This window comes from Melospiza melodia, chromosome 15 (assembly GCF_035770615.1).
Source record: "Melospiza melodia melodia isolate bMelMel2 chromosome 15, bMelMel2.pri, whole genome shotgun sequence".
NCBI lineage: Eukaryota > Metazoa > Chordata > Aves > Passeriformes > Passerellidae > Melospiza > Melospiza melodia.
The window spans coordinates 20,169,338-20,238,749 of record NC_086208.1 but is presented as its reverse complement, the minus strand read 5'-3'; the positions used below and the strand labels follow the sequence as shown (position 1 = coordinate 20,238,749).

Genomic DNA, 69,412 nt, shown 5'->3' with positions numbered 1-69,412 from the left:
GAGGACAATCTGTTGAAGACAAATTGTTGAAGGCAATCTGTTCTTGCCAAGGATGGCTTCCCAATGGCAGGGAACACGCTTGGTGTTTGCTCCACTGTTGGGTGTGTATTGGGAAAAACAGGAACACAGGCAGGGCACGGGGATACATGGCAGTCACAGGAGCACACTGCAAGGCCTGATTCAGTTCTGTTATGAGTATTTCATAACAAGGCCAAAAAAACCCTATGCCAAACTCTATGACACTATTTTAAATTCCTCCACACAAAAACGGCCACAAAGGGGATTATAAAGGCAATTCCCCCCTTAACTGTGAACATTCTGCTCCTCAGAGTTTAATGAACTGTGCTATTTTAATGCACTTTTGAAGCACGTCATCCGTATCCCAGCCACTGACCTTTTCCTAGTGCCCTTCAGACATCCAGCAAGTAGGTTACATCTGTTCCTCCCAGAGCCAGGCGAGACTGGGGACCAGCATCTCCTGGGCTGGAGTGGCACAGCCTTGCCTCGCTGTCCAGCACAGCCTGAGGGGCACAGTGCCAGCGGGCAGAGCCCTGGGGCCACGGGAGCCATCCTGCTGTGGCTGTGCCCTGCCCGTCACCCTGGCTGGTGGCACAGCCCTGGCACTCTGCCCCTCCTGCTCTGGATGTGCCCTGCTGGGTCACCCTGGCTGGTGGCACAGCCCCTGGCTGGTGGCACAGCCCTGGCACATTGTCCCTCCTGCTCTGGCTGTGCCCTGCCCGTCACCCGGGCTGGTGGCACAGCCCTGGCACATTGTCCCTCCTGCTCTGGCTGTGCCCTGCCCGTCACCCTGGCTGGTGGCACAGCCCTGGCACTCTGCCCCTCCTGCTCTGGATGTGCCCTGCTGGGTCACCCTGGCTGGTGGCACAGCCCCTGGCTGGTGGCACAGCCCTGGCACATTGTCCCTCCTGCTCTGGCTGTGCCCTGCCCGTCACCCTGGCTGGTGGCACAGCCCCTGGCACTCTGTCCCTCCTGCTCTGGCCTTTATCTGTCCCGTGCACGCTGGGGTGAGAGCTGGTGAGGTGGGAACTCCATGAGAGGGCTCCAGGGATCCCCACTGAAAATGCTTCCCAAGCCTTTGCCAGACCCTTAGTTGACTCCCACAAGGAGAAGAACCTTCCTCACTGCAGTTTTGTGAGCAAGCCCCCTGAAAGGCTGGGGGGAGCTGAACTCTGTCACTGCTCATCATTCTCCGTATGACTCCACGGCTGGAAACGCGCGTGACCAGGAGCAAACCTGAGATGCCCTCTTTCTTTCTTCTGTGACCTTTTGCTTTGCAAAGAAAGCTCTCTACATGGGGTTAGGGTTATTTTTCTCCACTTTCACAGATTCATCAAACCATTAATTACAGTCTAGCAGAAATAGGCAGTGGGAGATGTTTGGTGCCCATCAGCTGAAGGAATGAAAGCATTTACCAGTCTTGCTTTCACTCATGCTTGGATTTTTCTCACACCATTTAAGGGCATTAAAAAGCCATGAAAAATTGTCAATAGATGCAAGAAGGGAAGTAATTCTGTTCTCATTTTCCACTGGAGACTGGAAATGCCTTGACTCTACTTGCATGTCCATCTCCACCAGCAGAGGAAAGCTCTAAGCTGGAAGCTCTAAGCTGGATTTCAAGCCCTGTCATTGTGTTATCACCATCCGGGGCTGTTTATTGTGTCCCACACTAGGCAAGGACACAGAGCCCAAGAGCTGGGACAAACCTCATCTGCAGGTCAGAGAGGAGGCTGGAGCACAGATTCACCCTCACGCACACAAACCCCACACATCCTGCAATTCTGCCAAATTCCATAAATGTGCTGTGACACAATGGTTACATCTGGGAGCTATTTCTGTAAAAAGCACGGCGCTGATGTGACCCTGTCTGCTCCAGAAACACGCTGGGCTGATGCACACAGCATGCACAGGCCACCCCAAAACACCTTCCTGAAAAACAACTGGGGTTCCAGCTCAGTGGCACCAGAGCTGCAGGTTCCTTGTGAGGCTCCAGAAGGGTTCTGGTTCTGATGCTCTGGTTTAGACTGATTGGGACAGGGAATAAGATAAGCCTGGCCCAAATCCTGTATATCCCTTCCATTGCCTCTCTCCATTGCTAAAGTAAGTCTTCATAAGAAGGGTAGACACGTGCCAGCAGGCTGCAAAAGTCAAAAGAATATATGAATATTTATATAATAAAAATGTAAATTGATATATTCATTTTATGTAATAAATTTTGCATGTTATTTTATATTTACTGTATTTTATATGGATGTAAATGAATATATTCGCTTGCCGGGGAAGTAGTGAGAATGAAGTGAGCTTATGGGATCGGGCCCATTAACAACAGCTTGATGCTGTTTCCAGGAAATCACAGTGTTTGGGCAGGAAAGGTGGTGAGCCATGAAATATATGGATTTTCTTGCAAAGCTCATGCTCTGGGCAGCTCAGTTTGTCGATATTGGCAGTGACCAGGTAGGAGGGGCAGAGGCAGAACCTGGGGTGTGGGAAAAGCAGAATCCACAGGTCTGGGGAGAGAAGCCAGCAGGGAGGGCAGTCATGAGCCCTCGGAGACAGTGCAGTTTGATTTCCCCTCTGCGTGGCGCAGTGCAGGCCGGCTCTGACCCAGCTCAGTGACTGAATAAAGTGCTTTATTTATATATATATATAAAGTGCTTATTCCTGAGCACTGTGCTCAGCACTTTCCCAGATCACAGGTGAGGAGCTCAGCGCCTGAGGGACAGGTCTGTGAGAAGCAGCCCGTAATAAACCCAGCACAATCAGTTGCTGGAGGCACAGGCAGGGTGACCAGAGGGCAGGGACAGGCAGCGTCCCACGGGAGCACAGTCCCAGCCTGAATCCAGCGCTCAGAGCTGCCTCTGCTCTCCCTCCCCAAAGGCCCTGGCATCCTCAGTGGGACACGGCAATTAAGCTGACACAGAAGAACACAACCCTTCTTCAAAGGGCTGCCAGATTGTTTGGGGATTTCTCCTGCAGCTGCACGGCTGCACTCGGGGGCAATGTGAATACTGGGAAAGAAAAAAGGGAAAGGAGGGAGCAAGTGGAAATGGGGATGGCAGGAAAGGGGAAGCACAGAGGGGTGGGATAGAGACAGTGCAGGAAAGAGAAAACCAAGACAGGAGGAAAATGTGTTGTCTTTGTATGAAGCGAAGCAGAGAAAGGGCTGATGGAGCTCTCCCTGCCCTGCACTCTGGGCAGTGCAGCATCTCCTGCCAGCACCCAGGGACTCACACAGGGACAGCTGGGAGCACCCACGCACTGCACTGCTCCAAACGGGGCTGCAGGCAATGCCAGAGGGCCAGCAGCTGCTAAACAGAGGGCAGGTGAGGAGAACAGATCCACTCCCACCCAAGGAGCCACCGGCGTGTGCTGGGCTCACTGAATTACACAGATTCACCCATAGCTTTACGGCCATGGTTCGCTTTGTTTCCTGCACAACAAACACATTCCCAGAAAAACACAGAGAAGGAAAAAAATCCTCTGAGGTAAGGAGCAATAGAGAGATAAGTCTGATTAGGAAGACAACTATTAATAGCAATTATGCTTTAATTACTGTGCCTAATCTTTTTGAAGCAGCAGTTTCTAGCATGTCCTCTACCAAACAAAGAGCTTAACGCTCCTGACTCCATGTTCCATGAGCTATAGGTCGAAAATGTGTGCATATACTTCCAGTAGATTTGCTAGCTGCTGGATATAAAATGGCTTTGAGGATATTTACATCAACTGTGCTGAGAGCAGATGCCATGAGGAAGGCAGGAGCTGCTCTGTGTGGGCACCACGCTGCAGGAGAGCACAAACAGCCCCAGCACTGCCCTTGCCTTGATGGCTGTTCCTCCAGGGCAAGGGAATTATGCTCCCAGGCTGCTGCCATAAAGCTCTGGGCACAAAAAAGGCACTGAGAAGGACACGAAACAGTCTAGACAGGGAGAAGCACTTCAATAGAGCTGGAAGGGAACAGGGCTGTGGCTCAGAGCCACGGCTCAGGCAGTGCTGGTGTTCTGCTGCCCGGCAGTGCGGGCACACAGCCCAGCCCAGCCCAGCCCAGCCCAGCTCAGCCTGGCCCAGCTCAGCCCAGCCCAGCAAAGGAGGATGTTCAGCTTCTCTGCACTCTGACCCTCTCCAGGGGCAACGGGGTGTATGGACAGAGCCCTGCCCAAGGGCCCCTCTCACTTTACTCTCAACCAGGACAGAACAGCCAAGAAGTCAAAAAGCACCAATTCCATTGACCCCTGGGGTCATGGTCAGGTGCAGAATGAACCTGGAATGGTTTGGGTCGGAAGGGACCTTAAACATCATCTAATTTCAATCCTCACTAATGTTTGCAGCAATTATTAAGCTTTAGCTGTCCTGTGGGGAGGTACTGAAGGTGAGGACTCAGTTGTGGGATGAACACAACTGTATTGTGATTGCAGCTAAGTGGATGTAAAATTCCCCGTTGAGAAACACATTTTCCTGCATAATCTCATATGTTCAATACCACTTGGGAGCCTTTTCCCCACTGTCTTTGGGGTAATTATTTTTAAAAGCAAACTTTAGTAGTGTTAATTTTTGAAAAACACTAAAGTATAGCAAATGCAATTTGGTAAAACCTACCAAATAGTACACGTCAAAGCACATGACAAAGGCTCTGGGAGGGAGGTGTGCAGGCAGCCAGATGGTGTGACTGCAACGCTTCATCCTGGGGAAAACTGGGCTGAAAATGTGGATCACTGTAACAGAGACAGCCTTGAGGTGCAGGTTGAAGAGGCTGCACTAAAACCATCTGAGGATGACCTTTGTCGAGAGGTCCCCAGGAATAATTACTGCTCTCTGGGCACCTGCTGCTCGCTCCTCCCTTCATCCAGGCAGGGTCACGCCCTTGGTGCCTGTGCTGGCTGAAGGCACCTGGAGCTCCTGCCAGCCCCTGAACACACAGCCCCGCTGCACATCCTCACACTCCCCGACTGCTGGGCTGCTGGGAACTGGAGGGTTTGTTATGAAAACACTCGCTCTGGAGGAACTGAATTATCCGAGTTTCAGCTGAACCAATTAACTGATATAATACATGGCTCTTGCTCTCTTAGATGAAGAGAAGCATCTTGCTTTCTGCTCATGTCTCACAGTGAAAGTGATTTTTTTTAAACACTCTAATCTAATTAACTTGTTGAAACTGAGAATCTGTAGAAGGCGCTCAGGTGATGAGAATGGGATTGTTGCTGTGCGTGGTGCTAAGCAGGGACAGAAATCCCAGAGAGGGTGAGGGGGCTTGGAAAGGTGATGCTCCGAGGACAGAGTTCAGAGTGCAGGAGGTCCTGCTGTCTGACCTGCTGGGAAGCAATCAGGGAGAAGCACTTTCAGAGTTCTGTGGTCTCCTGCAGAGAACAAAGCTAAATAAAGCCAAACAAAGGGGTGCATGTGGCTGGGGCCTCAGACACCCGGCTGAGCCAGGGAGGCCAAGGCTGCACGCTGATGTGGTCAGGCAGGCGCAGCCCTTGCCCGTCCCAAGCCCTTCCCCACAGAAGCACAGCTCTCTCAGTGGCTTCCCTGCCTTGCAGGGAGGCAGCACAAAAGCAGTGCCCTGCCCAGGGCCGGGCTGCCCACACAGGTGCTCCACACTGGAACTGGAACGTGCCCAGCGTGCAGCCGGCGCTCTGCAGGAGCAGCATCAGGAGGGAGCCATCCCCACAGCAACGACCTTGCTCCGCTTGTGACAGGAGAGCACAGCAGAACAGGCATGGATGAGTGCTCTGGAACCCACCAGCCCTTGGGTCGGGGGGCAGCCAGGCCTGCAGGCAGCACTGCGTGGAAAAGGGACAGGACTGTGCTGACCCACCAGGCAGGTGACAAGGAACACGGGTCCAAAGTGGTAGAGAACACCTGCACTGAATGTAAATTATCTTCCAGGGTTTCTATCTGGAAATGAATCAGAGGGAAGCGTCACAGATTAATTCTGGCGGGCTCTTGCAATGTGTCTATAAATGTTATACAGGATGAGGTATTATGAATGATACTGTAAATGAAATAAATAAAATAAGATGCAGATTAAATTACACATTTGCCACTAATGTTTACAAACATTAACTGAATCTTCCAACCTACACACTTTGGCTGAGTTTAAAATAGGACAAAATGAAGATTTTCTTTTCCTTTTTGCAGCATTTGAGCTCCTGTGGCTGCACAACCACACTGGGCAGAGCAGACTGCCTGGAGCTGACACTGCTGGTGAGGACAAGGAGCCACTGATGGAGGTTTGGAGGACACACACACGTGTGATTCCCCTGAACACCCATGACAGAGATAAGGACAATCTGAAGTGGCACTGAGGCTCTAAGCCCACAAGCTTCCACCCCAGCCCCCAGAATCATGGAATCATGGAATGGTTTGGGCAGGAAGGGACCTTAAAGCTCATCTCATTGCACCCCTGCCATGGACAGGGACACCTTCCATGAGATGTGTCCTCAGAGGTGACTCCTGCTCAGTCCTGTCCCACCCAGTGCCTTGCAGAGGGGGAAAGGAGAGGCATGAGGGGTGGTCACGCCAAATGCAGATGGAATTTTTGCTCCCCTGGGATCTGGACACTCAGTGTGGATGCAGGGATGAGATGAGGGCATTGAGGGCATCTCAGTCTTTCAGCTGCTGCATAAGCAGATTAAGTTTACGTGCAGCTGATCCATGGAGAAATGGATCGGCAGGAGTCCCTGACAGAGACAGATTTCTGCCCGACTCACATTCTGCTTGCTCACAGCAAACACTCTGCGTGATGTTATTTACGTGACCTCTCCTCTCTGCTCCGGCTTGCATCGTCTCCCTGCTCAACCCCCAGCCTGGGTCGCAGCCATCCCATTAAACCGGGCCCATCCCTGAAGCAGCCCTGACAATCACTCCCCTTCCTGATCTCCCTGCTCCCACAGGAACGCTCCTGATGCCAACCGCTGTCCTGTGGGAAACGCGTCTGGAAGGCAGGAAAGGAAACCAATTGCTGGGAAAAGCTCCACAAGGTTGGGGCTGGTCACAGGGTGGACTCAGTGGTCTTGGAGGTCTTTTCCAACTCAGTGATCCTGGGATTCTGTGCCACTGTGATGAGAGGGGAAACCGAGGATGTTCCCCATGGCCGCCCAGCCTGCTCTCCCTCTGCCAGAGCCCCACAGGACATGAGGCAGCCTGGCTGCCTCCCAGCTCTCTCCTCTCTCATTCCCATGCAGCGTGGCAGCTCCCCGTGGTAATGGATTGTCTTTGGTGCCCTCCTGGCGCTCGGGAGGTTTGAGTCAGCTCCCCCTGAGCTGCCCGGCGGAGCGGCTCTGCCCAGCTCATGGAAATTTACTGCAGCATTCCACAGAGCCGCTCTGGGCTCGCACCATGCAAGTGGGAGCACAATTGGCCCCCTTGTTCTGCACGCCTTGGCTCCGAGGCCTTAATTACACTGAGCATTAGAAAAAATCCAGTGACGGGACAGAAGCAATTTGGCACTCAGAGAACAACAAAAATTCTGTAGCGGGTGTGCGGCAGAGGACGAGGAGCAAAGGCAAGAAGGGGAAGAACCACAGTCAGGGGGACAGGGAAATACAAATTTTCTCTGGAAGCATTGTTTAAATGATTTGTAACCTAATTTAGCACATCACGGCCTGTTCAGTTTTTGAGTGCTCTGGATGGACACAGTGTTTCAGGCCAGCTCTGACTTCCAAGGACACAACCTCTTCCCTGGACTTAATGGAACCATTTGCTCTTGAAAACATATCCCATTTCTGCCCTATGTCAGCTTTTCCTTAAGCTGGCTCGATATCTCAATATTCCTTTTGCCTTTGCAGGAGCATCTACACAATGTCTGCTTCACTTTCCTTTAAGATAGGAGCCCAGGATTTCACTGCAGTGATTTGTGGGTAACAGACCTGCAATGGACTTGGGGATTCACCCAACCCACACTGGAGCACACAGCCGGTGTCCTGCTGAGGAAGGACCCAGCACATCCAGGTGTTCTGGCTGCTGTAAGCCACGTCCCTGACCCACACCCAGCACTGGACAGGGACACAGCCCAGGATGTCTCCTCTCATCCCTTCTGGGCCCTGCACAGGCTCTCTGAGCCCTCAGCACCCTCTGGAAGGTTCCCAGAGAAGTCCCAGGGAAGATGATTGCTGTTGATGTGACGAGCATAATGGGAGTGGGGCCGGGCTCAGCTCTGTGCTGGAGAGCCCGTAAATATCCACTGTTCAACGGCTGCTGTCTCACTGACACCTAAATTGAATTAGAAATGCACACTTTATATATAATTGAAACTATGCTAATGCACAATGCGCACAGAGAGCTCTCCTAGTTCTCAGCTCAATCTGCTACTTTTCCTACATATAAATGACAATTCCTCTAGAGCAATAAAAGAAATCTGCCTAAATTGTGACCAGGAGTTTACTAATCAAATCCTGGGGTTCTACTCTGAAGGCAGAAAAAAACCACAGGAGATTACCAAGTATGATGAAAAGTGCTTTTCAATCCAGGTGTTGCAATAATAGTTTGTTTTCCTTTTTTTCTTCTTAAAATATACTTGGGAATACAAAAGCATGCTCCAAGCTTATGTCAGGGTTTGATACACACACCAACTATCTCTGATGCTCAATTTGTGGCTGTCTTAGTCTACAAGAAAAAAACCCAGAAGCCACTTAGGCCAGGAATGATAACTGTGACCTAACCAGCGGGCACAAACAGCACAAGGAATTGGGCTATTGAGACAGCAGATTCCTGCACTCAGGTACAGAAACCATCATCACCTGCTTGAAACAAATTACTCAGCCTTTTAGAGCTCTTCCTGCGGAATTGCCATTCCCAATTGTCTCCCGGAGCAAGCAGTAAACAGCAGCAGCCATTTGTGTGTGAGCTGGGAGAGGCAGAAGGATCAGCTGGGCTCCAGCACCGCTGCTCACGGCCCAGTGAGCTCTCATTGAATCTCTCCATCCTTAATAAGCATTTGGCCTTAATTGCCGATTTTATCGCAGCCCAGTACTTATGCCATAATTGATGAACATTGTTTGCAGCGGAGTTTTATGGCTCTGCCTCGCTCCGGTGCCCGTGCAATTGGATCTGCCACTCCTCGGCATGGCACGGCGGTGCCTGGCACCATCTAGCGCTGGGACGCCCGGCTGGGACAGGGCACGGGCACCCCGGCCTGAGATCAGGGAATCCCGGGATATCCTGACACGGAATGCACCCCAAGGATCGCGGTATCCCACCCTAAATCATCTCGGTAAAGCAGCCGGTGCAGCTCAGAGCAGGGCTCAGCAACCAGAGTGAAAAACCCTCTCCCAGCTCCTGGGCAAACTGCCCTGGGTGAAGCACGGGGCCCCCGGGACAGGAATGTGGGGAGGGGGCCAGGCCCACCTCGCTCCAGCTTGACAAGAGGCTTAGGCTGTACAATTCAGAATATTCTTGTCCCTGCAGCAGGACTCAGCAATGGAGCCCCTCTCCCAAGAGGAAAGGCTGACTGGGTGAAGTGCATTTCCCAGCCAGTCCCATTGCCTGAGCTCTGAGCCCCCAAAATCCACCCGCCCCCTGTGGAACCATCTCACCCCCAAGGAGCAGAGTGCCTCAGCATGATGAGCTTTGTTACTTTGATGTGAGTTCGGGGATATTCAATTATTAAAACAAAAACATCAGTTCCCAGCTGTGAATCCAGAGCACAGCCAGGACAAGGTGAGATTTTGTCCTGTGACACTGCACATGAACCCCTACACATTATGGCAAAACTGTTGGGGGTTTCGGTGGATGGAGCAGAAAATTCCCTGACGGAGCTGGGGATGCTTAAATGCCTTAAAATCTTGGCCTCAAGCTGCTATCAAATTTAGAATAGGCAGCAACATAAAACTGCCATCATCCTTACCATTTCTGAAATAAATTACTTTAACAGCGCTCACATTATCAAATTAAGGTTTTTAAAAAGATGTTTTGTGCAACCAATTCCCATTTATCAGAAAGTACCTCAGAAGAATACCATGCACCAGACAGAAGATTTTTTTAATAAGGCATGTTTATTGGAGAATTGTCTACTACCTGTTTGACCCATGAAATGTAGTTATCTTAGATCTGCTGTAACTGGCACCATGTGGCAGCTGGAGTCTTCATTATAAGACAGTTTCAGCACCAAGAGTTGAGGCTTCATTGTCCTGGGGAGAGTGAAAACACAGAGCCCTTGCCCTTAGAATATCTGAATGTCCATACTGTGGCCATAAACATCTGAGGAAAGTGAGGCCAAACACATATTTTTAAACATTTTCTTTACATTTCAAGGGTATGATCTACAAATTGCATCATCTGGACTCTCTCTAATTCCCCCAAATAAACCCAGTAACAATCAGCAGCACACAGACACACTTGGTGTGACTTCCAGAGCAGTCCCATCCACTCCTGGAGGCAATGGCTGTATTTGTGTTGCCTCAAAAAATGTTATAAAAATGCTTCCAACTAAGCTGTTCCAAGAATGTTATTGGCTGTAGTAGAGCCTCTGAAATCTGGCACAGCAACACCCCCTCAAGCTACAGAAGTCTTTTCTTTGTCCCAGGAAATCTCATGTATATTTAGCAGAGTTAAATTTAAATTATTATTTTCCTCCTCTGCTTGTGCTCCCCAGCAACAAAGCAACAGTAATTGAGGTGGATGTGTTGTGAAACCACAACATGAGACAACAGAACCTCAGCTCCCTGTGTCAAAACACTTGTCTGCACTCTGGCTGAGCTCCTTTCCAGCACACAGAACCTTTCCTTCCAGGGGCAGGGAACCACCACAGGCTTCCTGCCCCACTCTGGGGCCACGGCTACCTCATCTCCAGGGATATTCTCCTTTCTGCCCCACTCCTTGCTGCCCAGGTCCCCTTCCTCAGCAGCTGCTGTGCGGCCCTGGCTGCAGCTCTGCTCCTCTGCAGCTCAGGGAAATCCACAGCGACGCCTTCCCATTCCTGCAGCCGCTCCTGCTGCAGGGAACGGGGGAATTTCGATCCCCCCACGGCCACTCTGGGCATTCCCAGCCTGGTTTGCATCCCCAGGAGCTGCGTGAGCCCCGAGCTGTCAGCTCCTCTCCGAATCTCAGACAAAACCATTCCCAGAGCACCATTCACTCTTCATTCCCTCACAGACACTTCCCCGCAAGAATCACTCCAAAATCAATGCTTTGCCTTTTCAGTGATTATCCACAATAACCTATGGGAGCTCCTGCCAGCAGCTGTGGCTTTATCCTTGCTGGAAATGTCATTTGCTGTTACAGGAATTCCACCAGCCCCTTGGAGCTGCTACTAAAAATGAACACAAAGCTCCTTCCATGGAATACTATTGAGAGAAAGCACCTTTTTGGAAAATGCCAGCCTGCACCGAGCGTCCCCAGCTGCTTCCCAGGAACAGCTGTGCTCCCTGCTCCCGGGCTGGGCTGCAGCTTCAGGCCAAGCACAATTCCCTGGGCACGGGTCTGCTCTTTGGGCTGCCATTTGCTGAGCCAATCCCAGATGCTCCTGGGTTTGTTTTCATAAAGCAGCATGTTCCTGGAGATTGATTCTGATACCTCACTCCAAAGCCCTTATTCTCACAAAGACTTCCAAACCTCAGGTGCCCGTAAATAAACACAACCCCAATTCAGCTCCAAGCCCCAGTTCTGATTCCATTCAGGTCCTTCACCAGCTGCTCAAGTGCCAGCTTCAGAGATGGCAAACATTTCAGAGATACAGCAAACACTTTCCTGAGAAGTTAACAGGCCTTACCTGGCTGCTGCAGCCCAAGTTACACTTCATTAGAGATGGGCGAGAGACACCCTCAGAGCACTGAGGGCCACTTGTGGGTACTCACAAATGGAAAGGAATCATTTTTACCTTTCTTCCTGCAAGTGAGCACCCAAAGTGTTCACAGACACAGCTCTGGGATGAGGAGATGGACACCTTGCAGGACAACAGCACTTAGAGCATCAACCTCACCCAGCAGTGCAAGAACCACATTCCAATAAAACCCCTCCAATGCCATCCCCCTTCTAGAGCTGTTTTCCTACTTTAACTGGAGTTTTACAAATCTCCATGGAAATGCTGCTCATTTGGACAGTTGCTTGGCATACCAACAGATGGAGTATGTTAATCAGTTTTTAAGGATATGCTAAAAGTCTGGGATAATTTGAGTTCTGTGTTCAGAATGTTTGTAAAAAACCACAAACTTGTAAAAAAGGTTTATTCTGCTACTGTGGAAGGAAAAGGAATCCTAGAGTCTTTAATCAGAGCCTTTTAAAATCACCAATTTTCTGTACTGCTGAATAGATTATTAAATCAGACTGTCTTCTTATCTTTGAGTTAAATTATTCACAAAAAATTAAATATGGCTAAACTTATCCTTCATTTAAAAACCTGCTTTGGATTCTGAAGGGATCAAAATACTTGGCTGGAGCAACACCTCAGATTTTTTATTGCTTTAACTGGTAAAAATGCCATGGCAGTAACAATACAACCCTGGTTCTAAAAATACCACATGTGGGGCTCCTAAACTTTCCAACCTCACAGCAGGAAAAAATAAGAAGAAAAAGGAAGCAAATAATCAGCAATTCCTTTGCAAAGTGGAATGTCTGAAGGGAAGAGGAAAATCAAATGTATGTGATGGATTTCATCAGCAAAACCAAGCCAGGAGGATGCCCTGTCCTGGGCTGCAACGGTACAAGGGTTGAAGCAGCAGTTTTTGAGGCTCTTTTGTGTGTTTTCTCTGCTGATAAGGGCTCTCATGCTGCTGCTTACACTGCAGCACCACCAGTCCTGAGCATTCTTCCTTGGAAAATGTTAACACCTTCCAGAACCACTGTAATTTTATATTATCAAACTTCCTTCTGCACATTTTTATGACACCCTGGTAATGCTAACAGAAAAGTCATTCAATTACATCAGTTTTTCTTCTCTGTGATGTAGGAAAAAGGTCCATAAACGCTGGCTGGGTTACTTCTTCTTGATTACATTAGTGGATACAAGAGTTTGCTAGTTCATTACTATTTTGTTAAATAACCTTTGTGCATATTAATCATATTAGTGGCAGACAAATGGAAAAGATGCATGGGAAGATCTGGAAGGTTTTAGTACAACACCAAATAAATTTTCTCCTTTGGATCCTTCACTTTCTCCACGGTAAGCAGAGGGATTAAGGCTTAGTTGTGTGCTTGCCCTGTCTCAGGATGAAACACCTGAGTGCCCCGGGCAGGGATATCCTCATTCACACCAGGTCGTGGGCAGAGCAGCCAAGGATCAGCCAAGATCTTGTCAGAGGCTGAGCTCAGCATGCCATGGGATACATCATTCCAACACACAGTGTAAGGTTACAGCCAGGGAGAGGCAGCAGGAGCACCTTTCCTACCAGGAAAAGAACACGCAGGGTGTGGAACACAGATGAAATTAAATGGCAAATTAATTGGAAAAAGAAAACTTCCTGGCATTGCCTCAGTTCCCAGATATGCAAAGGAAGCCACAAAAAATTGTGCAGGGGCAAGTCCTGACCCTGAACTCTGAGGAGCTGGGAAATCAAACAAATTCCGACAGGAAGAGCTGAAACAGGAGAGGGGCCAGCACCTGAGCACTACGTGGAGAGATTTTTGAGCTGCGTCTTACAGGTTAGTACAAAACCAAAGTGTGTGAAACCCAGGTCTAGATTAAATAAAACAAACCCAGATATAGTTGTGAGCTCAAATTGGTCACATTTATACTGTATTTCCATTATTTAGACAAACATTTCCTGGCTCACAGCGGTCAGGCTGGCACAGAGTAAGTGCAGCCAGAAGGAACAAGCTGAACAGGGAAGCTTAAACCCTGGAACCATCCACTTCACAAGGAGGGAAAATTTGCAACGCTGGGTTTGGAATGTGAATCTGCACTGCCATCTGCAGAGAGTAGGCTGGTAATTAATGGGCCATCAGCGTAGCAGCAATTAAATTGCCAAAGCGCAATTATTGGCAGGTAAATTATGGAATCAGGTGGGAAGGAGAAAGCTGTGACATCACTGTCACAGCTGGCAATTCTGCACAATGTATGCTGTGTCTCAGCAAGGTATTTTATACTTTATTTCTTAAATATTGTTCTTTTTGCTCCTTTCAGGAGGAAAACTGATCCCCTGCTGTTTCTCCCGCATGCTCCCCACACCATTTGCAGCTGGAGGTACTGGATTGTGCCCAGCAGCTCACTGTGACACTCTGCTTGCTGCCCGAGGTGCTTGGTCACAGCAGCGCAGCAGAAGTGATGCTACTGAATCCCATCACAGGGAGCAAAGCCAAGCCCAAAGTCTCTGTGTGGGTGAACACCTGTGCACCTGACTTTGCGGGGACCCCTGTCCTCTTACACCAAACCCTGACTTTGCTGGCATCTTTCTCTCCTCACACCGAGGCAGGGGCTGCAGCCACGGCCAGAGCTGGTTCTGTTACGAGTAGAAAAGTTGCCTATTTTTTTAGAAGATTGCAGAGTTCACAGGTTGGGCCAGCTGCTGCCAGGGTGGAGTTCTAACTGTTTGTTGTTGCAATCACCTGTTGTTAATAGTTTTTCGTTAACTACCTGTTGTTGATGGTTGGGAATTCCCCTTTTTTGTCGAGTTACACCCTGCTGCTTCCCGGAGGATGGCACCCAGACGGTGAAGAGGAGAAGACATCGGGGTCGGCATGCAAATGAATCAGGGCTAGTATGCAAATGAAGAAGCCCCTCACCAAACCTAGCAAAAACCCCTAAAAACAACGAGCCAACATGGAATTGAGGGATCGAAATGATATCTAGATGTAAGGAGCAGAATTCAGTGTCCGCTAAAACCCTTTTTAACCCTCGCCCTAACCTAAAAGATGTCGGCTAGAAACAGGAACTCGAATGTCGAGCCGAAACAGCCGGGAATCTCGTACGTGCACAAGCCTAAGCTCTGCCTGCGGGCCAGTGGATAAAACTGCAGGGTTGTCTTTGTGACTCTGCTTGGGTTTTTCCCACCCGAGCTGATTTTTAAGGAAGGCAGTCAAAAGGAGAAAGATCTCCTTTCTTACTTAGTCCAGGTTCCATGTTCCAGCCCAGCTCAGTATCCCATTTTCCGCTGTGAGAACCGGTGGCACCGTGACATTAACGGGGTGTGAAGATCTGCCCCAGGAGTAAATGCGTTATGTGAGTGTTTCTTACAAAATGAGTGATCCACGCCCTCACTTCACCCCGAGGACACGCTTTGTTCCTCAGGAAACACCTCTCAGGTGTGGGCTGAGAAGCCCGCGAGGTTCCTGCCGCAGTGTGCCCTGCCCTGGAGCCAGGCTGGGAGAGCTGGGGGTGCTCACCTGGAGAAGGGTCCGGAGCCCCTTCCAGGGCCTGAAGGGGCTCCGGGAGAGCTGGAGAGGGACTGGGGACAAGGGATGGAGGGACAGAACAAGACAGAAAGGCTTCCCACTGCCGGAGGGCAGGGATGGATGGGATGCTGGGCAGGGATTTTACCCGGGGAGGGTGGGCAGGCCCTGGCACAGGGTGCCCGGAGCAGCTGGGGCTGCCCCTGGATCCCTGGCAGTGCCCAAGGCCAGGCTGGACAGGGCTGGGACTGTGAAACGCTTCCCCGCGCACAGCACGGTGTGATACGGGCAGGTTTTAATGTCCTTTAGCGTTTCCCCGCGCACGGCACGGCGTGACACGGACAGGTTTTAATCTCCTTTAGCGTACCCCCGCGCACGGCACGGTGTGACACGGGCAGGTTTTAATGTCCTTTAGCGTTTCCCCGCGCACGGCACAGTGTGACACCGGCAGGTTTTAATCTCCTTTAGCGTTTCCCCGCGCACGGCACGGTGTGACACGGGCAGGTTTTAATGTCCTTTAGCGTTTCCCCGCGCACGGCACGGTGTGACACGGACAGGTTTTAATGTCCTTTAGCGTACCCCCGCCACGCGGACCATCCAACCACGCCACGGCCCGGCACACGCCGCCTCAGGACAGGCGGGCCCGGCTCTCGCGAGCGCTCCGCGGGCTCCTCTCGCGAGAGCCGCAAGGGGCGGGCGGCGGGCGGGGCGCCGCGGTGGCGGCTCGGCCGGTCGGTCCCGCACGGCCCGGCGGCGGCGGCTCGGCTGGACCGGCACCGGCACAGGCACAGCCCTGCCGGCCAGCGCCCGCTCCCCTCGGGCTCTTCCCTCCCGCCGTTCTCTCCCAGCTCCCCAAGCCCGCTGCCCTCAGGGCCTCTTCCCTTCTTTACCCCCCCACCTCAACCCCTCCCCGCGGACCCCCAGTTCCCCCCGGCCATTCCCTCTTTTCCCCCCTCAGGCTATCCCCTTCCCCTCACATCCCCCGCACGCTCAGGGCTCCTGAGCGCCTTCCCCGCCGCGCCTGAAGCCCCCGCGCGCGGCCTGCCCCATGGTGGGGTTCGGGGCGAACCGCCGGGGCGGGCGCCTGCCCTCGCTGGTGCTCGTGGCGCTGCTGGCCGTGATCGCCGTGCTCGCCTTCCACTGCTGGAACGCGGCGTCGCGGCAGGCCCTGCTGCGGGAGGAGCTGGCCGAGCTGCAGAGCCAGGCCCAGCGCACCGAGGTGGCGCGGGGCCGCCTGGAGCGCCGCAACTCGGACCTGCTGGGCAAGGTGGACTCGCACAGGAAGCAGCTGGAGCAGAAGGAGGCGGACTACACCCACCTGAGCAGCCAGCTGCAGGCCAGGGACGGCCAGGTGAAGCGCTGCGAGGACGGCAAGGTAAGGGCAGGGGGCGGCTCAGCCCGGGGCACTGCCGGCCCTTGCTTGCCCGAGGTGTCCCCGCAGCCTCTGCGGCCCGGCGCTGAACCGAGCCCCGAGGCTCGGGTTTGGTGCTGCTGGGACAGCTGCGGCGCTCTCTCTTTTCTGAAAACGTCCCCCAAAAGAGCTGGAGATGTCCTGTGAACAGTGAAAATCCCGAGAGATCGCTCCTTTCCAGACGGCTGTTTCAAATTTACTTATTGTTTTTTAGCTTTCTGTCTCTGCTGAGAATATTTGATCTCTTGTGATCATTCAAGAACCCGGACGCAAAAACTACATTTCAAGGGAAATGAAAGCAGTGTGGTGTTTAGTAGCACCCCGAGCTTGCCTCTTGGAATGCCTGGTACAGCACACTCTGATTTTTATGCTGCCAGCGTGTACTTGAGGGAAAAAAAAAATCCAAACAAACCCTGCTGCTGACTAACGTGTCATTTTCCTTGGCTTGGAGAAGCCAAGCTCATTGAAAATTCAGCTTGCCCTTTCAGTGGGGGTGGCCTGGGGATTTCTTTTGTTGTGGAAGATGAGTGAATGGTTCAACTTTCGCTGTTGTGCTTTCATAACCGTCCTGAACGGGGAAGTTCACGGGGCTCAGCACGCAAGTCCTGCTCAGGGGGCGTGTGGGGTGTATTTGCATGCAGGTCATCCCTCTGCCCATTGAACACTGTTCTCACAGTGGGATTTATGGAAATGCCACACTCTCCAGGGTTAGTGCCAGCTAGGTTTGTTTTCTGGCCCTTTCTTATTGCACATTGGATGAACAGCCTCAGGAAATGCATTGAGTTGTCACAGAAAAATCCGAATATGTATACATCACATTCCAGAGTTAGACTCCCTTGAACTGATTAAGTTTGTATTAATGTTTCCTACTGAGCCATTAAAGCTAAGCCCTTTGGTTGTTCAACAAGCATATTTTTAATTTTTATTTTTCCTTAGATTGCAATGAAAATTCCAGTTGGATATGACATGGACTCCATGATCTTAAAGGTGTTTTCCAGCCTCAGTGATTCTAAAGCAGTTGGGGTTTAGCCAAGATACTTTCCCTTCTGTCTGCAAAAGGGCAGTCAGCTTGTTTGGTGTGTTAGTGTCACTGCCTGTGGGTGTAAAACTGCCCTGGCAGGATTCAGGCAAGCTGTCAGGCACAGTTCAGGAAGGATTCCTTCCTGGAAGGGGTGGTCAGGCACTGGAACTGCCCAGGGAGGTTTGGAGTCCCCATCCCTGGAGGTGTGCAGGGAATTCCTGGATGTGGCTGGGCAGTGACAGGGTGGGGATCGGGCACAAGTTGGGCTGGATGGTCTGGGAGGGCTTTTCCAGCCTCAGGGATTCTGGGATCAGTTGCTGGGCTGCATGACAAGGGGGGCTTTTAATGAAGGAACTGGTATTATTTTGGATAATGTGATGTGTCCCTGTAGGACACTGGGGCAGGAGATGTAGGTCTGAGCTGGGCGGTGCGGCGCTGGTTACTGGAACCAGGGGCAGGAGCAGCTGCTGCTGGCTGCCCCTGCCTGCCCACCCTCTGCCTGGGCTTTGGACACTCTGAGTGTGACACTGCACAGGGCAGGGCCAGAGGGCAGCCAGAGAAACCTGCCCAGTACACCTGCCAAATTCAATTTCATGTTAATTGCCTGCAGCGTGTGCCGTGAGTCTTCCTCCTTTGTTCCGGAAGCTGCCAGCTAAGGCCGTGTGAGCTCGTAGCTTTTGAGCATCCTCTCTCTTGTGTTCAAAATGTTCAGAGTGTCCTAAGAGGCCAGAAGAGCAGGATTTTATCAAAAACCACTCACTGGCCTTTTTTCCTCCCATGTAAGCCACTGTCTTTTCTCAGTGGCAACAGTGTGTATTGTTTTCCTAAAACCCTTTAAATGACTTTTTTTAAGGACTACTGCTTCTGTGACAGTAGAGAGTAAAGCTTTGTTTTAGAGAATGAAAGTCTGTCGCAAGGAAACAGTAGTAGATGTAAAGTGTCTGACCAAAAAAGGCTTGAATAATCATTTTTTTCCCTCTCAAAATAGAATTTAGCAAGTCTGTCTGATCCAACTGCTCATTACCTGTGATCTTAATCTGTTTGTGAAATGCAGGAGCTGAAATAAAACCCCAGCATTGGTATCAAGTGATCACAACAAAGTCAGGCTCATTTTAAGGAAAACTCATTTGGAGAGTCTCAGCGTCAGTTGTGCTTTGTGCTCCTTTGTCCTCAGCTGAGGTTCTTTGCCTTGTGGTCACATAAATCAAGTGCCTTTCCAGTGCTGAGGCAGCCCTGGTTTCTGCAGCAGCCTGCTCTTGGCTCAGGGATTTCTGGAGTCAAGGCCAAACCCTTGGCTGTCCCCTCTGTCCCCTGTTTGTGGAACGAGCCCATCACACTGCACCAGGGTGGTGTTAGCTTTTGGGAGCAAATATGGGACTGTGTCTTGTGTTTAAAAAGAAAAGGAAAACATGAATTTTTGGGAATTCTCCCCTCCTGCGGTGAGCTCCTGAGGGTCTGTTGGGCCTGGAACAAACAAGGAGGTCTCATTTGAAGCGCCCTGTGAGAGGCAAGCAGGGGTAATGCCTACCTTGGAGTTGGGCAGGTGCTGCATGCTCAGGTAGCACCCGCTCCCTGGGTATTCCATGGGTTTTTGGCAGCATGCCGTTGGGTTTGGGGTTTTTCCATGGCTTAGCACATCCATTTGCTGTGAGCATGCTGCCGTGGGACTGGCAGGGACTGGTGGAGAGCTTCCAGGTGGCAGGCGCCCAGTGCACCTCTCATTCCCTGCCTGCTGCTGGCCCTGCCAGCTCTGCAACACTGCCCTGCCCTTACCTGCTGCCCAGAAACGCTTGGGATGAACTGTTTAGTCAAACATCCCCAGCAGCAGCTGGCTCTGCTCTTTGTTGCCAAAACTTGGTAACTCCTCAGTTTGCAAAGCTGCAGCTTGACAGCAGCAATGTGGAGTTGTTACACCGCAAGATTCACAGCTCAGGATTCACTGGAGAGTTGCCACATGACCATGCATGGGATTTCTGGTGGGTTTTTTTTCCTGTGCAGGGCTCATTGGGCTGCAGAGGGTTTATTTTCTCCATCCCAAGTGCTTGGAAAGGCCCTGAGGAGCCCCTGAGAGCTCAGGAATACAAACAGGTCCAGACCAAAGGAGGATGGGGCCCAGGAAGAGCTGGACCTGCGCCACAGCTCATGGATTGTGGGTTTTGCATGTGTAGGTGGAGCAGATCCCATGAATCATAAAAAAGCTTCCTCCTTTTCTGTCCTTCAGATGAGGGACATTTGCTGTCAGCTGAGCGGGTTTGGATATAAATTCTGTCACTTCTCTCTGAAACTCAAAATCACCAAAAGGAAAGATTGTGTGATAGAAGTGCTGCACATTTCCATGCAGCTCCTGCTCACAGACAGCAGCCCTCCCCCAGCCAGGCACATGGTTATGGGATCAGCAAGAGCCAGTGGGAAGGGTTTGTGTGTGAGGGATTCTCATAGATGAGGGTCTGAAAATAGGCCCTGCTACTTCCCAGGATCTCCTTTGTTTACAGATTTATTGGTTTCTGGGGAATAACTGCATTAGAGTAGAATACAGGAAAATATGATTATTGCCTGTAGCTTTGCAAGAGGGGGAGACCCTTGTTCATTCACACAACAAATCACTGGGTGCACCTGCTCCCCTGTCCCCTGTTGGAGGGGCAGCTGGCACAGTGGGTGCCCAGTGGATGGAGGGGCTTGGTGGTGACTTGTGTTTTCTGCTTCCCTGTGTGTCCCCTTCCCTGTGTGTCCCCACTGCAGGGCGGGTTGTGCCTTTGAAGTGCAGCTCTACAAGGCTGGCCCTGGTGAGATGTTGCTTTGTGCATCCTGTGAGGGGGCCTTGAATGCCTCGGTGGGCAGAGCATGAGACAGTTGTGGCTCTGACGTGCCAGGAGGCTCCAAGATGTTCCTTTGGGGAGTAATTTTGTCCCTCTTTCAGAGCACTGTGGTCAGAGGGCTCAGGTTACCTAAAGATCACATTCCTGGTGGAATTAATAAATGCTGACAGATTAACTGTGGAGCTGGACTTTTCAGTAATGTTCCAGGCTTTGGAGGAAATATGTTCAAGTCCATTTTGTTTATTTTACTAGTTTTTCTGCTCTGTCTCTAGAATTGTCCAGTTCTGTTGCTTTCCTTTTTGGGAAAAGCCTTGGGTGAAGCAGTGCTGTGTCCTGTGATAGATGGGAGCCGTGGTGGTGCCTCTCCAGGCCCTAGAGCCCCCTTGGCTTTTGTTTTGGGCATGGGTCGGGATTTGCCCGTGCTCCAGGGGCGAGGCAGGGTCAGCCAGGATCCTGCAGGCTGGCACAAAAGCTCTGCTGCCCTTGGAGCCTCTGCTGTGTGCCCAGAGCTGTGGGGTGTTCCATGGGCACTGTGCTGCAGGAAAGCACCATCGCTGCAGTTCCTGCATGGCTGGGGGGCCAAGGCAGCAATGCCTGATCATACCCACACGGGACAAAGGGATCAGCCTGCTCAGAGTGCTTTTGTAACAGCAAAGACACCACGGGAAATACAGAATGAATAATTTGATAAAAGGGAGGCTCGGGTGCAGGGAGGAAGTCCCAAAGACAGGGCAGGTGTGTTTTGGGGTTTTTTGGCAGGAAACAGAGGTGACTGACACGGACACTTCAGGGACTGTGGGGGGCACTGGAACAGCCCCTGTGTCCTGGTATGTCCCCATGTGTGTCCCACCATGTCCTGGCCAAGGGGCTGTGCTGGCACTGCAGTGTGCTGTTCCCAGAGGTGATGCTGACCTTGTCACCCACGCGTGACAGCCCTGCTCAGCACCTTCCTGCAGTTACCCTTTGTGTCACTGTGAAACTGCAACAAAAACAGCCACAGCACCCGAGCTGCCTGAGGGCAGGCAGGGATTTTTACCTGCTTTCTTAGAATATTCCACACATTCATCTTTCTCTTTGTTCCTGCTGGTTTTTGTCTTTATGTAATGATAAAACAAAGCGTCTTTACTTCAGGACTTTGTGTAGGTGCATTTCTTACTTATTGTAACTATTTTTTTCCTTACTAAAAATGCCAAATTAAAAGCTGTTGTTGTTTACTGGTGTGAGATTCTCTCTCAAAATAAAATGTGTTAGGATGTTAGATAGCAGCATAGAAAAGAGCTATTTAAATATAACAATTCTATTATATGTCTTAGGTAACAGTTGGTTTTGCTGTTAATGCTGTATTTATTTTTATCCACCTGTGCTTTGACATTGGCTGTTTACTGTCCTTCTTGCAATATCAGGATGCAGCATGTTTATTTTAGTTGAGACAATCTAGGTTTTTTTTTAATATAAATATGTTCTGGAATTAAAATTTAAGCCTTTGTTAGCAAAGCCTGAACACAGTGTTTAGTTTGGTGATGTCACTTACACTCACTAAATACACATTTCTCAGATTTACAGGAACTTTGTGCACGTCACTCTGATAATCCTGTCCATACGTTGCTTCACCAAGCAAACAGACACACCTGAGTCTTCACAGCTCAAACCCTCCCCAACCTGCTGGTCACCTGTATTTATTAATCCTTTTCTTCCTTCCAGATGAAGCTGCAGAACAACATCTCGTATCAGATGGCAGACATACATCGGCTAAAGGGTGAGGGACTCATGGCCAAACTCACTTGGCCGGCTGAAGTTGTGCATTTTAGCTGCCCAGGTGATGCAGAATGCAGTATAAATGAAGGATCTGGTGATGCTGGAACTCGTAATTTCACATTTCTCATAATGGGAAATCTCACTGTGTTTGTTACCTGGTGTGGGTAAGTGCAGAGCTGGCTCTCACCTTGCTGCAGAAAGGATGTGTGTTCTGGCACTGCTGAGTTACATGACAGTAGAATCATTTCCATGGCCAGACACGCAGTTTAGCAGAGTTTGATCAGAAACACTGTGATTGTTATGCCAGGTTAGAAAAGGTCCAGGACGCATCTCTGCAGTTCTGTGCAGACATGATTATAATGCCTGAGGTGTTGCTCTGTTCAGAGCACTTCAGAGGGAGCCAGAACGTGATCACATCTGAACATGCCTGCACACAACACACATGGGCTCTGCCTGTATCCATGTAGCTGCAGCTTAAAGTAGTAGGGAGCTTCATTATTCCTAGCCTGAGGAGCAGGGAGAGCTTCTAGAGCAGTTGTGAAGACAGGAAATCTGTGTTGGCTTTACGGGTAGCAGAAAGGTGCCTCCTTTTGTACACTCACTGCCACAAACAGTGTTTGAGCATCCTGCCTGGAGCAACTTGGCAGCACTTCTGTGTTACTCAGAGTGACAGAGCCATTCAGGAAATTATGGACGTTTCCAGCAGATAAGGAAAATAGCATTGTGCAAGGTTTCTGAATGCAAAGGTGCAGAAACACTTAGGGAGATGGGCATAGTATCAGAAGAATTTGTCTCTAATTCATGCTGCCATCTGGCATACATGAGTAAAGTGGCATCTTCCTCAGATTGGTTTAAGAACCTTTAAAGTATGTCTAGACAGGAAACTTGAGCAATTTCTTACTTACTTAGCAATATTGGAAATGCCATCTGCCACGGGGCATTTTTTCTTATCTTTCTGTACTCATGGTGGTTCTGCTCTTTCGGCCCAGAACAACTGGCAGAGTTACGGCAGGAGTTCATCCGCCAGGAAGATCAGCTGCACGAGTACAAGAAGAACAACACATACCTGACAAGGAGGCTGGAGTATGACAGGTATGTCCTCAGGAGTGTTGGCAGCTGCAGCCTGGTGTGTGTGAGTGGGACCTGTATTTACTAAAAAGTGCTAATTAGTCTCGTGTCTGCTAATTGTCAAACACAAGTGTGATCACTTGGCGATGCACCTGAGCTGAAGGTTTGACTTTCAAGTTCTTTGTGATGTTGTAGTCCTTCCCCCAACGTGAGATAGGAGCTAAGGAGAATCTTGACTTAGTGGAATCGTTCTGCATTTTTAAGTTAATGTATTTTTTATAACATGGAGATTTTGCTCATTAACACATGAAGGAGTCTAAAGGACACAGTCCTGTGTCACCAGCATTGCTAATTGCTGCCTTTCTAGCAGTGTAGTTTCATTTGTTTCAGCTGAAACTGAAAGCACCTTGTGTAGATTGAAATTTTAAGTTGACTTCAGCCCTTTCAGTTGCTGATAGAGAAACGGGGAGAACAACTACTCCTGCTCTGAGGAGTGAGGAAAATTTAACTCTTGAGAAAGTGTTTGAAACTTTTACACTTATAAAGGTCTGTGCTGTGCTGAGAGTCTGTGGGACATGGGAGTTTTGGTGATTGGGCTGATGTTGTTGTGGCTTGCTGGGGAAGTTGGAGCAGCTGGCTGTGTATTCAGATGGTGTTAATTGAGTTGGGAGCAGTAACTGATAGTGGCACGCGTGCACCTTCTCTGTTGACAGCCAAGGGAGACACGTTGCTTTCCCAGCAGAATTAATATTTGTGGACAGATTAACTGTGCAGCTTGACCTTTTGTTTGCATTCCAGCTCCTGGAGGAAGTATATTCAAGGCCATTCTCTTTATTTTACTGTTTTCTCGGCTCTGTGCCTATTTTTTTCCAGCTCTGCTTTCTTACTGTATTCAGTCCATTCCCACTCCATATACATGCCAGGACGAGGCTTCTTGGACAGACTATTCTAGTTATAGCTCAGGTTTGGCTTTTTGTGCCACTTCATATGTTTCCCCTTATTTTATTTGTGGGAGAGCGGCTCCAGCAAATGAAGTGTAACTAATGGTGTGTTTCTCCTCAAGCCTGCAGTGTGGGCAGCAGATCAAGGAAATGAGACTGCAGCATGAAGAGAATATCAAGAAATTAATGGACCAAATTGCTCGGGAACAAAAGGTAATGCCAAAAAAGTTTGTGTTGAATGAGAAGAGCCCAAAGCCTGCTGTTTGCCTCAGAGATGTGGAGGCCTGGCACATTTCTTCCCTAACTTTGTGTTCAGGATCCCCCTGAGCAGCCCTAAGTGGGTGTTAGTGCAAGAAATCTGCCGACTGTCTCACCCAGTGGACTGAGCTGGGAGCTGAAGCCAGATTCTTTGCTGTGCTCCAGCCTTGCTCCATGATGTCACTGCTGAGGATTTCAGTTGTTGCCTGTAACATGGATATCTCTGTTCAGCTCTCCAGGGTGGGATCTGTGTTCTCACAGCCTTGCCCAGGTTACTGCAGAGGGAGCCTGAGCTCTGCTGAGGCTCGAGGTGCTAATGTGATGCAAATTGTGATGGTGCTGGAATGCTATCGAGTGTGTGATTACATCAACCAGGCTGCCAGTAGAAGTTGGGCCTCTTTTCTGCAAACAGATGCTTAAAATTTTGTGTCCTTACTTCATCTATAAACATCTCAAATAATAGGGCAGACTGAGAGCAAGTTTGTCACATCTTCTCTCACAGTCTGGAATTGTTTCAAGGCTCTGACCTGAGGCTTAAGGCTTACCTTAACCTGTTTTTGTTGTACTTAACACCTCTGTATGGCAGTGGAAATGTGCTGCAGCTGTGCTGTGATGGACATTTTCTGTTCAGTTGTGTTTCCAGGGTCCAGCTTTGTGCATAGAGTGCTCTGCTCTTTGCTTTGGTGATCACGGAATTCATAAATACAGTTTTGCTGACCCAAATGAATCTTGAATTTGAGGATGTTTATTTTGTAATCTCCAGGGAAGTGTTTGATGTTGTCTCTCTATTTTTTCTAGCAGGCCACACAAAAAGTTCAGTCTAGTAAAGACACTGCGGTCAGCCCCAGCAATGGTGAGCAGGCAGTCCCTGAGACCGTTGCAGAGGTGGAAGATAAAGACATAGTGAAGAATGAGGAGCCTTCAGAACATGTTGCAAATGGCAAAGGTATTTCCTTTTTTGGGCATTTGTGATAGAGAATGGGCCAGTTGGGTTGCATCCTTTGCCAGCCTCCAGACTGTGCATTTCTCTGAAGCAGAAGGAGGAGTTGTTTGGCTCAGGTACGTTGATTAGCTGCAGTGATTGTTCTAAATTAGAGCTTTCCACAAGAGGGAAATTCACAGTTCAGACTGAAGGGTTAGTAAGGCAGAATATCCTTTTCTTGTCTTGCAGAGAAAATCAAACCAGGAGGAGATGCAGGCATGCCTGAAATAGAAGATAATGACCCTGCTAAAGCTGAAGATACTCCCACTGGTTAGGAGAAATACTCTTCATTCTTTCACATTTGGGTCTTGGTGATGTAGATGTTGTGTGTGAACACCATGTGGTTCACAGTGAGTGCAGGCTTTTAAAATCTCTCTGTGGTAATAAAATTCAAGTGGGGTGTAAAATCAGATCATTTCTACTGTGCCTTAGAGGTTTGAATTCTCAAAATGGAATGTTTTGGATAATGCCCCTCCTGAAATCTTACCTTTTATATTTTCATTTAGAAAATTATAAAAAAATAGAAGTTTACAGGATTGTTAGAGCAAGACCAGGTAAATAGTGTGTTTGTTTCACATTAATACTTTTGTCCCTGTGTTCTGTTTTAGCTTTAAAGAGGCCACTTATTTCAGCTCCTAAAAGTGAAGGGCATCAGCCTGTTATCAATCTTCCAACTGAACAGCCCCATGCTCCAAACCTGGCACCAGGTAAAATTCCTGTTAGCAGGTGATGGGACAGTATTTTGGTTACAAGAAGAAAACCAAGGATAAATTTCTGCAGGATCCAAGCCTGTGTTTTTGCCTCTTGTATCCTCCAAACCAATAATTTCTGAGCCTTTTGACCAATCACACCTAATTTTGAGTTAGAAATTTGAAAGATAAGTGCTTCAAGTGGACAGAGTAATTTAAATGCATGTTCCTCCTTAGGGTACTGATTAGGGCTGCACCAGCCCCTCAGGGGTTGGTTGTTGATATCTTGGTAGCCACAATCAGATTTTCCTGTTGCCTGCTCAGTGTCCTCCTGTCCCTGGGAACAGCTCACTTGAGGGTGAGGGTGACATGGGGAAGGTTTAGGAGGTGAGAACTTAGTCCTGCAGTGACAGGGTTTGAAGGAATTGCAGTTAGAAGAGAGACAAACCCAAAGAAAATAAACTCTGTGTTTGATCAAGTCACTTGAAGGTCAGAGAATATCAGGTGATGCCTGCACTGCAGGTGGCTTGTTCCAGTCCTGTCCTGCTGAAATTCTGACTGTAACTTCCCATTTCACCGTTGTAGGTTTGCCCAGTGACGGCGACGGAAACGCTGACATTGCCAAGCAGATCCCTCCAAATTCTCTCCAGCACTTGAATTTTGAAGAAAATATGGACACCCAGAAAGAGCACAAGGTTGAGCCAGACCAGATAAAAATCCCAAAGAGCCGAGTTAGCGACTTGCAGAAGATTAAGCAAAGTAAGTTGGCCAATATCACACACTTCAGTATATTTAAAAAAATCCCTTCATTTTTTATCTGTGTAAGTACCTGTCTGGAAAATGGGGGCCATTGCAGAGGGTGGCTTCAGAGAGGGATCCTGAGAAGGAATATAATGTGTTCCTGGGTAAAGGATAGGCTTTACTGTGTTATTTTTCACATGCACATTCAGTTATTTTACAAAAGTATTTCCTTATCAGAATTTAAGGTGTTTTTGGAAATTGCTGCACAGTTAAATTGGTTAAGTCAGAACGTTGATAGATGCAGGATGCTGACTTACTCACTTTATTACTTGACTTCAGTACACTTTTTGGACATTATTGTAGGAATTCAGTCAAAACTGAGAAAACTTTCGTTGTTTTAATATCACTCATGGAACTTTGTGATGGAGCAGGGACAAGTGTATTACAAATTGTCACAGAACCTGGGCAGGCCTGGCTTCCACTGTGTGTATCCTGAGGTGTGCAAGGCTCCTTATTTATTCAAAGCAGCTTCTGGAAGAAACTTCTGGAGTGAGAACTTCTCATTTCAGTGGTTGGGTTTGTTAATGGATTGTCTCTCTTCCCTGGTCACGGATGAAATGATGGGGGCAGTTGGAGCTGGGAAGGAAATGTCTCCATTGTAGGCTGGGAGGGGGTACCTGAGAGTCAGGAATTGTGCCCACTTAGTCTCTTCTCTTTGGAATAACTCTGGTTGTAGGCTTTAACAGTGCAACGAGGGAGAGAGTTTATCATGGAAAGAAATAGCTGATCCAGGTTTGTGTAAGGGTCTGTCCTGATGGTCAGAGAGGTCCACTGGTGACAGACTCACCCCTGGTATGGAGGGGCCCAGCTGTGGCCCAGCCCTGCAGCTCCCACCGTGGGCAGGTGCCTGCCTGGCTGTTGGTGACTGAGGGCTGTGAAGCAGAGGGTGCAGAATGGGACTGGTCAGCCTGGGGGACAGAAGAGCTTGGGGGGACCTTAGAGTGCCTAAAGGGGCTCCAGGAGAGCTGGAGAGGGACTGGGACAAGGCATGGAGGGACAGGACACAGGGAGTGGCTCCCACTGCCAGAGGGCAGGATGGATGGGAGATTGGGAAGGGATTGTTCCCTCTGAGGGTGACAGGGGCTGGGATAGAATTCCCAGAGCAGCTGTGGCTGCCCCTGGATCCCTGGCAGTGTGCAAGGCCAGGTTGGTTGGGGCTTGGAGCAGCCTGGGACAGTGGGAGGTGTCCCTGCCGTGGCAGGGGTGGCACTGGAGGGGCTCACCAGCCTGACTGTGCTCCCTGAACTCAGTCTGTAGCCCTTGTGGGCCTGCTGCATTTCCTGGGATCTCTTCATCAACTCCAACCTTTCCTTCTGTCAGCTTCAATTCATTTGTCACACTGTCTCTGGCTACCCATGGGCTGGTTTTGCTGGAAGTTGGGTACATGCCCTTGTCTTCCATGGCTCAGTTTGGGTTTAACATGTGCAAATTCCACTGTCCTACCTCGGTTATGTATATAATGCAGTGTCAAAAATACCAACAGGATCACTCCATTAGACATGAACAGGCAATGAATAATGTATGGAACTTTGGATTTCTAAACAGATCGTGGGTGTTTTTCTTGCTTGTTCTATGACAATACCTGAAACTGGTGCTCCTGTACGTTTGAGCTGTGCTAGGTGTGATTCTGCTGCTTTTCCCCATATAGAGAAGCAGGATGGTACTGCTTCTGTCCTAGTTTTTACATACACCTTATTTTAGGGAATAATTTTACTTCTACATCTGTCCATTTTTAATCCCGATGCTGAAATCATGCTCCAGTTTTACTTCTCCATTAGTTGCTTGCACTGGGAGTCATCACCTGCCCTGGCAGCCTTGGTGCCCAGTGTGCAGGAATTGTATCACACTTTAATCCCATTTTTCCCATTTACACAGAGTCTTCCAGGCCAGTGACCTCTGCAGACTCAGAGCTGCTTCTCTCCAGCACTGGGCTGGAGGAGATCTCCCTGTACCCCATTGAACACCAGCTCTGAGCTGATATCTCCCCAGTAATCTCTCACCGTGTGCCTGGGTGATTGCCTGCTCGTTCTGTATTTCCAGCTGATTCCTGTTTTTCTTTTGCATTGTTTCAGGATCTGAAACCACTCTTAAATTTTTGTTGGGAGACGAAAATACTGGATTTGGGGCATTTTGGAAATGGTCACAGCTTGCTAGGGAGGCAGAGTGTAAAGCCAGCTAGAGTTTCCAAGCCGGGCAGTGAGGGCAGGCCTGTGCTGGGCTCCCTCCCGTGCCAGCAGGGCACCCTCTGCAGGGCACCAGGGCAGCGCTGGCTGGCTCCAGGGTGTGAAAAATGCCAGGCCTCAGCAAATTGGCTGCTGACCCTTCCAAGAGTGAGAGCTCTTGTGCTTTTTGAGGATTCTTGTGTTGGTGCCTGTGGGCAATCCAAGGTGGAGCTGTTTGGTGCTCACTCAGCCCTTGCTGTGGAGAGAGGAGTGTGGGACAGCCAGGTGTCACGAGGGTCACACAGAGGTGTCACCTGCACAGAGGTGCTCCAGGAGCCTTGTCCAAGCCCTGCCTCAGCCCTCTCCCTTGTCCCCCCTTTCTCTCCAGCTGGATCTACCACAGACCCGACTGCCTCCCCCTGCGATCTGCTCTTGTGTAGGATCTCCCTGTTTCTTTCCTCTCTGCTGCTGACTCACTCCTTTCCTACTCCACAGGCCGGTTCTTTGATGAGAATGAATCCCCTGTGGACCCGCAGCAGGGTTCTAAACTGGCAGATTATAATGGGGATGATGGGAACGTGGGTGAGTATGAGGCAGACAAACAGGCCGAGCTGGCTTACAATGAGGAAGAGGATGGTGATGGTGGAGAAGAAGACGTCCAAGGTGAGCTTGGGCCTTACCTCCATCCCATTGTGATAAATCCATGCTGAGTTACTTGTTGAATTTGTGTAAAGCCTCTCTGGTTTAGCTGATCACAAATTGCTCAGACAGAACAAACAAGCTTGAGATTTGGTCTCGCTCTCTGTGGGACAGCAGCAATGCAAGTCTTGAGAGAGAGGGTTTTGGCACCTCACTGCAGTTGTCTATAGCTCCTGCTAGGAAAAGCAAGTCCAAATTCCAGACATGGTTTTACCCAAACCCCCCAGCTCTGGTTCCTGGCTGGGAGGGCTTTGGGCCTTGACATTGTTAAATTGTCAAATACAGGAATGAAGTGGTTTGATTCCTGCTCTTGTCGCACCTGCCTGGAGCTGGTGTGCAGTGAGGCCTCAGGCGGTGATTCCAGGCATCACTTTGTGCATTATACACAGATTCAACAGGCTTGTGGTGTTCTGCTAACCTACCTTGGAGCTCCTGATCCAGTGCTGCCTAACACCTGTGTGTGCATGGCCATTCCCTGTCCTGCATGCAGCTCCTGCATCGCCTCCCTCGCTTGCCTCTGCCTGCCTTGTCTGCCTTCTCCATCCAGCTCTTGGGGGATATTTGGGACAGGCCTGCATGTCTGCAGGGTGAGAATGTTGGGTAAACAGAGAGTATTTCCAGTTAAATGGAAGTGTAAAATAAAGAGGGGGGGAAAATAAGAAATGGGAAATAGGAAACAAAAATCCTACAGGCCCCCTGATTTTGATCCTCATAAGTTATATAAGTTAATAAGTTTTTAGCTGGAGGTTTTTCAGGCACTGTATTTAACTGGCATCTAGGCAAAATGAATGGGCAAAGCCAGTAGAGAGCAGCTGACTGTGTGAGCATGCAGCTGAGTGCAGTGTCAGCAGACTGGGCTGGGCTGGCAGTTTGGAACTCGTGCACAAGTGAAGGAATGGGATGGACCAGAACCTGTGCCAATTGATTAACTTATCAATGGGCTGCAGTGCCTGCTGCTCCAGCTGCAGGCTGCTGTGTGCCCCTCGTGCTCAGGACTCGCAGGGGGTTTGTGTGTCTGGCAGGTGTCCCTGGGCTGGCAGCTGCACAGAGGCACAGGGGCATGCAGAATAGCCTGCTCCAGTAGCAGGTGTCCCTTGCCATGGCACTTTCCTGTCCGTGCTGGGGCCATGGGAGCCATGCCCCTGAGGGTGCTGAGCTGCTGTGGGCACGGAGTGCAGGGTCTCCTGTGTGTCCCTGAGCCCTCAGTGGGTCCTGCCCAGCTCCTCACTGCAGGAGTTCCTTACCTGGGCTTCAGGATGGAGCTGTGGAGGTTGTGACTGCAGCCGAGTCTGTGCTGCTGGTGCCATCTGCCTCACTCAGCCTGGGTGCTCTGGACAGCCCTCGTTGTGAAGGAACGTTCCCAGTATCCAACCTGAGCCTCCCCTGGCACAGCCTGAGGCCGTTCCCTCCTGTCCTGTCCCTTGTTCCCTGGGAGCAGAGCCAGACCGTAGGAGCTGGTGGCTGGGGCAGCAGGGATTGAACAGCTGCACTGACAGGGGCAGCATTCCCCAGTGCCTCTTTGGAAAGGGTGGTGGGACACAGCTCTAAGTGGTGGGAAAATGCGAAACCCCAGAGACTGGGCTTGTGTAACTTGCAGTGTGAGTGGTGTTTGGAAGAACAGAGCTCTGACTGACAGTGACCCCATCAAACATTTCCCTTCCAGGTGGGGTCCCTGCAAGGTCCCTGCTCTGGTGGCTTGGGATTTGAACTTGGGGAAGGTCCTTCTGCTGATGAACCCCTCTTTGTCTCTGTATAGACAGACTGGATTAAGAGCTAGGGTTAAAGGGTGACTTCTGAAAGCTTCTTCCTGTGGGATCATCTGAACAGATGTGTTACTACCTCAAACCACATTTCCCAGGCTTTGTTCTGTTGTTCCTCAATAACTTGTCGTGTTGGCTTGAGCTGTGATTTGAGTGTGGCTGGTGGAGCTTCTGGGGCAGTATTTCAAAAAAGTGGCTGCTTCAGGCTTTATACTGATTTGTCTGCAGGGCAGGAGAGGGCAGAAGGGGAGGGTTGAAGGGAGGGTGGTTATAATTGTTTAGGGAGGAGAAAAAAGAAATGAGAATTTCTGTCTAAAAACTGTCAGGTAAACATCACCCGGCTCTGCGTCAGACTGAACAAAGCCTGTGGCATGTGCTGCAAAGCCACTGGATTCCACATGGTTTCTCTTGCCTCCAGGAATGTGCAGGCTTAGATTGAAATTATCCAGGGGAAACAGCCAGTTTGGGGGATGTTCTTGGGGCAGGGCAGCACCAGCCTGGTTCCTGCTCTCAGGCACCTGCTGAAGGGCAAGGGGATGTTTGAAGGTGGCAGCTTCTAAAATGTCTGTTAGTGATGGCTGGATGGTGGAGGGGGGTAACTCCAGGACATCCAGGTGCTGTGGTGGCACTTTCTTGTGGAACAAACCTGTGTCGTGCAGTGAACTCCAGCCTTTGCTGCTGGAGCAGCCCCCCAGGCCCCTGCCTGGCTCCCGGGGTGCTGGGTGGGAAGGTGTGCAGAGCTCCAGGTGCAGCTGGGGGAGCTGAACTTGGATTTCTTTTGCTGTGAACGAGAGTCTTTCCTGATAGAAAGGAGTAGCTCTGAGGTGCAGGAAAAGCTTATTAGTTGGAGCAAATGGAAGTTTTAGGGTTTTTCACTTTTTGAGGGAAGGAGGCCCTTGGTAAAGAAGGGCCCTGTGCTAGTCACTGAGGTTCCCACCCTCTGTGAATGGTGTCAGCTCTGGGCATGGGGCTTGGAGCTGGGTTTAGTGGGGGAGTTTGAAAGCTTGACTGGCAGTGTCAAAGGCAGCAGCTGGTGTGGCAGTGCTGCAGGGTGTGCAGCCAGGCAGTCGGTGAGCTGGGGCTGCCCTGCAGCCAGAGATCCCCCTGCAGCACTCACAGCTGGGCTGGACACGTCCTGTCACTGCCCTGACCAGCTCAGGGCTGTGCCCTTAGCAGCATGTCCTGGGAACTGCACTTGGGTGTTTTTTCAGTGATACCACATGAGATCTGAGCCGAGCATTTCAGTAGTGATCTAATTGCAATGTGTAATTGCAGATGACGAGGAGCGAGACCTGCAGAACGACCTGGGGGACTACAGCAAGTCCCGCCTCAGCGAGGGGGTCCTGTAGGCCCCGGGCACAGAGAGCTCAACCCAGGACCCTGAGGTGCTGCAGAACTGGACCTGTTTTACTCCAGTGTTTCCTGCTTCCAGAGAAGCTGAGGATCAAGTGCCGAGGGTGCTCAGCAGCAGGAGGAGAGGACCCCCTCTGTACATATGTACATATTTGTACTGTTGCAGGTTGTATTAAACCCACATCTTTGCTGTTACATGGAGCTGGTTACTCAGCCTGGTCCTTACCTGTAATAATCTCTACACTTAAACCCAGTCTATAAACACAGGCTGAACTGTTTCTGCCCCGTAGAACACTTGGAACCCAGAGAACTTGTACAGTTTGTACCTGATGTAACAAAGCCACTGTGGAAGCCATGTACAGCCAAGAACTCTTTTTCTACAGTCCCACCTGTGTGGCAGAGCTGCTGCTCCCGAGTGCTGGGGCTTGTACGGCAGTGAGAATGGCGTGTCAGAGGGACTGGGAACTGAATGGTGCAGTGACTGCTCCTTCCTCACTGCAACCCAGCACTACATCCCACTGAACTCCTGTGCAGTGACCACATCTCATAGCTAGAGCTGCAAATCTGTAGTAGGACTTGAATAATTCGATGCATCCCAAAAAAGCTGTGCAACTAATAGCTCAATTTAAAAGGTGATATAATTAATTTGCAGCTTGTAGGAAATCCTTGTGTTAAAGAGGGTAAGTGTGTCAGTGAGACACCTCTCCAGCAGCTGTGTCAGCCCCTGGATGGAAGGACCAGCCTGTGTCCAGGTGAACATGCTGTGGATGCTGGTTTGCTGTCCCAGTGTCCATCCCAGCTCCAGCCACTCCAGTTCATTTCCAGTTCAATGCCCTGATCCTGAACACCCAGCACATCCCATGGTTTGGTTTCCTCCATCAGACCTGTAAGTCAGACCCTTTTCTGTATTCTGTATTCACACTCAGAATTGATGGGGATGATTCCATTGCTCTGCAGTGGTGGGAATGAAGGGGATTGTCCCTCCTGCTCCCCCAGGACACAGGCTGATGGCCCTGGTGAGGGTGATTGAACTCATCCCTGTGCTCTGGTGCTGGGCTGAAGTAATGGGTCAGGTTTGCTCCTTGGCAGCTCAGCGAACCTCTTAAATAAAGTTCAATGCTTGTACAATTATCTTATGGGTTTTTAAGACAGTTTATTATTACTTCAAGTGTCAATGCAAAATAAAATTCCCCCCAGTTTCTGCATTTAAAAAGTGGAACTCCAGCTCAGCGCTGTGTCCTGGTTCCAGCTGAACCCCACATTCTCCAAACTAGTGCAGCATCACATGGCACAGCTTGAGAGACCCCTAAACAGAGAGCTATTTCTGAAATGTTGACATGAGACCATACTATACTCAGCTTCAGCTGCTTTTCCCTTCCCTGCCCATCACCAGGACCATCCCTTTTGGGCCCCTGTGCTGAAGGTGGCTTGCTCCATGTTCTTTCTCTGCCTTTTCTTTTTCTTGCATTCCATGTTTTCTCTTTTTTTTCCTCTTTCTGTCAGAGCGATTACTCTGCTTCACCCTTGTGCAGCCACACCTGGAGCATTGTGTTCAATCCAGGGCTGCACAGCTCAGGAAGGACAAGGGGCTCTGGTGAGGGTCCAGGAGGCCAGCAAGGTGCTGAGGGGTGTGTAGCTCCTCTCCAAGAGTGGTGGGCTCACAGCTGGCCCTGCAGCCGGGCTGTGCAGGCTCTGAGCACAGGCCAGCTCGATTTGTTTGGAAACGCTGCTCCAACACCCTGTGCCGTTTGCGTGCAGCCGCTCCCGTCGCCATGGCAATGCAGCACAGACAACGCTGACAGATCAGCGAGACTGCAACCAAGCTGGCTCTCACACTGCAGCCCCGCAGCAGAAACCCAACAAAGCCTCTGCCCACCGCGGCCAGCCCGCGTTTCAACCAGCACACCCGCTGCTGGCTCCGAGGCTCCGCTTCCAAATCCCTCGGGATCCACGTGGCAATGCATTTCAGACAGCAGGGAGCTGAGATTCCACTGCCAGGGCTGAGGGATGAGTTCAGGCAGTGTCAGAAATGCAGGCACCTCCACCCAGCAGCCAGAGAAACAACTTGAGTTACTCCAGCCAGTCCTCGCTGCCCAGATTTGGAGGTTTTCAGCAAGCAGACTGCCAAAGCTTTCCCGAAGTCACATGAATCCCACAAAAAACCAATCACTGGTGAATCCATTTTAATTTCAAAATGAGGAAAACCAAACTGATGGGCAGGATCTTGCCAAAAGGTCAAACCCAGTTCTGGATGAAACAAACCCTCATATTTTTCAGCATTTTAATAGCCATGAAGAGCTGAAGATACTTTGAAGTAACAAGAAACAAAAAGACACAAGATAATGGTTTGTGGATTTTATTAAATGTTATCATTTTACATGTTCATATATGCAAACCCAGCAACAGTGGGAAATCCAAAGCCTGCAGGATGGAAGAGCCGGTGAGTGAGTGAGTGTTCTGCAGTAGTACATGCAGAAAGTACAAAAGGTTTCTTCTCTGTAAATCTATTTACTGCCTGTTCACAGTTTGCACAATGGACTGAGTGAAGCTCATTCATGTGGTGGTTGGAGGTCCTGAGCTCTCAGCAGGACCCATTTCCCTGTACACACACATCTCTGAAGAAATTCTCTATCTGAAAACTTTCTCCTTTATCCCTGTTAAGGAGAATTTTCACATGCCATAAATCTGCCAGCTGCAATCCCTGCTCCAGGAGATACACGGAGCCTTCAGTAACCTGGCACCCACACAGAGAACTTCCAGCTGAAGTAACCTGGGGTCCTTCCTTGAGGAGACTGACCAAAATGCTTGATAGGATCAAATCTTGCTGCAGTGAACTAGAAAATGTGAGATCAGGCACTTTATAAGGAGGAGCAGTGCCCTGCTGTTCCAGCTGGCTCCAGCACTGAGACCAGATTTCTGTAGTTTAAATAAAACAGGAAAACAAACCCACAAAACCAACTGGGGCCATCTCTCCCTATTTAGGAGAGTGCAGTGGAATTTTTAAGCCAGCCAGAAACAGAGTAGTGATATTTATGCCTGAACATTTTTATGCCAATATAGAAACCATAATACTCCAATTCCTCAACCTATATGAAACCCTGCGTAGCCACACTGGGATTACTGGGATGGATAATCTACAGTTTAACTTCCCAAAACCAGGTTTGACTGCTGGCGGCTGTGCATTTCCATCCCTGGAGGAATGTCTCGTGCCACTCTCTGGTGCTGCACTGTGCCAGATCAAACACAAGGCTCATTCCCATGTGTTTCTGCGGGCTTTGGGAGCAGATGAATCCCTGGTGCTGTCAGCTGGAGTGTCTGCAGTGAGAGCAGCGAGTCTGGAGCTGCTCCTGGACAGCCAGATTGGCTCCCAGACGCCGGGGATGGAGCAGCAGCACAGCCTGGGAGCTGCTTCTCTCAACTCTGGTGGTCAGCTATCCAATGGAACTGATCCCCTTCAGAAAGGCAACAGGACAGCAAACACTGGAAATGGGCAATCGTAACACACAAACCCAAAGAAGACTCCTGAATTTGCTGAGAAGTGCCAGATGCTGCAGTTAAACTGAAAGTGGAACTGGAACAAACCCCACCCAGTCCTGAGCTGAAGATGCTGCAAACACCTGCCCCACATGAGCTCTGCACCACCAGGGAGCTCACTCTGGAGCACGTCAGTTTATGTGATGTACAAACAGAGCTAAGAGCTCTGCAAGGCTCGGGGACAGAGCTGGGAGGAAATCCTAAACCCTGAGGAATGCCTTCCAGGAGCAGTTGGGATCCAGTGCAGGAATGGTCTGACAAGTGCACATTTCCCCTTCAGTGTCTCTGTGAAGTGAAGCAAACGTGCTCCTCAAAGCCCCAAATGCCTCAGGGGCCCAGATGCTCTGGCCAGGGGAAGCCCACTGCTGCCAGCTCAGCCTTATCTTTGGCCCAAACACACATTTGAGCTCTGTGTGCCAGCACAGGGTTTCACACTGCCCACACGGGGCTGAGGCTGTGCTCCGTGGGGAGCAGGGTACAGCAGGGCACATCTGAACTGCTCCCTGCACAGCAACACCATCAGCAAGGTGATTTTCCACATCCCCTTTCCTGCCAGTCCAGCCCCTTCTCCCTAATTCAGCACCAGGGAACTTGAGGAGAGCATTAGGTACTGTGAAAAACAAATTTTGATATCCTGTTACACAGAAAAGGGCAGTTCTCTTTGCCATAAAGATCAGTTTGAACCCTGAGTCACACGTTTGATCTCTTGTCGGTGTTTTTGGTATGCTGGTGCTCACACAAATACCTGCTTGCTTTGAATCTTGCTGGATCAGCTGCTCTGGCCGCTTGTTTAATTTTAATTACATGGCTTGAGAGAGTATTTCCACCCACCATTTCCCAAAACTCCCACTTTCTAAGTATCAGTGACTGTCCTTTTGGGGTAACAGTGTGAGACATCACACAGTTATCCTGCCATACAGGTTCCTCCTCAGGGACTGCCAAACCATCTTAATGAGGCTCCAACATGCCCAAACCAACCTTTTTCACAGCTGATCATTCACAAAATATTCACAATAAATACCTGAATGCTCTAAAGGAATATGGTTCCCTGTTCTGAATGTGTTTCCACTGCCTTCCTACAACCTCTTTTCTATGGCAAAATTAGCTTTATAGTGTCTTCTGTTAAAGACAGACTAGTAGAGTCCTGTGACAGAATTCTAAAACAAATCTTGGCTTCACAGCAGCAGATGTACTTCTCTTTAACAAGCCAATGAATATTTTAGGTGACTAGAGAGCTGGGACTTCTACAATCTGATCCACGTTCAAAAGCTAAGCAGGGAGTCAACAGGTACCAGGAAACACAACACCCGTGTAAGTTTCTTCACTGCTAAATTAGATGCCAGATAGTCCTGTGAAAACCTTCCACTCCGGGCAGTACCTTGAGATGTCATCATGTCATAACACCGGGGAACCCGAGAACTGATTTCTGTTACAAAGACTGGTAAGTAAAAGTGATCATCAAAAGAAAAATTAAGATACCCAAGTTCAGTAGCATTGAGATGAGAAACGTAACTTCACTACATGCTGCTGTACTGCAAGAGATGGCCAAGCTGCTTCATTAAGCCCTTCAAATAGTAAAGCACGCAGCATCCTCAGCATTTCCCAAACAAAGAGGCTGCCTAGAAAAAAAAAGAGAAAGCGGAAATAAAACTTCACAACACTCTCCACAGGCGACTTAAAACAGCAACCGAAACCGCAAGCCAGCGCGGCCCTACGCTTAGGGAATGGGACGGAGGGCGAGCCAGCCGGGCCGGCCTGGGAGCGGGAGCGCCCGGCGGTGCCCAGGGCAGCGCGGGGAGAGCGGCCGGGGCCGGGGCCGGCGCGGGGCTGTGCTGCCCGTCCGTCCGTCCGTCCGTCCACGGCGAGCGCTGCCCGGCGCTGCCGCTGCTGCTCCGGGGAGCGCCGGAAGGGCCGGGGGCCGCGGGCCGGGCCGGGGGCCGCGGGCAGGGCAGGGCAGGGCCGGGCCGGGACTCGCTCCCGCTCGCCCCCCGCCCCGCTCGCGCCCCGCGGTCTCCTCAGAGCTCCCCTTCTCCCCTCACCTCCCGGCCCGGCCCGGCCCGGTGCCAGGACACCGGAGCGGCCGCGCCTCCTCCGCCGGGGCACCGCGGCCGCCGGGCGCTGCTGCCGGTCGCGCTGCCGGTCCCGCTGCCGCCGGCCCCGGCGCCGCCGCCGCGCCAGGCCCCGTTCCCTCCTTCCCGGCCTGCCCCGGCCCGGCCCCCTCCCCCGGCCGGGCGCGCCTGCGCGGCGGCCCCGCTGCCATCCGGGTCCCTCGGTGCGGTGCAGCGGGTCGGTAGGCGGGAAATGGCGACTGAGCGCTGAGCGCCGAGCGCCCGGAGCGCGGACCCGCCGCCGCCGCCCGCCCCCTCCGCCCGCCCGGCCGCCCGCCCGCCCGCAGCGCGGCCCCGCGGCGCCGCTCCCCGGCCCCCGCTCCCGCAGGTGAGTGACGCGGCGGAGCCGCGCGGGTCCCAGCCCGGGATCAGGTGGGGGCGCGGGGTGGCCGCTCCGAGTGACCGGCGGGATGTCCCCTCGGGGCCTGCCCGCGGCGGGCCCGCCGCCCGCCGACGCGCCGCGTCCCCCCCGCTCGCCCCCCGCGGCCGCCGCGGAGCCCCGGGCGAGCCCCGGCCGCAGCCCTGGCGGGCCGGCCCTGCCGCGGGCAGCGGCGGAGCGGTGTCACCCCGCCTGACACCCCCCGCCCGCCCCTCCAGGCCGAGGCCTGCGGCGGGTCCCGCCCGGCCGGCCCGTCCCGCGCCCCGGGGCCGGGCCGGAGCCGCAGCGCTGCGGGCGCATCGCGGGCCGTGCCCGCGCGGGTCCCGCGCAGGACGCGCCTGTTGCTGCCCGTGTTGTCGCCGCCGGGGCGGCAGCGCCGGACGCGCCTGTCAGCGGCCCCGGGGGCAGCGGGACGGGCTCGGCGGGGGCGGCCGCCCCGCGCTCCGCTGCCCGGGCTGGGCTCAGGCGGCGGCTCCGGGGATGTCCGTGCCGCGGGGCGCGGGGGACACCAACTTTGTCTCCGTGAGCGGCGGGGGCGGCGGCACCGTGCGGGACCCCCGCCGTCCGGGGCCGTTATTGGCATTGCCGGTCCCTGCTGGGAACGCGGCGGAAGGAATTAGCATGCTGCATACCACATTGATTATCTGCTCGCTCGGTGTTACTGGAGAGCACTGTACGAGCCTGTTGCTCAATTTTATGGTACTTAAGAGCGCTCGAGAGGACAGGTCTGGCTGTTTGTGTCAGGCTGTTTGGGTGAGCTCAAGCCTGGGTCCGTCCAGGGAGCTTCGTTCTCTGTGGTGACAGTTGTGATGCTGCTTCTGGTCCCAAGCCTATTGTTTCTGGGAGGGATTTTCCATCGCCTTCCAGATGCTTATGGTGCACTTTGAAAAGTAACTTCGGGTTTGTCGTTGTCGTCTTTGCCTTTGTTGATGTGTTTCCACTGTTAGAGTAGCCCGTGAAGAGGATCTCTAAGTATAACTATTACTCTGTTGCCTTGGGCAAGTGACAACCTCTTTTGCCGTTTCTCCATGAGTAAAATGGGGATAATAATACCTTGGAGAGTTGTTACAAGAAGTAGTTAATGTTTGTAGAGGACTTAAAAGACCTAAGTGTTATTAATTAAGCCCCATGACACATTAAGGTAAGAGTTAGCGAGCCAGGTTTGCACATGGATGAACTGAGGCAGGAAGAGATTATGATTTAGCCGGAGTAACGTCCTGGATCTGTGACAATAGCAGAAAACAAGTTGTAACTACTTCATGCTGTAGGCACAAGGGAGCCGTTCTGGATAACAGATAGGATTCCAAGATTACTTGCCCCTCCCTCACCCCCCCTCCCAATTTCAGGCTTTTCTACTTTAGGAGGTTCTGCCTGTGTGACTTCCAGTTGACTGGATAGCTCCAAGGACACTTATGGCTTGCCCACTTAAAAGTGTTTCAGCAGTTTTCATAACAAGATATATGTTCTAGGATGCAAGCCAAATCCCGACTTAAATTCCATGAAACATTCTCCTCTTTTCCCCTGAAAACATCGTGTGGAACTCAGTTTTGATCCTGTTCCAGTCAGTGCAGTGTGCACCAAAGCTGACATTCCTGTTCCATCAAAGTTCTTTATTAAACTAAAATTCCCCTGTCAGTCTGCCCCGGAGATTGAATGGGACAGTTGGATCGTTTTTCTGAGGATGTAAACATTCCACGTATGCTGGGGCCGTGCGTGCATTTCATAATTGAAAGGTGATTTTCCATCCCCAGCCTTGCACCCCTTCCAGGGTGGCGATTCCCCAGCACAAGGATGTGACACTATCAGAGGCTGGGTGGCATTAAGCAGTTAAAAAACCAGGAAAAGTTGTCAGAATTCAAAAGGAAACTGAGTCTTCACCTTCCCAAGTTTTTCCATACTGCATTGGCTCCTCTTTGATCTCTTGTAATGCCGTGAGGTGACACCAGCAGAAATCGTGCTTGCAGGAGACTTTGGGAATCACATATGCTCTTTTGACAGATTTCTGTGCACATATTTCATTCCCGTGGAAGAAACTTTTCCACAGGTGTCAGGGGAAGAGCAGCTTGGGGCACTTGCACGTTTTTGTAAAAACCATTCTGAAAGTCAAGCTGAACTATTTTGGCAAAAACTTGCAAGAAAAGCTTGAGCAGAGCGATTGCACAAGAGAAACTCCAGAGTTACCTTCCTACCTCAGCCATTCTGGGAGTCTAGAAAAGCAGGATGCATGAAGTAGGGCTGAAATTTGACATAAATTTAAAATCCCTGTGTATTTCTAGACACGTGTGTGCTCTGAGAGGAGCTTGAGACTTCTTGCTCTTTTGGGACAGTGCCTTGGGGTTCCAGAGCATCACTGTGATCATTTCAGGATCACAGCTGGATAAGTAATCAGACAACCCTAAAAGTGCCTTTTCCAGGTTGTGGGTGTGCAGCCGTGCCCTGTCCAAGTTGTGCCCCATCCGTGTGCTTTCAGCCTGGTCTCCCTAGGGAAGGCAGCTCTGATGTGTGCTGGGTTTTGGACTTTGGTGATGTCAGTGCAGGACCACTGAGATTATCCTGCATCCTTACTCTGTAATTCCTCAGGAGTGTTCCTCTCCACAAGTGCCTTTCTCATTCTTCACTCACAGTAGATCAGATGTGGTGATTGTTACTCCTCAGAAAGCAAAGGACCGAGTCTGAATGAGATCCCTTCATTTGCTGGCACCCAGATTGCTGTCACCATCTCTTGTACATTTCAAAGAGGAGGTTGGCTTTTGTCTGCTGTACATGGACAGTTCCTGGGGTGCTGCTCCCAGCACAGGAGGGACATGGACCTGTTGGGCTCAGTCCAGAGGAGACCAGCAGGGTGGTCAGGGGGATGGAGCAGCTCTGCTGTGGGGGGAGCCTGGCAGAATTGGGATTGTTCCGCCTGGAGAAGAGAACCCTCAGGGTGATCTCATTGTGGCCTTCCAGGACCTGAGGGAACCAGCAAGAAGGATGGAGAGAGACCCTTGACAAGGGTCTGCAGGGACAGGACACAGGGAATGGCTTCCCACTGCCAGAGGGCAGGGATGGATGGGAGATTGGGCAGGAATTCCTGGCTGGGAGGGTGGGCAGGCCCTGGCACAGGTGCCCAAAGCAGCTGGGGCTGCCCCTGCATCCCTGCAGTGCCCCAGGCCAGGCTGGACATGGGAGCACCCTGGGATGGTGGGAGGTGTCCCTGCCCATGGCAGGGGGTGGAACAGAATCAGCTTTAGGGTCCCTCCCAACCTAAACCATTTTACAATTCTGTGATTTGATGTTTGTACATCCCAACTAAATCCTCAGAAAATGCAAATACGCGCCACAAGTGCAGAGCTGATTAATCAAATCCACGATGGGCTGTGATTTTCGGGGGCAGACTGTTGAATGGGATCGTTGCTGGGATCCGGGGAGGGAAGAGCCAGCTCTCAGCAGCTGGTTGAGGAGCAGCTCTCCCAGGCAGGATGTGGCAGTGCCAGCCCTACGAGGGCTCCATCCCCAGGGAATTCCCTGGAGTGCCACCAGTGAGGGGCAGCTCTGATTGCTTCAGAGAAGCCCACATACACCAGGGTGCTTGAAAGCCTATCTGACATGCTGTTTACATGTTGAGATGCCTAGATGGCCATTATTTAGTGTTGTAGAAAAATAAATATTTGACATTCACAGATGAAGACATTTTCAATAGCACTTGAAAAATTAAGTGGGAAATCATCCACATCTAAAGCAATCAGCTCAGGGGTTGGGTTGGAGCTTCCCAGTTGGCAGTCCTAACTTTTTCTAAATAAATTACTTCCCAATCAGATCAGTTTCAGTAATTACTTTGATTAAGGTGCTCTTAACTTCTCAAATGATAAGTTCTCTCATCATATCCTGTGATCCAAGGAAAACCCTTGTCAGGACAATGTGCTGTAAGAAAGCAGGGAGCTGAGCACAGCCTGCAGTGCATTTCCACCTCTGCCAGCACTGTGGATCCGTGTGGGATCTGAGGAGATACAGCCTTTGCTGCCTCAGTTTCCCTGTCTGATGGGTCAGTGTTTGCAGGGAAGGAGTTGTGCGGCTGCTGGTGGACAGGATTAACTCGGCAGCACATTGATCTCTGCTCTGTCGGGACATTCAAGATACAGCTCCCCACGGGGAATGTTTTCAGAGTCCAGCCCCATCAGCCAGATTTCTGTGCATCCTGCTAAAAACAGCCCTAAATCCAACATTTAGGAAGTGCCTGTGCTGCACTAGGTCCAGCAAGGATCCACTGCCCACCAAGTGATGCTTCTGCTGGAGTTACCTAGAAAAGAGATGATGGAAATAGAAATTGTCCCTAACAGTCCTAACCTGTCTGAATTCAGGATTCCTTCTTGGTGGGTGAGGAGTCTGGTTAGGATGCATGAAACACCTCTAGTTCTGTGCCCATAGTGTTTAGTGTGGCAGTATAATTTTAAGCATAATACTGTCGTGAAAATAAGTTTAACTAAAAGGAGCTGTTAACTCCACGGCATCTGGAAAATAAACTATGGATACTTACTCAAGTATGGATACTTACTTAAAGGAGCATAGTTACAAAAAATACATCCTGCTAGTGATTGCAAATATTCCAGGTGTAAGTGGGAGAAAAGAATCTAGGGCTCTAAAGCGTTTGGTTTAGAACTTACCTGTAAATTAATTACCCTATATGTATAAACAAGAGTGTTGTGAGCAGCAGAATAGGGCCAGGCAGCTGATGCTGCAGGGCTCATTAGCATCCTCAAAGCCTCCCAGGGAAGGGAGGGATCCTGTCCTTATTTAGGCTGTGTTTGGGAATAGCTAATTTAAGTTAATAAAGTAGCAGGAGCTCCGATCAAATCAGAGCAGTTCTTCTGAGCAGTTTGGCCTGTGCTGCACCAATTCAGTGTAAATCATAACTCAGTTTTACCCTAGGCCGTTCTAACCCACGGCTGCTTTGATTCACCCTGCACTTCAGGAGGTGCTAATTAGTGGAAGGGAGGTAATTCAATCCAAGGCTGCGGCCGTACCACAAGGGCTTCCCTGGCCCTGCAGCAGGAATACCCAGCTCCTTGTGAGCTCTGGGGGCAGCTGGGAACCCATGGGTGATGGTCAGGAGCTCAGAAAGGAAATCACACAGGAATACCCAGCTCCTTGTGAGCTCTGGGGGCAGCTGGGAACCCATGGGTGATGGTCAGGGGCTCAGAGAGGAAATCAGACAGAATACCCAGCTCCTTGTGAGCTCTGGGGGCAGCTGGGAACCCATGGGTGATGGTCAGGAGCTCAGAAAGGAAATCACACAGGAATACCCAGCTCCTTGTGAGCTCTGGGGGCAGCTGGGAACCCATGGGTGATGGTCAGGAGCTCAGAAAGGAAATCACACAGGAATACCCAGCTCCTTGTGAGCTCTGGGGGCAGCTGGGAACCCATGGGTGATGGTCAGGAGCTCAGAGAGGAAATCAGACAGAATACCCAGCTCCTTGTGAGCTCTGTGTGCAGCTGGGAACCCATGGGTGATGGTCAGGAGTTCAGAAAGGAAATCACACAGGAATACCCAGCTCCTTGTGAGCTCTGGGGGCAGCTGGGAACCCATGGGTGATGGTCAGGGGTTCAGAGAGGAAATCAGACAGGAATACCCAGCTCCTTGTGAGCTCTGTGTGCAGCTGGGAACCCATGGGTGATGGTCAGGAGCTCAGAAAGGAAATCACACAGGAATACCCAGCTCCTTGTGAGCTCTGGGGGCAGCTGGGAACCCATGGGTGATGGTCAGGAGCTCAGAAGGGAAATCAGACAGGAACACCCAGCTCCTTGTGAGCTCTGTGTGCAACAGGTCTGGGTTGGGGCTTGCCAAAGCAAGGCAGAGTGTGAACTGCAGGTTTAAGGTTTGTTTTCAGAGGGGGAAAACAGCGTGCAAAAAGTAAAGGAAGTGCTTGATAAATAGGAGGGATATTTACAAGAATGTTCAAGGTGCTTGCAGGCATTGTGAATGTGGGATTTAACTGCAGTATATTTGATTGAGTTACCTACCTCAGTTTGACACCTTGAGCTGTGTCAAGACCAAGCAGTTGTAGTTAAATCAATTTAAATACAATTGGAAAAGCTTGTTTATTTTGCTTATCAGGCCAGAAATTACAAAGATTACAGGAGAAAATAAAGTTAGTGTAATCTTGGTGCTTTTATGATCTTAAAGATTTGGAAGAAACTTTTGAGGACTTCATTATAGCTAAAATAATATTCCTAAACAACTGTAATTACTGGGTTTAGAGTGCTTTACTGTTGTGTTGCTTAGGGACTAGGAAGCTCATTGGTACTTTTTTAGAGAAAGGTTTTTGGGAGCTCAGTTGGACAAATGGGCTGCAGAGGTTCAGGTGAAGAGATGTCAGACTTAATTGTTATATATTTAATTTAAATATTTATATACTTAATTTATATATTTAAATTTCTGTTCCTCTGTGACACTGGGTTGATGCTGGTCCATGGGCTCTGCCTTTCCCAGGGAGGACTGACGGACACACAGACACTTGCAGTCGGATGAGCCCCATTTTCTCTAGGAAGAGCTGGTCAGTGTTTCTGTGCCGAGGGACAGAGCCCATCAGAGAGTGCAGTGAGCAGAGGAAACCCGTGTGGAACTGTCCTTTCCCTGCCAGGAGTTACATGTTTAATTCCCGTGTGGAAGCACGGCAGCCTGAAGACATGGCTGGCTGGAGGGTCAGGACAAAGGGGCTGTGGGGCTGGAAGGGATGTGGGGAAAGGAGGAATGGGAATTGGAAAGCATTCCTTTCACCTCCAGTAAAACATTTCTGCTCTCCCACAGTTTTGCTGAGTTGTTTCTTCAGCACTGCTGGTGAGAAATGGTGTGTGCTCTGTCATATGCCACACGGCACAGAGGTGGCAGCTAACTTGTTGCAAGTATTTCTTTGGTATTTAAGGTAACTTGAATGAAATTTGTTATTTAAGTTAACTCAGATTTCCTCAGGATCTGGAAGATTTTCCCAAAGTCTAATGTAGCTGCTTTGCAGTGTGATAAATTAACCACTTGTGCTGCTTTGGAACGTAGCTTGGTGCTTTCTCCATCGTAGGGATTTCTGATCAGAGGCCAGGCTCACTCCTGATGCTGGGGAATGGCTGGAAACAAACCCAACAACTGTGGAAGCTCGCAGGTGGTACCAGCATTTCTTGTTCTTGCTGATTTCTGTGGTTCAGATTTTCAGCTGCTGTGTGGATGGAGATCAGGGCACTCACCCATGCAGATTTCTATGGTGCAGGAGCAGGACCCCCCTTTTCCCAGCTCCAAAACCCCTCAGACAGAACTTCCCGAAGCAGGGCAGAGCCAGGCACCTTCTCCTCACTCAGCAGAGCCAGAGCTGCCGCTGCACAGCCAGAAAGTTTTGTTTTATTTCATTGCATGTTGTGCATTTTACAGTGACAGAGATACATTAGACCAACCTGGAGGTGACTGTCTTGTGAAAGAAATAATTGAAATTCAGGGTGAAATCGACTGGAAACATTACAGTGTGGATGCAGGGCGGTTTCACCCTACAGAATTTCTGTTGTCGTTGGTAGCTTGTGCTTATTATACTTTGTATTATTGGAATATTGAGCAGAAACTTCCTATAACTTTCCATTGAATAGGCAACAAGGCTTGCTGTTGTTTTTTCTTTTTTTTTCCTTGTGGATTTTTCACCCAAAATAAAACAGGGAGTAATAAAAGAGAATGAAATAAAGTGTACAAAATAACTTCATTGTGATGGAATCAGGCAGGTCCCTGAAATTCATTTCAGGCAAATTTTTGGGACTGGATAAGTTTAAAGTTCATCATGTCTCAATATTATATTTTAAGGGTAAAAACACAGTATCACTCACAAGTGAGTACAGCTGTTAAACCTTTAGAACTTATTTTCATGTCAGTTTTAACTCAGGTACAGGCACAAATTAATCTCAGATTTGCAATTCTGTAAGAATGAAGTTTTCCATGCAGGAAAGAAGCCAGGATGGGCTATGAAAGAGTCAGTATTAATTCAGCATGTATTCATAAGGGAAAATGATTCGTTTAAATTTTGTCTGGACACTGAGTAATATGAATCCTGACTGTGCTGGAACTTTCCCCATTTTAACAACAGAGTTGGTTGATTTTTTATTGTAAATCAGGGAAGCCAGGTGCGGGGAGAGCATGAAAGCAGCCCTGTGCAAAGGGGAGAGCAGAGCTTCACCTCTTGTGAAAGGCTCTGAAGGGGTTCACTGTACCAAGGAAGGTGTTTGCCAGGGCAATGAGAATCATATTATCATTTAAAGAGTCCTTATCCTGCAATAAAAATAGGCTGCTATTTTTGAGGCCAAAGGAGCAGCCAGAGCCCTTATCTGTCCCTTTAAAAGATAGCAGCCTGACAAGGTCCTGTGGGATGCACGGTTGTGGCTGTGGTCCCCCGGGAGGGTTCAGGTGGAGTGGAGCAGGATTGGGTTTTCTGAAGTTGAGCAAAAGGCAGCTCTGCTGCTGTGCAGGCCGTGCAGAAATTCCCGGATTCCCCTCAAACACAGGAGCTGCTCCACAGCTTCCATAGTCCAGCCCAGACTTACTCCGGCTCATTAATCTGCTGTTCCTGTTGGTTTTTAATGAAAAAGATAACTGGTATGGGTGAGCTGAACAATTAGCACAAGGAACTCCTCGGGATTGTTTTGTGCTCAGACCACATCCCGGTTGTGTTCAGGAAGTGTTTGCAACCTGTCCATGCCACGGCTCCTGACAGAGGGACTTGACTTCCATAAATAGGCTCCCTGTGTGCCTGGCAGCGTGGATTAAATGTCCAGAGAGCCTGAGGACAGCTGGTCCCTCCCAGGACCCCAACAGGAGCAGTGCTGCTGCTGTGGAGTCTGTTCCTGCTCGTCCACAACTCCAGCTCTGCAAACTTTCCTCTCCCAGCCTCTCAGGAGCCCCACAAGATCTGGAGGTGCTGATGTGGAATTGTCATCTTGGCAGCACCAGAGGTTGGAAATAGGCCCTTCTTTCTGCAGCAGCTTTTGGGGTTTGCTCTGAGCTTTGCTTACCCCAGTTCTCCAAGTTTCCTCCTTGCTTAGTGTGACACAAACTGGAAAGCCTGAATTAATTACCAGCGTGTACCCTCAGCGCAAAGAGAAAAATATCTTGGCTGGGAGGGAATAAACTTTCAGTTCCAAATGCATTTGGTATAATCAAAACAAAGCCTCGCTAGCAAAGCAATGGCAAAACAGAAATACGATGGCTAGGGCAGAAAAAGAAGGGAACAGAAGGTCTATTTTCTGTTGAGGCCAGTTATAAAAAGCTGTCGTCCTTCTTTGGCAAATCCTTCTGAGGATGGGTTTGTTTTAGGGGACATACTCAGACTTTGGGAGAGTAGGAGTGAGCACAAGGTAGGTGTGCTGAGGGATCAGGGTTTGAACAGGGTGACTGAAGAGCAAGGATTTCAAACAGGGTTTTGTTTCAGATGGAAGTGATTTGGTGCCCTGGAAGGTGGGGAGGAGCAGAAAATGGGCTTTCAGTGAAACAGGGAGAATTTAGAGGTGCCTTTGATAGCTGTAATTCCTTACTGTTGTTTTGGTGGAACTTGTGCTTGCTTTATACATTTATCCAGATTTCATAACCCAGCACCAGCAGCTGAATAGTATGTATTGGGTGATTTGCTCTTTTAATAAATCAGTGCCTTTTCATTTTGCTTTCACCTACCCCAGACTAGCATCACTTCCAGACTGCTTTGAGTCAGGCTTTCCTGGTTTATTGCTCTCTCAGTTCTGCACTGGCAGAAAAACACACTAAAGGTTGGAGAAGAGTGACAAGTAGTGCAGTACATTGGAAAACATGAAATACATCTGCTGGAGTGACATGAAATGGCTGTAATTTTCTGGGGAAGGAGAATAAGTTGGTTAAAAAAGACCAAGAGTCATTGGAGGGGAAGAGTCTCAGCATCTTGAGCTAACAAGGAGTATTTCCTTGAGGTGTGAGAGGGGCTCTGGGGCCTGTCTGGGTGCAGGTTTGGCTGCCCACCCTTGCCCTTGCCCTTGCCTTTGGGGGCACACCACGGCTCAGCCCACGCTGCTGTGTCCCCAGAGCCCTGCCAGCATGTACATATAACATAACAATAACAGAATATTAACAACATAACCTCCCCCGTGGCTCAGGGCTGTCCCAGCTCGGGCTCTGGCTTTCCTGAGAGCATCCCAGCGCCGTGGGGATGGATCCCAGCCAGGCAGGAGCACATCTCCTCCTTGGGCTGCTCCTCACCCTGAGATCTGGGTCGCTCCTCAGCCGAGAAACGTGCTGACAAACACCTCTGCCGTGACTTGTCTGAGAGGAAACTGAGCAAAATTCCTGCTCCTGGTTCCCGTGGCTGTGGCTGCTGATCCTGCAGGGACCGAGAGAGCACACACGGATCCCAGTCCCAGCAGGGAGGTGGTGTCAGCTGGGCTGGCAGGGCACAGGGACACCGAGCCTGCCGCTCCCTCAGCCTCAAACCCTCAGTTGTCACAGCTGTTAAATGTGGGGACAGGTCACAGCTTTGTGCACTTGGTCACGTCTCCATCTCTCTTTACGCTAAGCGTTGATGCTCTTGCTCAGAATTTTAAAATTGTTAAAAAATTTACCTTCTTGGCTTTGTGTAAAAAATGTTTCAAGAAAAAATGCAGATAAAGAAATACAAGTTTTTCACCTCCTGTGTTGCTGTCACCAAAGTCACACTCGACATATTCAATTTGTCTGAATGGTCTGGATCTGCTTGGATGGTGTGGAGGCTTGGGATGGATTGATTTCTGTGGTGGCAGCTCAGTGTTATTCCTGAGTGCCAAACTGAATGGAGAATTTGTTCAACACCAGAGTTTTGAATTTTCTTGTCACTTATCTCTGCCTATTGTTCTTCACCATTGTTCTTTTACCATCTTCGACCTTTTCCTGTATCAGAAAGCCCTAAGCCCTGTAATTAGATGTGCCTCACCTAATTTTCCTTTTAATAGTTTGGGGGAAAGCAGAGAAAACAGCAGTGTCATATGTGGTGGGAAATAAACCATCCCTAAGTGCAGATCCCGTGGAGGTGTGCTCTCAGTTTGAAACATGAGTCATTCACAGGAATTTCTTTCCTGTAAGTACAGTGTACCTGGGCCCTGGAATAACAACAGTATTGTCAAGGTAGGGAGCCTGACACTTGGTGTGTGTGAACTCAGGAAAATGGAATTTATTGCAGCCATAGCTCCTTCGGCTGCTGCTTTTAAAGAGCTCCTACATTTTATTTTCCTGTCCCACAAATTATTGAGTGGATATTCCTTTTAGTCCTTCTTTGCCATGTAATTCTCTCTTGAAGAACAAGGTTTTTCGCTTTTTTCCCCCACTCTTTCTGGGTTTATTGTAAGTGTGGAAGTAATTGAGGAGAGGTTTTGGGAGCTGATTTCCCTGGGCAAACTCCCTGGCACAGTGGAGGTGGCAGTGCCAGCCCGGGCTCAGTCCTTGGTCACCCAGGGATGGCACATGCTGATGAAATCCAAATCCTGCAGGTCTGAGGAAGGAAATTCTCCTGCATGTTTAGACTTGATTATTTTGACTGCATTAAGTTTTGTAGCCTGGTTCAGGAAAGAACTACGGCTATAATTCGATAAAAACTCTCCTCCCATCTGGATCCAGGGCTAGGAAAGCAAACTCCAGTCTCTGAGAGGATTGTAGGTACCTGTTGCTAAGTCCATTAGAGATATTTATAACCCCAGGCTTGATACCCAGCATGAGCAGTGAGCCAAAGGAGTCCCTGGCAGGGCTGCACTGAGGAGCTGAGCGTTTCCCTGCTGCATAAATGTGTCCTCACCACTGACAAGTATTTAATTGATTCATCCTTTGTCCCACTGATATTTGTTTCAGTTCTAGAAAAATCAGGCAACTTATAGTATAACAAATTTGAAGTGATATTTTCATTCCCACATTGGAATTTCGCTAGTGTCTGTCTCCTTTCCGTGTTTTACGGTTTTAACTCCTTTTTGCACACATTTGTTTTGTGTGGTCAGTAGAGCCCAGGGCAGTGCCCGTGCCCTGAGGTGGCACTGCTGGGGCACCTCGAGTGCTGGGGGCAGCTCTGAGCTCCTCCCAAAAAGAGAGACATGGAGGGGCTGGAATGTGTGCAGGGCAGGGAATGGAGCCCCAGGAGGGGCTGAGGGAGCTGGGAAGGGCTCAGCCTGGAGAAAAGGGGGCTCAGGGGGCCCTTGTGGCTCTGCACAGCTCCTGCCAGGAGGGGACAGCCGGGCTGGACTGGGAACAGGGACAGGAGGAGAGGGACCGGCCCCAGGCTGGGCCAGGGGAGCTCGTGTTGGAAAATTCCTTCAGTGGGAGTTCTGCAGCCCTGGCACAGCTGCCCAGGCAGTGGTGGAGTGAGTCCCCATCCCTGGAGGGCTTGAACAGCCCTGTGCATGTGGCACTCGGGGACACGGGCTGGGGTGGCCCTGCAGTGCTGGGGCCGTTGGGCTGGGTGTTCTCATGGTTCCATGACATCACGGGCAGGTCACAGAGAACAGCTGGCTCTGTTCCGTGTGCCATGGCCCCACACACAGGGTGAGGGGCTGCTCCTGAGCTCAGGGCTGCAGCACAGCGAGCGCTCTGCCAAAGGAGCCCCCTGAAACTCCCTGCTGCTGTCCTTGGCTCTGTCCTGTCCAGCTGTCCAGCGTCCCCACGGCTGTGGGATGTCCAGCTGTGGCACGGACACTCCATTGCATTGCTCAGATGCTCACTGGCTCCCCTTATAGACTGGCTTGGTGGTGTAAAAATGAAGGGATTTCCCCTGTTATCTCGGTGAGCTGCTCAGGTCTATGAGGAGGAGACAGGAGCTGAAGTAAGTGTGGGAAAGAAATGAGGAGGGGGCAGGAGCAAGGCCACTGAGGTGTTGGGGCGTGTCCAGATGAGGGAGCAGAGCTGGGGAAGGGTCTGAACCATAAATCCTGTGAGGAGCTTCTGAGGGAGCTGGGAAGGGCTCAGCCTGGAGCAAAGGAGGCTCAGGGGGACCCTGTGGCCCTGCACAGCTCCTGCCAGGAGGGGACAGCCGGGGGGATCAGGCTGGGAACAGGGACAGGAGCAGAGGGAACTGGGCCAAGGGAGGCTCAGGGTGGATATCAAGGAAAATTTCATCATGGAAAGGGCTGTCCAGCCGTGGCACAGCTTCCCAGGGCAGTGCTGGGGACCCTGTTGCTGCAGAGATTTAGCAGCCCTGTGGACGTGGCCCCTGGGACAGTGGTGGCCTTGCAGTGCTGGGGACAGTTGGACTGGGCTGGCCACTGATGGAAGTGCTGAGCATGGAGCTGTGGGAAATGAGCCCCGTGTTTGCTGGCAGTCCCAGTGAATATTCCATCAGTAATTCTGTGTAACACCGTGTTTCACCCTTGGCAATACCCACAGAGCACTTTCCTTGCTAAGCCAGGCAGCAGTGTCAGTGCTCGGGTCATTCCTCGTTAGCTGCAGCACCCTTGTGTGAGACTGAGACTGAGACTGACCTGGGAACAAACACTGCTGTGTAACAGGTTTTTCAAAAATATTGTCGGTGTTTCCCTGTCTGTGACTCACCCAGTGCCACCATTGCCTTTTCCTGAGCAACATACCTGTTGTGACAGTGCCTATGTGTTAAATGTTGCAGATTGTTTATTCTGTCTCTGCAGCAATCAGATCCACACTAAATGGACTCCAGAAAGGCAGGCACTGATTCCTGTAATGATAACCATACCATTTTCTATAAAAACCTGGGTTTTGTCATGATTTCAGCTAGGAAAGGCAAATTACTTTATTTCCAGTATTTCTGTGCATTGCACCTCAGATGGATTTCTTGCTACTTCATTTTTCTGCTCCTGATCCATCATGAGCATGATTTTAATCAGGAGGAGTCCCCTTCAACGCAGCCCAGCTCCAGGCAGCTGCAGAGGGCACGTCCCCAGCCCAGAGAACAGTGACATTGAGTGTGACAGTACCAGCAGCCCCCTTGGAGGCTGGAGATAAATGGGGTGCATTCCCTGGAATGGCCTTTAATGGATACTGCCCTTGCAGGAGTGTTGCCAAGGTCTGGTGTGGTTCCCAGACTCAGCTCTGCTGGAGCTCAGTTTGGGTTCCTCTGCAGAGCTGCCCTGTCCTCACCCACTGAGTGCACAGGCTCATGATTCCTGCTGTGGGCCCTCCACAGGAATTTACATTTGTGCCTCATCCCAAGTTTAATGTGGAGACTTGCAGTGGAGGATTTTGAGGAACAGAGAGAGGAAGGAACTTCCTGGGTCGCAGAGTCCAGTCATTTGGGGCTGGAGACAACAGGCACCCTACAATCAATGCTTTCATCAGGGCAGGTGACACCCGGCTGGTTGACAAGGTGTCATTGTTCTCAGGTTGGACTCCGTGACCTGAGAGCTGCTTTCCACCCTAGACAGACCTGTCATTCTGAGCAGGTCGGGGTTTCCTGCCTGTGCCAGCTGTACCAGGGCTGTGCCAGGCTCAGTGATGGGCTGGGTGCTGTGCTAGGGCTGTGCTGGGTGCTGTACCAGGGCTGTGCCATGCCCAGTGCTGTACCCAAGGATGTGCTGGGTGCTGTACCAGGGCTGTGCCAGGCCCAGTGCTGTACCCAAGGATGTGCTGGGTGCTGTACCAGGGCTGTGCCAGGCTCACTGATGTGCTGGGTGCTGTACCCATGGATGTGCTGGGTGCTGTACCAGGGCTGTGCCAGGCCCAGTGCTGTACCCATGGATGTGCTGGGTGCTGTACCAGGGCTGTGCCAGGCCCAGTGCTGTACCCAAGGATGTGCTGGGTGCTGTACCCATGGCAGATCCCACAGTTTGTTCCCCTGGCAGCGTGGTGCCCTCCTGAGCACACAGCTCCATGCTGGAGTGTGCCATACACCAGGAGCACCACCGGCCTCACATCCCCCTTGAGATTCGGGAGCTGCGGCTTTACCACGTTTCCTCAGTGAGGGATTTTTCCCCTTTTCCCCCTGCAGGTTTCCATGTGGTACCCATGAAGATGAGGCTGAGGACACGGAAAGCTTCCCAGCAGTCCAACCAGCTCCACACGCAGCGGGCGCTGCGGGCCAAGCGGAAACACTCGGAGGTGGAGGAGCCCTTAGCTGGCGGCGGGGGAAAGCCACCCAAAAATGAGACAGGCCTCTTGTCTTCGATCAAAAAGTTCATTAAAGGAAGCACACCCAAGGTATGCCGCCTGCAGGGCCCTGCTTTGCTTTCAAGTGGGTCGTAATCACCTCAAGTTTGATTGAAATCCAGTTCTGTTAAGAGTTAATCGTGTGGTGGAAGCAAAATGTAAAGAGTTGCAAGGCAACAGGTGCCTGTGAGTTGTGTCAGGTAAAGCTGACTTTGAAACCTTCAGGAGTCAATTGCAGGTGTATTCAACAGTCCAATAAATCTCAGGCTTTATTGCCTGGTGTTTCTTTGTGAAAATGTCAAATAAATGCAGTACATTTTTCATTTCTACTTTAATGATTCCTTGGATCCAAACTCAAGGAATTACCAGTACCAACAACTTAGAAAAGGCAGTCTGTAAGCATTCATTTCTTGACTATTTCTGGCAATTTTATTCAAGATTGTTCAGGAGTCATTTAATCAATGAGGGTCAAACCTCACAAATCCAAGTGCCATGGAATTGATGCAGCTGCTCAGGGATTCCTGCAGTGAGCACTTCCCCGCTTGGAGCATCACATCCAGGTTTTGCTGGGGAAAACCACAAAATCTCACATCTTGGTGCAGCTAGAGAGCTGAGCTTTACTGATCTGCACAAAGGAGCACCTGTTGTGTGTGCTGCATGGATATTTGAGGGTGGAAATATATATACACAAACACACACACATATATAAATTTAAAATATAAATTTATATATAAAAACTTTTAAGGCTGAATGTAACCTTGCAATTACTTCAAAAACTGGCTTTTTTTCTCTAGATGGAGGCCAGTTAAAACCCCACATCATCCATCCATCCCAGCGGTTCAGATACTGCCATTATGTAACTGCAGATTCAAAAGAAGAGTATCCAGGAAGTCAGAACTAATTTACAATGTATCCCAGATCAGCTCTGTGATAAATAAAAATCTGATAAAATTTCAACATTTTATCGACTTGTCGTAGGTGTTTTGGGGGAAAAGGGTAAGAAACCTGCCATAAACCTGCCATATGCCTGCACATACAGCCATGCACAGAAGATGTGCAGAACTGTTTGGTTCTGTCTCATTGCCATGAGTGCTGCAGTCACTTATTCCCAGGTAAGGAGAATCCTTGGATTTTTCTCAGCTCAGTTTTGCCCTGTACTGATATGGATTGTCACATTGGATATTGTTGGGCAGTTCACTTCCTGTGTGTTTAGCAGGCAGAGAAATCAAGTTTCAGGTAATTTTAGTTGCTTTGTCTGCATTTCCCAGCCTCTGCAGCACTGGAATATTTAGCTTGGCTGTAAAGACAAGTTTTCTACTACAGCAGCTCCATGTACAGTTTTCATTCCCCATACTTTGACTTAGTTTAAACTCACATAAGATCCCAGCTGGCCAGCCCCTTGTTGCACATTCTGCACCTGGAAGTGGAGCAGCAAAGGGATCTTTGGTGAACTTTCTCCAGGAGATGACATTCTCTGGTCTGTTCCGTGGCAAAAGGCGCTGCTCAGCACGTTTGTTCCTCCCCTCTTTTGTATTTTAAGGAAGAAAGAGAAAATCCCCCCAAGAGGAGTCGGATTGAGCGGGACATTGATAACAACTTGATCACCTCCACGCCCCAGGCAGGAGAGAAGCCCAACAAACAGCTCTCACGCGTGCGGCGGAAAAGTCAGCTCAATGGAGGTGGGTGATGGCACTGCAGGGCAGGGCACTGTGGGGCAGGGCAGCTCTGCCCCTCCAGCTGGGCACTGACCCAGGGCCGTGGGCACACTGGGCAGGGCAGTGTGGGGCACTGCAGGGCACTGTGGGGCAGGGCAGCTCTGCCCCTCCACCTGGGCACTGACCCAGGGCCGTGGGCACACTGGGCAGGGCAGTGTGGGGCACTGCAGGGCACTGTGGGGCACTGTGGGGCAGGGCAGCTCTGCCCCTCCACCTGGGCACTGACCCAGGGCCGTGGGCACACTGGGCAGGGCAGTGTGGGGCACTGCAGGGCACTGTGGGGCACTGTGGGGCAGGGCAGCTCTGCCCCTCCACCTGGGCACTGACCCAGGGCCCCGCTGCAGTGGGGAGGTTACTGCACCTCTGGCTGCCTGCAGGGAGAGCAGGGCTGAGCTGATCACAACCAAACATGATTTCCAGGGTGAGCAGCACTTCCAGACACTTCCACCTTCCACTGTGTCTCTGGGAGAACAGTTTGGATCAGCAGCTGCTGCTTTGGAACTAATTTAAGTTTTTTTCGGCTTTAATTGTTATTCCAAAAGTCCCATAATAATTTGATTTAGCTCTTCTGTTTTCTCACAAATAAGAGGGAAACATGACCTCCCAGCTCCTGACTTCTGTGGAAGTAAGCAGGTGTCTTTAGATGCTGAGAGCTCTTGTCAAACACAGGTTTCTGTCAGAGTTGTGAGATGGGGATTTGAGTTGTGGGATGAGAGATCGCCCTTGTTACGTGTCAGATCTGGAACGGGGATGTTCATTTAATTCTGTCCTGTGCTATCTGTGATCACAGCTGACAATTCCTTCCCCTCCAAATTGTGGCCGTGCCTCTGTGTGTGTGTGGAGCAGAACAAACTCCGGGCTCTGGAGCAGCTGGAGGCTCAGCCAGGCAGTTGTGGCCCTTTCTGGTGCCTCCCTCTAGTGGAGTCCTGGCACCGGCAGCTCCGGGGCTGCCTCCACCGAATCTCTGCCAGGATTTCCACCTCTGCTGCTGCTGTGAGCAGGGGCTGCTGCCCCATCTGCAGAGAAGTTTCTGAGGGTGTTGAGAGTGGACATTTTAGGTTTGTGCTGGTAGAGGCACAAGTAGTTGCTGACTCTCATGGATCCAGCTGAGCCATGAACAAGAGTACACCCCCAGAATGCAAATGCTGATCATAAAGGAACAGAGGCACCTGAAGCCCAGCTGGGTGGTGTTAAAACTCATATTGTTTCTTTTCCAGAAGCTGGAAGTTATGAGATGACGAACCAACACGTAAAGCAAAATGGAAAATTGGAAGATAACCCCACCACAGGCAGTCCCCCACGAACAACGTTACTGGGAACCATATTTTCTCCTGTTTTCAATTTTTTTTCACCAGCAAATAAAAATGGTGAGTATTATTCAAAAAGCCAATAGCTTAAAGCTGAGAGTGATAGAGTTTTGTATGAAATAGCTGCTTTGAGTGACAGTACACTTTTCATTCTGGCTTACAAACCAAGAGTTACTGCTGGCAGGCAAAAAGGCTCCTTCATTCTTGGATGGGTTGATGGTTGGCGAAAGAAGCTTACAAACATTAGAACATTTATTTCATAGGTGTATTTAGTGGTGCACCTTTCATTAAAAAAGAAAATAGGGAGAAGGAAAAACAAAGGGATTACATTCCTTGTCCCAGACATGTTTTAAAGTCATTGTCATGGTCTTCAGTTGGGTTCTTATTTTTGTGGCACGACTCTGTGCAGGTATCTTTATTTATTCTGAGACTCGGTGTGTGCGTGTGTGTGGTTTGTAGTGAGCGTGAGCCCCGTGCTGGGAGCTCAGCCCCAGGGTAAGGGTGTTTGCAGTGTGCCCCAGGGTGAGGGTGTTTGCAGTGTGCCCCAGAGGGTAAGGGTGTTTGCAGTGTGCCCCAGAGGGTAAGGGTGTTTGCAATGTGCCCCAGGAACGTCGGGCTCCGACTCGCCGGGCCAGGCTGTGGAGGCTGAGGAGATCGTGAAGCAGCTGGACATGGAGCAGGTGGACGAGATCACCACGAGCACGGCCACGTCCACCAACGGCGCCGCCTTCCCCGCGCAGCCCGGCCAGGGCAGGGCCCTCAACAACGGCCTGGGAGAGCCCGAGGAGCCGGGGGACCGCGACCTGCCCCCGCTCACCGGTGAGGGACGGGCATCCTGGGGGATGCGGGGATTCTGGGGGGGACACGGGGATCCTGGGGGGACACAGTGATCCTGGGGGACAGGGGATCCTGGGGGGACATGGTGATCCTGGGGGGACACAGTGATCCTGAGGGGACAGCGCCTCAGCAGGGACTCCTGTCCCACCTTCCTTTGGGTAAGGGACAGGGGACAGTGGCTGTACCACAGGACAGGGAAGGGCTGATCCCAGAAATCCAGCACCTGTGCTTGGCAGGGACACCTGTCTCGCCTTCCCTTGGGGTGTGCAGACAGTGTTAATACTGATTTTTGTGGTTGCTAGGCAGATCTGGTTTAGGCACCAAAGACACAGTTTTGGCAGGACTTAGCTGTTCCTGGTGTAACTCAGGTGGCCTCATAACTCTTCTTCCCATGGAAGCAGAGATTCCAGAGGACAGGAATTGCTATTAACACTGCACTTGCACACTCTGAACTTGCTGATCTCCAAAGATGTTTGCTACATTTTGGTGTCTTATATTAGAAGCACGTGGTAAATGAGAAACACACAGATCCTCCATTCATTTTCCCTATTTTCTTCAGAAGACAACATCTTTTTTTTGACAAAAGTTCAGCTTCTGTGTGCATGGGCAGCATCAAATCCTGAACTGAGCCCTCCCCAGGCCCTCCAAGCCGTCCTGGATGAGCAGCTTTGCGTTAGGGTGAATGTGACCTCTGAGCAGGGGAGCTGGGGCTGCAGGGAGACCGTGCCCCTGTTTTCCTGCCCGCAGTCTCGAGTCCAAATGTCACTTTAAAGAACTGCACTAATAAGACCAGCTCTTGTGGTTTTTTGTTTTATTTTTTGTTTTGGTCATTTTCGTTGAATTTCAGCACCAGTATCTCCAGACAGTGGCTACTCATCAGCTCATGCAGAAGCCACCTATGAAGAGGACTGGGAAGTCTTTGATCCGTAAGTGCCAGTGTTTCTGCTAGAAATAGTAAATTTATCATTTGGGGTGTTGAATTAAGATACTTCTGTTTAAATTGGATCATTTTCATGTTATGATAACGAACTCCAAAAGCTCTGAGCTTAAATTAAAAAAATTGTGTATGCTCATGTGGGGTTTATTTCAATTTAAAATACTTACTTCTGGTACCTTAAATATTTCAAATATTAAGTTAGGCTGCAACATTGCAGTTCAATAGTATACATTTTTACAGCCAAATCTTTTTTCTTTTCAGATACTATTTCATCAAACATGTCCCCCCACTAACAGAAGAGCAGCTGAACAGGAAACCAGCTCTCCCTCTGAAAACCAGAAGCACACCAGAGTTCTCATTAGTTCTAGACTTGGTAAATACCTTTATAAACACAAACCAGAGCAGGGGAATGGAGCATTTCCCTTATTTTGTTCATTGTGGAAATCAGTTATGCTTGCTTTAAACAAAGACTGCTGAATGTTGCATAATTTTAGTTAAAAATAGTTGAAAAAGAATTAATTGTGGTAGGAATAGAATGTGAGCTGCGTTTGTCAAATACTTACATGATGCTTTTTTAAAAAAAGAAAAGCATTACAGTTTTTACATCTCAAACATTTATCTGTCCCCATAGAGCTTCCCTAAATCCAGGATGGGAAAAATGAGGTGGAATAAATAGGAAAATTCAGTTTCGAGTGCCTTTCATCAAGACTGATGAAAAATTAAACTTTTACTTTTTAGAACATTCTTAAAGGGCACAAATCCACTTTTTGAAATACTCTATAAGATATATTTGTCTTTATGATGGTTTGTTTCAGTGTCTCTGTTTTGAAAGTTGTTTCAGGCCCTGTTAATGGTGGTGTGATTTTTTGAGCAGCACCAGTTGGGCCATCCCCAACTGGATCATAGGGATGGATGGATTATTCACACTGGAAGATACAGGCTGGAACTGAATGAGAGATAAATGTCTCTGCAAAATAAAATGTCTGTTTATAACTACACCCCCAGCACACAGTTTTACTGAAAATTTTAAAAGATTACAAGAATAATGAAATGTTTAATTCATCCTTAGAATTTTCTTCAATCTTGACAGCACTTGCATGAAAGTACAATTTCCATTCTAAATAAACCTGCTTTAAAATGAACATAAAATGCAGAAAGCAACTTCTATTTTCCACATTGTTTTTTCACACTCTTTTCTTTCTTGTATGTAACTTTTTCTCTAGGATGAAACATTAGTGCACTGTAGTCTAAATGAATTAGAAGATGCTGCACTCACTTTTCCAGTTCTTTTTCAAGATGTCATTTACCAGGTAAACAGAGAAACACAAAGTTTTTTGATTTTTGTTTTGTGGGATTCCTTGCTGTGTGCAGTTGTTTGAAGAGGGAGAAGCAGCAGCCTGGCATTTACACCTGTCTGGTGATAAACTGTGGTGTCAGCTCTGGCAGGAAATTCTGTATTCACTGTTCCCCTTTCAGCTCCTGCCCATGAGCCCAAATCCTCTGCTGGAGTCAGAGGGAGGCAGAGCCCTCCTGGCTGGGGCTCTTGTGACTCCACAGCTCCTCACAGGGAATGGCTTCTCTGTGTGTGCAGTTCTGTGCTGGTGGTGCTTGAGTTTATGGAATTATACAAACAGCTGGAGCCTTTTTTTAAATCACTCTGGCATCCCCAGCCTCAGGTAGTTTTTGGTGGATATTCAGAAGAGGATTTATTTCTTGTGTCCAGGGCTTGAGCTGGTGCTGCCCTGCTGGTGAGAGCTAAGTCAGGGTGTTTGGTCAAAGCAACCAGTTTCATTTTTATAACATAGAGATTATCCAACATCTGTATTTTATTCATTTTTTTCCCTAATTCCACCCAATTTTCCATGAGAATGTTCAGGCTGCTGTCAGTGTGTTACTGCTCCCTCTGAGCTGCTCAGGCTGGGAGCTGCTGGAGCTTTGGTGTCCATGGGGTGCTGCTGCACAGGAACCCGATCCTTGCTGTTTGTTTGTTTGTTTGTTTGTTTGTTTGTTTGTTTGTTTGTTTGGGATGCTGACCCTGTGGGCAGGATGGGAGGGTGCAGGATGCTGAAGCCCCTCTGTGTGTGATGCTCACCCTGGGGAAGGTGGATCTGCCCCTTTCTGACCCCCTCTGTGTGTGATGCTCACCCTGGGGAAGGTGGATCTGCCCCTTTCTGACCCCTCTGTGTGTGATGCTCACCTGGGGAGGGTGGATCTGCCCCTTTCTGACCCCTCTGTGTGTGATGCTCACCTGGGGAGGGTGGATCTGCCCCTTTCTGACCCCTCTGTGTGTGATGCTCACCCTGGGGAAGGTGGATCTGCCCCTTTCTGACCCCCTCTGTGTGTGATGCTCACCTGGGGAGGGTGGATCTGCCCCTTTCTGACCCCCTCTGTGTGTGATGCTCACCTGGGGAAGGTGGATCTGCCCCTTTCTGACCCCTCTCTGTGTGTGATGCTCACCTGAGGAGGGTGGATCTGCCCCTTTCTGACCCCTCTCTGTGTGTGATGCTCACCTGGGGAGGGTGGATCTGCCCCTTTCTGACCCCTCTGTGTGTGATGCTCACCTGGGGAGGGTGGATCTGCCCCTTTCTGACCCCTCTCTGTGCAGGTGTACGTGCGGCTAAGGCCGTTCTTCCGCGAGTTCCTGGAGCGCATGTCTCAGATCTACGAGGTAAGGCTGGCGCACTCCAGCTCTCCCTTTGGCACTTCTCAACTGTCTGACCCTTTTTCCCCACACTAAACACCATGTCAAGAGATCAAACCCTTTTATAACCCAAAAGTAAAGCAACTAAAATATTTTTAAAACTTTTATTCTATTCTTAATCTCATATAAAAAGTAAAATAATACAAATGTTATAATTCACACCATTACAGTCACAAACCAACTATTTCCTAGTTTCAATACCCTGTAAACATTTCTTAACCTATCAACTTTACTCACACCATGCTATAAATACCTTAAAACCAATCATCTAGAATTACTCCTCATAAATCTTACTACAATACATCTTTCATAATTCTATTTCTCCAAAATATCTGATCTTATTTACAAAACCACCTTTTAATATTTATTTCTAATTCCATTTCTCTCTCAATATCTATCCTATTCCATAATATTTCTAAGTTAATATTTCTTATCCTAAAGTTTACATACAAATACACACTATAAGAACCTTCTATCAAACTTTAAAATTTTTCTACAAATTCTTTTCCCACAACCACCTTTAAATTTCATTTTTAAAGTGTATCCACTTCCTTGTACCTCCAGTGGTGACTTTTTTCCCCTCCAATCCCCAGATTATTCTGTTTACTGCTTCTAAGAAGGTGTATGCAGACAAGTTGTTGAACATCCTGGACCCCAAAAAGCAGCTGGTCAGGTAAAACCAGAATAATGTTGTGAACAATGAGTCCTGTGCCTGCCCACTTACTGCAGTGTCTCCCTGACTGATCCCTTGGGGGTTCGCCTGGGCTAGGAGAGGGGGAAAAATGGACTGAAGTGATGGAATTGGTGCCTTGTGATAAAATAACCCCAGGCCAAGACCTGTCCCTGCTCAGTCTCTGTTAGGCTGGCTCATGGGAAATGTCCTCTTGGGGATTAAAAATGTGCTCTGGAATACCCACTGCAAATAAAGGAAATTAAATGAGTGCCTGATTGCTTTTAAACTTAATAACTTGAGTTATTTATTATAAATTGTGACTTGTATAGCTTTTGCAATCAGCATCCTTTTAATTCTCATTCAATCACAACATCATTTGTCTGCTGGTTTTGTATTGGAGCTGGTTTGGTTTTTCATTTCTCAGTAGTGATCTTTGTTGGGAAGTGTTTGGCTTTTATTGGATGGGCAGAAGGAAATTCCAGGGATGAGATGCTGTCACTGTCACCTGGCAGGGGGACTGTACCTGTCAATGGACCCAAACTGATTCCTGCTCAGGGCTTTCCCTGTGTGGGGAGTCCAGCCCAGGGAAGGCCTCCCTGTGGGCACACCCCAGAGGATGGTGCCTCCATGGCAGGGAAGCCCTCCCTGGTGGGCACACCCCAGAGGATGGTGCCTCCATGGCAGGGAAGCACTCCTTGGTGGGCACACCCCAGAGGATGGTGCCTCCATGGCAGGGAAGCCCTCCCTGTGGGCACACCCCAGAGGATGGTGCCTCCATGGCAGGGAAGCCCTCCCTGTGGGCACACCCCAGAGGATGGTGCCTCCATGGCAGGGAAGCACTCCTTGGTGGGCACACCCCAGAGGATGGTGCCTCCATGGCAGGGAAGGCCTCCCTGGTGGGCACACCCCAGAGGATGGTGCCTCCATGGCAGGGAAGCCCTCCCTGTGGGCACACCCCAGAGGATGGTGCCTCCATGCCAGAGGATGATGCCTCCATGCCAGGGAAGGCCTCCTTGTGGACACACCCCAGAGGATGGTGCCTCCATCCCAGAGGATGGTGCCTCCATGGCAGGGAAGGCCTCCCTGTGGGGACACCCCAGAGGATGGTGCCTCCATGCCAGGGAAGCCCTCCTTGTGGGCACACCCCAGAGGATGGTGCCTCCATGCCAGAGAAGGCCTCTCTGGTGGGCACACCCCAGAGGATGGTGCCTCCATGGCAGGGAAGCACTCCTTGGTGGGCACACCCCAGAGGATGATGCCTCCATGGCAGGGAAGGCCTCCCTGTGGGCACACCCCAGAGGATGGTGCCTCCACACCCTCTCACCCTCCACACCTCCCTGCAGACCCTGATCCCCCTGCAGGGCTGGGAGTGCTCCTGGCACAGGGCAGGGCCAGTGGCTCCAGCAGCAGGCAGGGAGCCTGCAGGGGTGTTGCTGTGCTGCCTGGCTCTGTCTGGGGCTGCTGTGGCTGCGCTCACTGGGCCCAGCTCTGCCACCAGCCCCAGTGCCTGCCAGGCCCCACACGTGTGACTCACACTCTATATATAAATGCAGCAGCTCCTTCCCCTCCATGGCAACGTGGGCAGCTCAGCTCCTGCATGGAATTAGGCACACTGTGTGTAGCTCCTGAGCATCATTTAAACATACAGCAGCCTGGAGGGGCTGCTCTGCAGTGGGGCAGCACCAAATCTGCCTACTTGGCAATTTATGGTTCTGTGGGTATGCCATGGGATGGGAGTTTTATTCTGCTGGGTTTTCAGTCTGAGTCCTTTTAGTCAATCCATCCATTCCTTCTGGCATGAGTTACACAGGAGCAGGCTGATGGCAAAGGAAGGAGGTGATGGGATGTTTTGGCCCTAATGGGAAAGAAACTAACCGGAACTGGGTTAGTGCAAAATCACCTGAACTGGGCATTTTACCAATAAAAAGGTCTAAAAAAACAGAAAAGGGGCACAATTTTCTAACAGGAGGTGGGAAGAGAAAAAAACTGGATAATGCTGGCAAAGCTGCATGTTGCTGGTGCAGTGTGGATGCTGTCTTTGGCCTCATTAATGAGTCCTTTCCTTTAACGACAGGCATCGACTCTTCCGTGAGCATTGTGTGTGTGTACAAGGGAATTACATCAAGGATTTGAACATCCTGGGCAGAGACCTCTCCAAAACCATCATCATTGACAATTCACCGCAAGCCTTTGCTTACCAGGTGAGGGGCTGGGCCAGGGGACACCTCGGGGGCAGGACTTCCTGAGGGGGACAGGGAAATGTAAGTCTGGGGCTTGCTATTGATGTCTGCAAACCAGACTGTGGGGAAAACACTCAGGAGTCTGTAACTGGGAAACATTCTTCCCCCAAATGCTATTTCACAAGTCGTATTTGTAAATAAATTAAATATAAATTGTGTGTTGATTGATTTTTTTTTTTGTATTTTAACTTCAGCTTTCCAATGGAATTCCTATAGAAAGCTGGTTCATGGATAAAAATGATAATGAACTCCTAAAGTTGATTCCATTTCTGGAGAAACTAGTAGAGCTGGTAAGTGTTTGCTTTCTTGGCTTTTCCCAGAACTGTCAGTGAGTTCCTTTAATATTTTCACCTGCTGTTAAGGGTTTCTGAGTCACTGAGGTTGAGGCTGGGGAAGATCCAGGGACGTGTTCACACAGCAGAGAGGGGGCTTGTCACTGCTGACTGTGCTGAAAATGCAGGGCTGTGGGATTGTGACATCAGTCATCAGGAAGTTGGGAACCTCTGAGCATTTGGATGCCATAGTTGCTGGCTGTGCTGTGTGTGTTTGCTCCTGAAAGGCCAGTGAATCTCTCCTGAGCTCTTGTGGGTGCTGTGGGGTTGTTCCTGTAGGTCTCCTGAAAGGCCAGTAAATCTCTCCCGAACTCTTGTGGGTGCTGTGGGGTTGTTCCTGCAGGTCTCTGCAGTGGCATCCTCCCTGGTTTCTGTGTGTGTGCTCAGAGAGGGGTGTCAGGCCAGGAGCCCTGCTGCAGTGGGGTTCTGGCTGTGCTCATTCTCCTAATCCTGCCCTTTCCCCCACAGAACGAAGACGTCCGACCTCACATCAGAGACAGATTTCGCTTGCATGATTTGCTACCCCCCGATTAAAGCCTGTGCTCTCGCTGCCGAGGGGAGGAAATGCAGGACCCTGTTGGACTAATACAAAACATTGCCATTACTGTTGAAATTTTGCATTTTTGTACCCCGTCTTGCTTTTCTTATCTTTGGTGCCCAACAATGATCAAGGGTTACAGAAAGAGACTTTCTACACCTGAGGTTGCCGCCATCAGTACAATCCAGTACCCGCAGTAGGGAGGCTAGAACAGAAAAGTCTTTAGAACTAGTGCAACTCCAAGGAAATTTTTTATGTACAGGACATCTGCAGTTTATAAAGAAAATTCTGTTTCTGCCACCAGCAGTTTGACCTGTAGAAACACAGGATTTTATGATACAACAGAGATTGAAAACGGACTCGGATTTTCTCTCTGTTCGGTGCTCTAAGTGGGTTTGTAGCCACTTTTCTGTTACTTTTAAGATTCTCATTTCAACAGGAATGGCCAGTAAAAGTTGTTTTATTTTTCCTGTTAAGGTTTATAACCTTTTTACATTTTTGACCTGTATTAGATTAGAATTTCATTATGCATTCCTTTTAGTTGAGGCGCTTCATAGTTTTTCTGGAAATAGCCAAATTTTGTTAGTTTTTTATTAAACAGTTGGCTGGCCGTTTCCCTGCTTTGTCTGCCTGCATCCTGTATATTTGTTTAAAAGTATTCTCTAGTTTTAGCCCACGTAAGTTTCATTTAGAAAGAAAAAAAAAAAAAAGAAACCCTGCATTTATATTTTCTTTCCGTAATATTCTACTGTAGTCGAAAACCTTTTCAAAAAAATCAAGAGACTGGCTAGATAAGACGAAGATAAGAACGACTAACATTGGGAATACCCTGAACCATTGCGATGGCACGTCCTCTGGACAGAGCACAGCTGGCAGTGGCACCACGATGGACAAGGAATACCTCACCCTCTGCCGTGCCCGGGGCAGGGCAGGGCAGGATGGGCAGCTGTGCCAGGCCGCCCCGGGCAGGGCTCCTGTGACACTCCTGCTGCCAGTCGGCCTCTCGGGGCAGGGCTGCCCTGCCATCCCACTGGTTTGCGAGGGAGCAGCCCGGCCCTGGCCCCTAATGCAGCGCCCGCAGGGATGTTTGTGCCCGGAGGCTTTGTACGCAAGGTAGGATTTGTACCGGCTAGGAAGCGTTGCCTCTCGACTGCATTACCACGCCACAGGCTCGGACTGGTTTTGTGTAAAAGATGTCACAGAACGGCACTTTTTCTAAAGAGAAGTTTGCTATTTTGTATGCTTGATAAGAAAGTACAGTATTGGAAATTAAAGGTGGACAGCTGATAATTGAGAAGTATGTCAATTAATTTTTTATGTATATTACCTGTTTACTTGTACAATTTTATTGTACAAATTACATGCAGCTTCATTTTCAAATGAGTCCTTAAAATAAGGAAAATCTTTTTAGCAAAACATTTAATTTTTGTATTTTTGATTTTAAAAGGCATGAGTTATGTCAACTTTTTCCAGTGTATTAATGAAGATTTTAACTTTTCATCAGGTTGAGTGTTTTCTTACTATATTATCTGTTGTGTATGTAGCTAGCACATGGTGTCACTGAACTGTTAAAACTTAGCATGTAGAGCAAGCCTGTTTTGTGGAAAATCCTTATTCATTAAAAACAAAATCATCATGGCAGATTTTCTGCAAAAAAAGTGAAAACATTTGCAATTCAGAATACTGATTTTTTTTGTATTTAAAGAAAGGTATTTTGCTTGCAGGAAAGAAATACTACAGATTCATTTTAATGAGAATCTTTTAAATGTATTTATCTTTAGGGCATCTGGGCATCTTTACGCTGTTTGTCTTATGTCTTTATTGAAATAAAATGTACAGAACATTACCTTTACATCTGCTTGGTGCAGCCGTGTCCCCTGGGCAGCTGATGGAGAGATGGATGGATGGATGGATGGACTCTGGAAGGCAGGGGCAGCTTGTGTGCAGCTGCCCCTTGCTTTGCAGCCGTTTCTCCCTTGTTCCTTGCGATGTAAATCTCAGTCTGAGGGGTTTCAGTTCCCTGGTGAAGCTGTGCCTAACGGGGGATTCCCCCCAGTTCTTCCACATCACAGAAGTGCTGTGAAATTCACGGATCTGCCAGAAGGAGCCCAGCTTTAGCTCACGGCCTTTTCCAGCTGTGGTGGGATGTGCAGTGTTCCAGTGACATCTCCAGCTGTGGTGGGGTGTGCAGTGTTCCAGTGACATCTCCAGCTGTGGTGGGGTGTGCAGTGTTCCAGTGACGTCCCCAGGTCCCCTGTGGCTCCAGCCATGCCAGCAGTGCTTCCAGAGCTGAGGACACCAAAGGCACATTGCACTTTGCAGCTGTGTGTGTGCTGTGCCCATCAGACCCGCGAGGGAAACCCGAATGTGAACGAGGGGATGTGCTTCTGCAGCGGTGCACAGCAGGACTGACAGAGGTGCTTGGTAAACATATTAAATATTCATATTTTCCTGTGCTGCCAGCCTGGTGTTCATCACTGAACTCTGCAGTGCCTCTGCCTCCTGCCTCGCTGCTGTGAGGCAGAGTTTTCATCCGCAGGTTTTATTTCTGTCCTGCTCATCTCCAGGGGGAGTTCCCTGTTCCTGTGCCCGGCTCTGGGTCAGGCTGTGTCCCCAAACCCCCCCTGTGCCTGGGGGGCTCAGCAGGTGTCAGTGTGGCTTGTGCCCCCCAGCTGGATCACTGATTCCTTATGGAGTATGGCCTTGTCCTTGTGGAAAGCACCACATCCTATTTCCAAAGCTCTGAACGATTTCCTCTGTGGTCTGTGCCGGGTTTTGGTGGCCTGTTTTCCGTGTCCCTGTGGATTCTGTTCCGTGTCACACCTCCCAGCCCTTCGGTGGCAGTACCTGTTCAGGCCTTTGCTTTCCCAGCCTCGGTGTTGCTGCTTGCCCCAGCTCGGATTGACCCCACCCGGCAATTCCATCGCTTTGGATGTGGCAGGAAGGCTCAATGTGCCCGGACTGGAGTGGGAATCCACCAAACCACCCTGCTGCCATCGGGAGGCATCAAAGGGATGAATGGAGTTCGGGAAGAGCCCTGAAGTGTGGGACCGAGCCTGGCAGGGGTGACAAGAGCCCTGCCAGCACCATCCCTGCTCTGCCCTGCCAGCCCCGCAGCCCCAGGGAAATCACCGAGCTCCGCAGAGGAGGAGGAGATTTTGTTCTTGGTACTTGCAAAAATGTCATTTGTACTGATGGGGCCCAATCTTGTAAAATGCCGATGGGAAGAGATGCCCTGTGCTATGGATTTCTGTTTCTTCAACAATCGTTTCTAGTCCACAGAAGCACAAAGATTTAATTAAATACTTATGCTCTGGATTCTGTTTTTATGATTTTTAGCTGATCTCATCCTTCACTGAGCCTCATGTTTCTGTAAGTCAAGACATTGCTCCTGTCAGTTTTCAGCCTTGAAGTGGAAGAAGTCGTGTCTGTGTTTTACCATCAAGGAAAAATTTAAATGTTCTGTGTAAATCCTTAGCATTCCAAATTAGGTATTCCAGTATTAACATATTCCAAATTACTGCACAATTCCTGGCAATTTTGTGATTGTCTCCACAGCACCCTGAGGCTGTGAAACTGTAGATCTGGTGAGGATATCACTTATTTGAGCATTGACATTGTTGGGGCCGTCTGTTATTATTTATATTGTCTGGAAAATGGAGAAGAACAGGAAAAGGATGATAAATTTGGATATCTCTGTTTTTCCTTTGTGTTTTCCTAGACACGTGTGTGATTTGTACAGGCCTATACAGAGATCATTGATTAGGTGTATGAAAGACACGTTTTAAATTTAATAGCTTCAGACAAAATCTATCCTCCTTTTCCACTTCCTGGGGTTGTCGCAGAAGCTGGGAGCGGGCAGTGAAGAAGTGAACAATTCCAGCTTTCCTCTGTTCGTGTTCCAGGACAGAGGGAAGGACAGCCTGGCGGCCCGGCGTGGGTAAACCCGAGCCGTGCCGGGATGGTACCGGGCTGGTGCCCGGAGCGCGGCCCGGCCCGGCTCGGCTCCCTGCGCTCCGCTCCCGGGC

The 69,412-nt window shown here is 49.9% G+C and overlaps 2 protein-coding genes and 1 long non-coding RNA gene across 6 annotated transcripts; 2 read left to right on the top strand and 1 right to left on the bottom strand.

The window, feature by feature from the left end:
- Positions 1 to 16,040: 16,040 nt before the first annotated feature.
- On the top strand, positions 16,041 to 34,123 carry GOLM2 (golgi membrane protein 2). 4 transcript variants are annotated; one of them, XM_063170052.1, is made up of 10 exons: positions 16,042 to 16,651; positions 22,226 to 22,280; positions 23,269 to 23,371; positions 24,411 to 24,501; positions 25,348 to 25,492; positions 25,718 to 25,798; positions 26,137 to 26,235; positions 26,803 to 26,976; positions 29,676 to 29,843; positions 32,915 to 34,123. In XM_063170052.1, exons 1-10 carry the CDS (start codon positions 16,325 to 16,327, stop codon positions 32,986 to 32,988), a joined length of 1,317 nt encoding a protein of 438 aa, XP_063026122.1. In that variant the 5' UTR covers positions 16,042 to 16,324; the 3' UTR covers positions 32,989 to 34,123. The 4 variants fall into 4 exon arrangements, with proteins under 4 accessions (XP_063026124.1, XP_063026122.1, XP_063026123.1 ...); XM_063170050.1 differs by having other exon boundaries at positions 16,043 to 16,651; positions 25,345 to 25,492; XM_063170054.1 differs by lacking the exon at positions 29,676 to 29,843 and having other exon boundaries at positions 16,041 to 16,651.
- Positions 34,124 to 35,332: 1,209 nt separating this feature from the next.
- On the bottom strand, positions 35,333 to 38,644 carry LOC134425425 (uncharacterized). The gene is made up of 2 exons (XR_010029680.1): positions 38,566 to 38,644; positions 35,333 to 38,145 (listed from the first exon to the last, which is right to left on the bottom strand). It is a non-coding gene; the product is annotated as an uncharacterized LOC134425425 (long non-coding RNA).
- A 267-nt stretch (positions 38,645 to 38,911) lies between these two features.
- CTDSPL2 (CTD small phosphatase like 2) lies at positions 38,912 to 67,236 on the top strand. The gene is made up of 13 exons (XM_063170049.1): positions 38,912 to 38,962; positions 53,947 to 54,155; positions 55,645 to 55,783; positions 57,037 to 57,186; positions 57,733 to 57,945; positions 58,811 to 58,889; positions 59,162 to 59,273; positions 60,124 to 60,210; positions 61,506 to 61,568; positions 62,195 to 62,274; positions 64,349 to 64,475; positions 64,709 to 64,804; positions 65,315 to 67,236. Exons 2-13 carry the CDS (start codon positions 53,964 to 53,966, stop codon positions 65,378 to 65,380), a joined length of 1,404 nt encoding a protein of 467 aa, XP_063026119.1. The 5' UTR covers positions 38,912 to 38,962; positions 53,947 to 53,963; the 3' UTR covers positions 65,381 to 67,236.
- Positions 67,237 to 69,412: the final 2,176 nt, after the last annotated feature.

What these genes read in the sequence shown, in the direction of transcription:
- GOLM2 (XM_063170050.1), top strand. Translation starts at nt 16,325, where the DNA reads ATGGTGGGGTTCGGGGCGAACCGCCGGGGCGGGCGCCTGCCCTCGCTG. An exon ending in AGCTGAAGATACTCCCACTG is followed by an intron (nt 25,799 to 26,136) that starts GTTAGGAGAAAT and finishes GTTCTGTTTTAG; the next exon opens with CTTTAAAGAGGCCACTTATT. An exon ending in TGCTCCAAACCTGGCACCAG is followed by an intron (nt 26,236 to 26,802) that starts GTAAAATTCCTG and finishes TCACCGTTGTAG; the next exon opens with GTTTGCCCAGTGACGGCGAC.
- CTDSPL2 (XM_063170049.1), top strand. Translation starts at nt 53,964, where the DNA reads ATGAAGATGAGGCTGAGGACACGGAAAGCTTCCCAGCAGTCCAACCAG. An exon ending in CGCAAGCCTTTGCTTACCAG is followed by an intron (nt 64,476 to 64,708) that starts GTGAGGGGCTGG and finishes TTTTAACTTCAG; the next exon opens with CTTTCCAATGGAATTCCTAT. An exon ending in TGGAGAAACTAGTAGAGCTG is followed by an intron (nt 64,805 to 65,314) that starts GTAAGTGTTTGC and finishes TTTCCCCCACAG; the next exon opens with AACGAAGACGTCCGACCTCA.